Below are 72089 nucleotides of genomic sequence, written 5' to 3'. Positions count from 1 at the left end.
CATACAGAATTTTACTGCTTCTATTGTTAATATAAAATTGTTAATTTTTCCTAGAAGTCTTTTGAGGAAAGGAAAAAAGAAATACTAAATCATAGTTAAAAATGACACTGAGGCTGAGAGACAAGGTCTTTGTTGGTTGAATATTTCAGGTGGCACAATGTCACTATGCATTAGTTTCATGATAATGTGACCTACATGATCTGAACCATACTATACCCTCATTTTATTTATTTACTTGTGAAAATGAAAATATTAAACTAAAAATGGGTGTTGGGAAAATATTAGAAGCATTATTATATTTTTTTTGAGCCACTTATTATTTTCATTAAATCTTCATGTGTGTTAGTGGAAAGTCATATTTTTTTTCAAAGTGCAACTAGTTGTGACTGAGGTTTAGAATTTTTGGTAATCAGCAAAATGAGGAAAATGTAAGAGAAAAAATTCAGTTTTAAAGATTCATATAATAACTTGACTTCAATTGCCTTTGAAGTGTCTAAAGATTTAAAATCCTTAAAATATCATGTTTCTTTCTAATGATAATTTTGGATCAGTAAGCTTAATTTACAAGCTCCAGAAATAGACAGCCCTCTATGGGATTGTTCTTTCTAAACTTTAATTATTTAAATTGACCAATAGCACGTAGTTTTTCAAAAACTGCTCACAACTTGCTGGAACACTCTTTCTGTGGTTTTCTGTAGTTTGCCAGACTAGAGACTGTAAAACTCAAATGGGAAGTATATAATGATATTTTTCATGCTAATATTCGTATCTGTCTGTCAGTATGGCATTTTGCCTGTTCAGAAGACATAAGACAACTATTTACAGGACATTAGCTCTATCCAGATAGGACAGACTGAAATACACTTCAACAATCAGCTTCTCTGCCAAGAGATCCTCCTGTTTGCATCTATTGCCAATCTGGCGATACATGCTTCATGAGATGGGCAAATATCTGTAGATATTCTTCAGCCTACATTTTCAGCCTGTTTTTCTACCTTATGTCACTATTTCTTCTCTCTTTTTCTTTTTTTAATCTGATTTAGTATTTTGATTTTTTTCCATGCAAAGGGCATATGGCTTCTTCACTGATTCAAATATAATATACTTGAGCAGTCCCTTAGTGATTTATTTTGTAAATAAATACATTTAATATGGAATAATAATCCAAATATTTCCGGGTGGGACGTGCCTGGCCTCGTCTGACCCTTGCTTCTAGACCAAAGGCAGCAGCTGTGGTGTTTCACCTCAGAGATGCCTTTGGCTGGCTGGGTTCTGCAGCTGGGCACTCAGAACAAATCCAGGCATAGTAGGAACTCAGTTTACCTCTGGTGGAAAAGGTTCAGGCGACGGTGAAGAGAGAAAGGAGAGGATTCTCTCGTAGAGTTTTAATCCAGAGTTTTATTCCAGGATGACAGACCTCTGAATCTTGTAACAGCTCCCAACAGAATCCCGACCGCATGGCCCCATCTCCTTTTAAGCCCAGGGACAGGGGGAGGGGAAAGCAGAGGTTGGCACACCTGGGAGTTGGGATAGGTGAAACAGGAAATGGCATCACACTGCAACAATTTAATAATTTAAATGAATTTGTCTCAGAATCAGTTATTTTAATGCTCCTTTCAATCCCTCTTTTATCAATTGCTGCACATCTTTGGAAATTCTCAAAGTGATAAAATCTTTTCAAATTAATCTTTATGTTAGTTTATTTGTCTTGGAATATATTAGCAGGTGTTTTGGTTACGTCATCAAGAGTTTAAATCTTCTTAATGCAAGCCATGCATGTCTATGAAAACTACAACAAAAACAGCTTAAAGGAAAAAAAAAAAAGGTGTTTCATGCTTTGGTGTCTCTTGGATGCTATATAAATCACAACAGGAATTTTTGTGCAAAAAACCTGCTATGCCAGGTCAGAAGAAAAGACAGAATTACTTGGCAGCTGGACTTCCCATTGGGCTATTATAGAAATGTACAATAAAAATTGTCAAAATCCAGAATTTAAAAGTGCTGTTTTGTTTCTCTGAGCCAAGCAGTCTCAAATGAGCTATCAGTCACTGCAATGTAAGTATTCTATCAAACACGGAGGAGTAAATAGATACATCATCTGAATATCTGGTGAGCATTAGAGGCAATGGGCCATAGAATGGGGCTGCCACTTACTGGAAAAACTGCCAGCTGCCTGTGCACACAGTTGCTTCTGAGGTATTACAGCACTGATTATAAAAGCTCTCTGTCTTAGAAATGCCATATTTTTCACAGATCCAAAAATCTCTTGCCAGTTTTGTGCATATCAGCAATGTAAAGTTAAATATCGTCACACGCCTTGAATGACATTTTAAACAAAAAGTAGAAGGACAAGTTTGTAAAACACAGACACCTACTTCTAAGAGCTCCAAGAAGTAAACATGATAGCTCATACAACTACTTAGTCCTATCTTCCCTGCAGTAAACTTCTGTATTCAGCACTGAGTTTCCAATCCATGTGAAAATAGAAATTATTTTTTTAAATTTCTAAATTTTTTATCAGTACAAAATATATTTTTGGACATAGTAAAGTAAAATATAATGATTTAATGGGAAAATAATCCCTATTGGGGGTGTGGGACCTGCTACATCTTAGTTCTACATGTACCTATTACAATGTCTCCTTTAAATATATGTTTCTCAATCCAATTCTGTCATCAGTCCAAAAGTCATCAGTCCAAAACTCAGCTTTGAAGTGAAAGAACAGAACATTCATTTGCACCAGATTTCATCAGGAATTCATTATTTTAGCACATGTGCATAGAGTAAACAAATGGTTTAACAAGCCAAAAGAGGAAGATGAAAAAAATCCATAGCCATCAGGAAATTGGTTTTATATTAAAAGGCAAGACCTATTTAAAGCTAATGCATAATTACTGCCAACAATTTGTTACTCATTTGGAAGCTATATTATGACCTAAATTATAAGCACAATTAAATTGCTTTTAAATTCCCTGTCTCTGAGGACTACAAAGATTAGGTGAATATGCTTTTCAGATGAAGCTATAAGGTGCTGATTTTGTAAAGTAGTAAATTTAAATATCTTCCCAGAAGAAACACTGTTTTTATTTGCTAAGACTTTTAATAAAGCTAATAAAAGGATGGGAAAAAAAGAGAATAAAAATTCTGGACACATAAAAAATGTTCTATTTTTATCTCACATCAGCTGAATAGATTGTATGTAATTCTCATTTTTCCTGGAATTTCAGTAGCACCAAGAGTGTTAAGATTATGTTTACCATATTTTGATTTCCATATTTTGATTCTTGTGTTTCTTCTCTGTCATTTGAAGCAAAATTATATGTATTGCATCACTCTAGGTGCAAATATAATTTTTTTAATGATATTTAAAAAAAATATTTTCCTACTCATCCTGGCTGTTAAAGTTGGATTTTTATAATTTGATTATTCTTACTGATGATCTTTGTTAATTTCCTTGCAAAATTGTACCATGATTCATGGTAGAATCGTCTGTAGTTATTTAGAATAATTTTTGCTGTGGTAGTTCATGAAGAAGCAGATATTTCAGAAGTTTCTAGCATTGTTAGAAGAATGAAAGAAAGCAAGCAAACCCAAACTTTTCCAGTCCAAAAGTTAAAAAAAAAGGAAGAATAATAAATTAGCAAAAAGAAAATACATGAAATAAGCCTCATAGTGTTCTTGTGATTTTCTTCTGATGGTAATTAAAACAAGGGTGCAACATGGTTTGTGCTGAGAAGAATGTGCCAGAGCTGCCAATTTAATTGTCCCAGTAGGAAATGTGCCTTCTAGGCAAACATTAAAGAGTCAAGTGGGCTAGTATTTTTCTGAGAGCAGGGATGGTCTGGCTGTGTGCTGTGGTTTCAAATCACAGATGGTCTGCAGATTTCTGTCTGAATGCAATTGCCAGCAAAGTTTTAATTCCATTTCCTAAAGTTAAAAATAGCTTTGATTAAGAAAATTTAAATAAACCTTTTATGAATAGATATTTTAAAGGAATTAATAAAACCCCTGTGTTTTATTTATATTTATTATATATTAATAATGGTGGTATGTATGTGGATGTATCAAAGCTTGAATTGCAGCTTGGGTACTAGTCAACAAAGAAGAATATTGAGAGCTTTTTTCCCCTTCTTTACTAGATTAATTTTCTTATTAAATCGAGTGTTTAGGTAATTTCAGTATTAAGACTTGAGAAGTTGCCCAGATATGTGGCCAATAGCACTGTCTCAATGAGATAACTTCTAGTTAGAAAATTGAAACTGGAGAGTTAGCTACCCCTCAACTAAAATGAAACTCCAGTTCAAATCTTATCTCTTATCTATTTCATGTTGTTGTACCATCAATGAAAATCTGTAACCAAAGGAAGTGATGTTATCCAAATTAGCATATCAGCACTTGACTCTCAGAATCTGTTCCTTGCCTGAGGAGTCAGCAGTTTGGAAAAGATTCTTAGTTATTATACAACACAGTTAATATTTCCTTGGGTAAAATGCAGTTCCAGATGGTCAATTTCTAAACTTAGATATGCAAATATAGCTGACTAAATATGGGGTTGCGGGTGTATATATACACATACATATACACATATATGTACATACACATATATAAACATTCCTCTGGATATTTGAAACTCTTCAACTGTCATTTGTAAAGGCATCTAATAATGTTTAGAAAGCCTTGGTGATAACTGTGATGTTAGCAGATACTCATGACAACTGAAGCTGTTTGAAATGACATTAAAACAATACATACACAGCAGCTGAACTGAGACCCTGCTCAGTATATCAGCAGACTACAAAGAGTGTATTCAGATTAATCAGTTGGCTACGTATTGCTGTCATTCTGGAATACCCTAGGGTATTTGTCCTGGTATCCAGCTGCCACCCCAAAAAGCCCATGGCCCTACCATAAATCCTATTATATCTGCAAGGCCAAAGTGCTATGTCAGATACATCTGAGCATTTGATTTTTATACTTTATGGCGTCTTTACAAAATTGGAGCAGTCCATAGATGTCTGATTTGAGGTAAGTTAAACCACACTGACTTCATGACTAAGGTTAAAAGTTGGTGCTGTGAGGTATCAGACTGGGGTAGTCCTGAGGGTCATCAGTGGTTCCTCTGAGGCTCTGGTAATCTTACATGTTATATGTTATAGCGAAAAAAACGTGTCCCATGTGTCTTGGATAACCTACAGCTGTCCACCTCATCACCTTTCACTGAGCACCTAATTCTGGATTGTTGAATCCCACATTAGGTATGAGTTGACTGTAATGGGATCTTTGTCCAACAGAAGCTTAGATATTTATTTAAAATAGGGAGATATGTATTTAAAATAAAGATGCCTTGGCCTTGCTTCAATTTGTTATATACAAATTGTTATAAAGAAATTTGAGGTGCCCTACACTATTCAAGACACCTGACTAAAGATGGTTGATAATGCACAGGATCTGAAGGACTTGTGGTCTTTGGAAGAAGCACACAGAGACAAGGTAGGATAGGACCATAGGACTATAAGATGATTCAAGGCACGTGAGAAATTCTTTATCCCAGGCTGCTGTTCAAAGCAGACACAGCTCTAACCAGAATATTCAGGACTTTGTCCAGACAGGTCTTGAAAACCTCTGAGTATGAAGCCTGCACAGTTTCTGTGGGCATCCTCATCCCCTGTGTGGTTGACCTCATGGTGTAATCGGTTTTCCTGCTATCCAGTTTGGACCTCCCTTGTTTCTATTAACATCTCCCTTGCTCTCCTATCACACACCTCAAAAGACATTGTGTAAGTATTGGGGGCTGTTGGTAGGTCCCCTGTAGGCTTCTTTTCTCCAGGTTAAAAAATCCCAGCTCTCTCAGTATTCTTCATATGAAGCATGATCCAGTCCCTTGGATGTCACATAGATTTCTGTCAATATCTCGACCAAACCTGCAAGCAGCCCTCCAGGTGTAGCCTCACAGTGGTTGGGAATGGGGGGAACCATCACCTCCCTGAACTTGTTGTCAAGAGTTTTCATAATCCAGCTGGGATGCTGCTGACCTTTCTGACAAGGATACATTGCTGATCCATGTCCAACCCATTGCCCATCAGCATGCCCAGGTATTTTTCCACAAAGCTGCAACCGGTTCCCAGTACAAAACCATATAAAAAAAAATTTCTAAACAAACTCATCACATATTTTATTAAGAAAGCATTTCTTACAGAAAGCTGTTCATAGCATTGAATAACAATAAATATTATACTTGTGAATAAGTAAGTTGATAATGGAGGAAAAGTTTAAAATATGCTTGGGATAGCTGGACTCTAGCTGGTCATTATAAAGGGAAACAGCCTCTTTCATCGATCTCAGAAATATTGTAGACATTCACTGGTGACATAAAATGTCTACTGTCTTCCTCATAAAGGAAACAAATAAAAATTCCACTGTAATCATAGTAGTGACATTGTAGAGATGGGATGGCTACTGTAATGAAAATTATCTGCTCTTTTTGTGATCCAATGTTTCTTGAATGGTGTTTTCTGTCAAGTAATGAAATCTAGATTTCAAGATTCAAAGTAATTTTTTTGAACTTGGTATTTTACAGCATGGAAAAGGTACAAATAAATTTGCCTCAAAGCTCTGAGTAAGTCAGGGTTCTGTCACAGTCACTTTTACAAGATGACTGCTGCTCAGCTGCACAAGATAGAAAAAAAGAGAGTCCAAAATAAGTCTAGAAAAGAACAACTGTTATTTTATCTAAGACTAGTTAATATAGTTGAACAGAGTGTTTGCAGAATTTATGTTTCATCACCATATGAAAATTTATGGATAAAATCACTACGCAAAATAATTGTTTGATAACTATTGATAATCATTATTAACAATGAAAGCTATTTTTTTTTTTTTTTTTTTAGTTAAGAGAAGAGACATTATATATGGTCATAAGACTCATTTGGATGGAAATGTACTCTAGTTAATTTGCCAGTCTGGATTATGGAATCAAATAGTTAAAAAAATCTAAATTGAAAATGAAACAGAGATAAAATCTCCCCTACACCAAATCAAATATGGAATGTTTATGACATTTTCTTATGTGGATGCTTATCTTCTGTTTAGTGTAGAAGAAAAATAATTTAATTTTGTTTAGAAATAGTGAAATGATGGTCATATTGTGAAGTAAAAGAAAATATTGAAATTAGTAGCCTGTACTTTACTATTAAAAAACTTGAAAAAATTAGTGCCCTAAGGGCTTGTTGTATAGGGGGAGGGGAGTGGAATTTTTTAATATTTAATACTATAGGTGCCTTTAAATTAAAACAGAGGTCAGAATGTATAGTTACAGCTAATTATATGTCTTGGTGATTAACCAGGAGATAGGAACAAAATCCATGCTCTGTTGCTGAGACAGACTGTGCTTCTTGTAAGAACAGCAAATAAGTGAAAGATAAAATGTATGTACAGATATTAGCTAGAAAGAAATACTGGCCTTGTAGTTGTTATGGCTATCTTTGAAAGTCTCCAGCTCAAAATAATGGGAAAGGACTAAATAGTCCTAAGGTTCAGTGTTTTTGTGCCCTCAAGTTTAACCTAGGCTTACATTGGGTTTTCTTTTCCAAGCATCAATTGAGGAAGTACTAACTTTAATGAAGAAGGGTGATGACAGTTAAAAAGTATTCTTATCTTTTGGCACTTTAGCAGAATGGATGAGTCTTTATTAACTGAGTCTATATTTTATGAATATGAACACATATTCCTTCCTATGTTTACACAGCTTCCCGTCATCTTGTATAATTTGTTATTGAAACCTAATTTTACCAACTTTAAACTATGACACATGAAAAATACTCTACATTCTATGAAAATCCTGTTTTTCTAATTTTAATACACATTCACCTTTCTCGGGAAGTATTCCAGCCCATTAACCCTTTCTTTATTTACTTCAGAATTTTTTGTGCTTTCACAAATATACAAATATTATCTGTTTGGATCATTAAAAACATGTACATGTACTAGAACAAAGGCAAATAGTCAATAGTCTTCTTAAAAAATAGCAAAGCTTTTAATTTTATCTGAAATGCCTGAGGGAATAAAAAAAAGTTGAAACATTGCTATTTTTGTAACAATTAAGATCTGTAGACAAACTGATGCTGTAGGTAGAGATACCACATTTCAGAGTGGGAGCTGTTTTTTGTTCAGTATGCTTAGATTCAAGGATATAAATTATTTTTAAACATCAATTTTTTTTAAAAAAATATATGTAGAATAAAAAATCTGTGCCAGAAAATAGAAATAAATTTGTTAAGGTGCCACTTTAACTGGCATTCAATTGTTTCATTGTGCATGCAGTTTCAAAAATGGCGTGGGTTAAAGAATTCAACAGTTAACATCATCACAGACTTTGCATCATTTAATGCTTTAATTCTTCTTTCCTTTATCTTCTGAAAGGAAGCAGTTATTAAACAATAAGTAATTTTATTCACCAGATGCTCTTTTTTTGAACAATTGGCTTAGGTTTCTACAGTAGATTGCTCTTTTCATTTGAAGGAAAATTACAAAGAAAGGTGTCACAAAAGAGAAAGAAGTGAATGTCACAAGGAATATTATTCAGATAGTTCTGATAAAAAAAATTATTCAATGTGACAATATTATTATCCAACTTAGAAATCATCAAGGTAAATGTATACTGGCACCTGGATTTCATGGCTACAGATTACAAAGTTTTGTATAGTCCTAGCAACTTTTTTCAGCTTTTTAACAAGTTCAAAATGTTCAATACATAGAGTTTTGTACCTAGAATGCAAGAACACCTCCCTTTTATCTTAAGGTGAATATAGAGTTGATGATTCATGGCTTCCAGAAGTTGGTTCAAGTGTTTTCATTACTGATTATTAGTTTATGCATTATATGTGTTTGTTGAAACCAAAAAAGTATAGTGGTTTTTGTTTTTTGGTGATTTTTTTTTTTTTGGCTTGGTCTCTTTCCTTTTAATCTCTGTGCTATCTGCTACCAAAGTTGCTTTGGAATTGTACATCTGGAAGCTGAGATTCTACTAAATGTTGTTCTAAAACATTTACAGAAAACTATTTGAAATTGGAGGTTAAAGTAGGTTCAGCCTGTGATTTTTGAGCCATTTTGTTCTCTGGTGCTCCACATATGGAAGATTTTTATATAGTGAAGAAAGAGAATATCAAAGACTTTTTTTATCTTTCAAAAAAGGCACAAAACCAATAGTGTATCAATATTGAAATTGTTTAAATTTAGAAAAAAGTTTTGGTGCTTATGTTAAATAAGAGCCAACAGATTTTATCTACTCACTTCTTCAGGATTTAGCACTTAGAATCCTCCATTTGCTTTAAAAAAATCTTTTATTTTAACTTATCTTAATGAAAACACAGAATTATTTAAAAACTAGATAAAACATGCTCTTTTGATGTATGTTTTCCTTTATGATCATTTGTAGACAAAGCAATAAATGTCTTTCAGGTGCTTAGCTTAGTGGATTTTTGGAGGCTAAGAATGCAAAATATAGATTACTACTCTCTAGGTACACCACTTCATATATTTTATTATGACAGTAGAACTTTTTCACCATAAAAAATCATAATATTCCCTCTGTTGGTGATACCTATGATTACAGAATGCAACAGAAAAGGCAAGGAAGAGGATTGCATGCTCTCCCCAGCTTTACAGCTCAAAGACTGAAGAAATACCTTGTGATACTTACAATCTCTGTGGAGGGTCTGGATGAGGCTGAATACAGCCTGAAATGTTGACACTCAAGAATTTTAGGCTCCTTAATAGGTACCCTCTGTGACTTATTATTTGGAGCTTTTTTATAATGACTAACTTCTGAATTATCTTTTGTCTGCAGGTCCAGGGTCTGTTCATTATGAACTCCAGACATCTAGAAGTCCCTTTATTATCTTAAATAGATGGACAAGGAGAAAAAAATTACAAAGATAACAAAAAATAGGAACAAGTACTCAACATTGGTTGATTGCTCCTTTTCAGGAAGTTTTTTTTCCCAGATAATTCTTTTATGTCCTTTCTATTTTCTTCCATTCTAGCATATCTCTTCTTGGTCTCCTGCTATGTACAATAATGGTAATTCAACAGAGCATGCTGCTGCAGAACTTCAATTCCACTTCAATACCACTTCGTACAATTTGCAGTACTTTGTGTCATTGGACAATATTTTTTTTACTTCTAGTGAAATTAATTTCTGATATTCCACATTTATTCATGCTGCACACCGACACTTATAACACTGTGAAAAATGTTTATAAATCCTGTCTGGTATTTTACTGATACTTCTGCTGTCTCTTTGTATAAATAAGTTTTCCCTTTTATGTATGTGTTGTGCAATTATGCAAGGATTTACTAATTCATAACAGGAAAGGGTTTTAAATAACAGTAATCCTCATGTTCATCCATAAACAAGGCTTTTGTTTTTTCTCTCTAATTTTCATAAAATGAACAACTTCTCTTGTGCAGTGTCACAAAGAGCAGATTCACCCTCTGAGCATGCCAATGTCTCTCCACTTCTGTAAGAGGCACTTGACAGAATATAACCTTATTCAGATGTATTAGTTAAATGCCTCAAATTCAGTGGCACAAATGTGGACATAAATAAGTAAATTAAAATCAATCTTCCCCTGTGGGAACAAACACTTTATAGGAAAGAATAACTAGAAGCAAGTTAACATTATGTTCAAAATATAGTTTATGGACAAGAGGAAGTAAAATACATATAAAAATAAAACCAAAAGGTTGTTGCTTCTCTAATGGAATACAAAAAGTCTAGTTCGAAAATCATCATTAGTCTAGATCCAATTATTAAAGACAAAAAATGTTTGCATTTAAAAAAAAATAATACTCATAAGAGAATTCAAAATGCATGAGTCAGGTTTTCTTAATTCCTCTCTTTCTTATCATCCCTTGTTATACTGATAAAGTTCCTTGGTCAGATACTTTTAAAGCAAACACTTGACTTTTGCATACACCTACAGGCAAAACTCGGTCAGCCTCTGGAGTCCTCTGCTGGGATGAATGTGCTCTTTAGAGCTTTTCCTTTCCCCTTCAGTATCCAGATGTGGTACTTTGTATGTGTTTTTTAATGAGCTTCTGTGGCATTCATATTTTCTGGAAAAATCCCTTTGCCAGGATTTTTCTCATGGGAGGCTGAGAAGCCTCAGAGAAAAAGGAAAAATAATAATTATCTGATTTGCTTCTCCTGTGTTTTGCTCCTTTGAAATGTGTTTGGAGTTTGTTTACCAACAGGTGGTTGTTTCTTTGACTTTCTGTGAATTGTTTTGACTCAATGGCCAATCAGTGCCAAGCTGTGTCAGGACTCTGGAAGGATTCACAAGTTTTCATTATTATCTTTTTAGCCTTCTGTAAGTATCCTTTCTGTATTCTTTAGTATAGTTTAGTATAGTATTCTTTAATATATTATAGTATAATAAAACAATAAATTAGCCCTCTGAGAATATGGAGTCAGATTCATCAATCCTTCCCTCATCTGGGCACCCCGCAAATACAATAAGCTTCTACACTTTTCTCTTTCCTCACAGGTATGCAGTGTCATGTTACATCCCAGTGTACTCTATATGGTGACCTTTATATACATGTTAGATACTAGTTTTTTTGTATCTGTTGATTACTCCAAAACCCAGTTTTGTCTATCTCCAAATCTGCATTTCTGTAACTGACAGTGAGTTGTTTATAGGTATGGCATCTCCAGTGCCAAGCCTGTGCCTCATCTCTTATCATCACCACATGCCTGAGCTCCTCTGCCCCACGCCCTGTGTCTCCACTTCTCAGACTTTGCTACTGTACAAGATGTGAATTTCTCTGTACTACATCACTGCGTTAGAGCTGCAAATACCTCATTCTATGGGATTTTTTTTTTGTTTTTTTCAATCGCTACTCTGTATAAAACCGTTGTAACACAGAGCTAGAGGTAATGGGAACTTCAGACAGAGCAGGCCTGTCAAGTGAAGTACTAAACTTATGGCCTGTTACTGCCTATGGCAATACTGTAAGACAGGACTATGCAATTACATTATGACCAAATATGCAAAAGGAAATAAGATCCAAAACAAGAAGGCAGGTAGGAGCTGCAGGTTTTTTACACTGGACAAACTTCTAGCACATTTATTTTCTCCAGCAGAATAACAAGCCTGAAATGGGCACATGGGATTTCAACACATTGCCTGAGAAGAGCTACATCCCATAAATTAGCATGGGAAGCAATCAGTAGGATGAGCAGAGAGCCATCTGTATCTGCGTGAGAAAGAAAGTGGAACCCATGTGGACTCATGTAACAATTTCAGTGACATTAGGAAGTTCAAATTAAATGCAAAAGAAATTATATATAGTATTATATATAATATTTAATGTGTGTTTATATAATAATCCAAACATGAAGAATGTGTGATTGATATGAGTAAATATGAAACATATATATACTGTTATAAACAGATAATTATTTTATATCAATTAAGGTTTATGTTTCATATATTTATTCATATCAATCGCATTCTTTCTATTTGGATTATTATTTTAAGAAGCCTATGCTCTGTGTGAGAGATTTTTTTTGAACTTTAGAACAAGGGAAGTTGGAGACATGATTTTCATTTGCATGTTTAGAAAATGCTGAAAAATTTACAGATTATGCAATAATTTCTCTGTTCATGAAACACTCGTACTTCAAAGTTTGTTTGATCCACAAACCATACAAAGCAGCTAAACTCCAAAAAATACTTAGCACAGACCCCAGAATGCAAAAAGCCTTGTCTGTTTCCCATATTTGGTGGAAGGGTATGTCATTGTGTATTTTTAAACTCCCACCAAATGGCCTTAATTTATCTTCAGGGGAGGTATAGGGAACATCATGCTCCTGCTTGGATTAATGACTGAATATGGCAACAGGCCAGGACATCACATGAATATTAAATAAATTATAGTATCATGCAGTGCAGTATGTGTGTGCTCTGTCACATAGCATAAAAGTGGCCGTGAAGTGTGCAATTCTCTATGTTTTACACCATCTTCATTTATGTGGACACAAGTTTTTTTGATATCACTTCTAACTCCAGTTGGGCTCAGATTCTTGTCCTGCAATGCATTCAGTAGAAATACTGTACTATTTACTGCTAGGTTTAATTTTTCTCTTGGCAAAATTATCAAGATTAGCGCTGTTTCCTTTTCTTTCCTTCTCCTTTTCTTTCTTCTTGGTTGGTATTTATTAGTTTTGAAATAGAATGAAGGAGTCATTTGACTTCACTCAGTAGACACGAATGAGATGGTTAAAACAGCCCTCAGTGCATCTCACAGTTAAAAGTATTTCTCATTTTAAAATATACTTTACAAGAATAGATTTTCCTTTGGCCTTTTTCCAGGTGTGTGGCTTGCAGATAACAGAAGAAATATTTAAGTGTGCTAGGGGGAGTTAATTGCACTTGGGAATGGTTTTGAACCAGATTCAAAATGTTTAATATTTAACATGAAGGGCTGGCTGATGTTTATAACAGGTGATTGTGTTCTTTGCATTTCAATTAAAGACATGTGTTCCTATCTTAATATAAAAACTTCAAATATCCAGAGCCTTTTGCATGTAAAGGCAGGCTCCACCACCTGTAAATGAGATTTTTTTTTTGTGTTTTAATTATTTTTATTACTTGGCACAAATTTTAAGCAGGTGTATTTCATTAATAATTGGATGAAGTTATGGTCCCATTCAAATACAGTGTACTTTGTTTCCAGCAGGATTAACAGTTCTGTGAAATACAAGGTAGGTATCCATGGCACATATGTTATAGATAAATAGGCTATGCTCACTTTGTAGTGCGGGGTTCTGTTTCTGAGAAGTAAAATTGTAGGCACAATCACTTTTCTTCTATGGATGTAATTGTTCTGCAAGTGTCTGATAAGAGATTTTTGAGATGTGGTGTACAGAGCATATGAGGGTGGTCCGTGGAGAACTGATTAAATCCATCACATTAATGTTATTATTTCCACCTGCAAATCCTGCAGGTCATTATAAAATAATAACTTAATAATTTAAAAAGAAAATATTTTCTTTTGTTTTTTTCAAGACATTGCTTATCCACTCATTGGTGGAAGCTTTCTATTTAAAATATAGAAAAACAAAATATGGTCTCTTAGGAAAAATGAAAACTTTTAGTTTAACATAGACATCTTTGGATGCAGTGAAGACTGTCTTATCGGTGTAAAGATCACACCTACTGGAGGAGAGAAAGACCAAAATAAAAAGGCATTGGTGCTATGTGTAAATTTTAATGCACATCACAAACATTCTCTGGTATTTCCCAGATATAATGTTAGATAGAATGGTGTTAATTTGAAAGAAAATGGAAACAGAAATAGAAAAGAAGCTGAACAAACATGGAAAGATCATCAAGGGCACAAGAGCAAAGTAATTATTTCTGGTTACAGTACTTGACAAGCTGTAGACTGAGGACGGGTTTTGCCCTGTTTATTCAGCAAAAGTAAATCTGTAGCTAAGTTGGTATTTATATTACGTATGACAGCTCGGATTCGAGCTCTCTGAACTGCAAAAAGAATTGCGAACAACGGAGGCAGAACAGTTCTGGTGCTCTTAGACAAAAAATTTGGCTGCCTACCTTTTATTTATAACTCTGCCCATAAAATGTCCCTGATGGAATTGAGTTAAAATGAAAAGTAAAATTAAAAAAAAAAAGGACTGTTGTTGTTGTTGTTGTTCTTCTTCTTCTTATATTTAAAATAACAAAAAAATTTAAAGGAAAACAAGAGTAGGTGTTTTCCCTGTGTTATTCTTTTTGTAAATTCTAAAAATGATAAGTATAAAAATATTTTAATTAACAAAATGGAAAACAATAAAAGTAGTAATGAAAGCCACTTTTTTCCTTTATACCTGAAAATCAGATTTTTATTTCCTTTTACCTATGATGCAAGAAAACAAAAAAATATTTAAGGAAAGAAATAAATCCAGTAATGCCATGGACATGGTTCATATTTGTGCTCAGAGCACATTTCTTCCTTTTCTTTATTTAACATGGTATACCACTGATATAGCACTGTTAGAGCCAGAAGCACAATTATATCAGCATCTTAGGAAAAGCAGCAATATTTCTTTGACTTGTTTACCTTTTAGGAATATATTCTGCACGCCATGTCAAGGTAAATATTTAGATACACTTCCCAGTCAATACCATGTCGCAGCTCCCTTGTTTTCAAAATTATTTTAAGCAGGTATTGAAAGGAGGAAAGGAGTGTGTTGCAACATTTTAGGGTGAAAAAAGATGCAGTTTGTTTGGTTTTTTTGTGTTTGGTTTTTTTTGGTGGTGTTGTTTTTTGAGGGATTTTTGTGTTTTGTTTGTATTTTTCATTTTCTTTTTTTTTCTTTTTTTTTTTTTCTTTTGCACATGACTCTAGAACTGTTACTTACTATCATCAGGGTGGCTTCCTCTGTGGGAAATTTTCATGTAGCATGTGGACCTCAGAATGCTTTAGGCTGGAATTCTGAAATCTGGAGATACAGATATAACATCTCATGTTACTACCACAACCCAATAAAAGAATCTTCCCGACTATTTGAGACTGCTGGATTCCAACATCTGCAAGTCACAGAGGCCAAAAAAAGCATGAAGCATCTTTAGTAAAGAGAAAACAAATTGTTTATTTCCCCTTTGATTTTTACTAAAAATTAGTGAGATAAAAAATTAGAAGTTAAAACTTTTTTTCTGTGACTTTTATAAATCACAAATCTGATTTGATTCCAGTACTAGCGACTTCGTTTTTTACCATAAATGCTGTTTTCATTTATTATAGAGGGTTTTGTGTGTTGGGTCTTTCTTTTTTTTTTTTTAGTATTTTCAGCTCTATGAATTCAGCATTATATTAAGAGAGAGTACAACTGAAATTGAAAGGATGAACCTTTCAAATAGTAATTTAAATTATTTGTAATATTGTTCAGTATCTTGTCACAGTTAAAAAAAATGATTCACAATAAATGGTCAGCATCACTCCTTCATTCTAGTGATATGTATGTCAAATATTTTGCATAATGTAGTCCACATATTAGTTGAAATTAGGGAATAATTGGTTTTTTGCCACAACTAAAATAAGTGGCATTCTAGTGGTTAAAATCTTTATTCAATTACCAAAATCTTTGAGTTTTTGGTAATGATCTATGTGGCACCCTTGAACATAATCTTGTTATTCTGCATAGAGAATCTGGTCTATGAAGCTAAATTGCTGCACTACCATATTTGTTGATCAGATGCTCACTTCTTTAAAGTAATATTTCAAAAATTGGTCCTATTGACAAGGCCCATGTCTACTACAATCACTAGACTCATGCTGCATTCAGGGGCTTGAAGTTTTAGCTAAAAGAAATTACTTCTTTTGAATTAGATCAGGTTCCATCAGTATCAGCACACAATACCAGCAGGCTGTAGGGATGGTGGGTTTTTCTGCAGCTGCAACATACACTGACTTTGCTCCTCAGCATGGAACTCTAGTTAATGGAATTAAACTTAAGATATATATATATATATTCTTTTTAATAGGAAAAGAAAGAAGTCATAGTAAGAGGCTGATTGAAAGAATGAGTTTGGTGAAATGATTTCTCTAAGTGTAAAGATAGCAGAGAATCTAGTTCAAATTCAGGTATAGATGATTAATAATAAACACTAACTGAAGTAAAATAAAGCATTAGCTCATATAGGTGTATGCACAAATTCTAAGTATCTGTCTAAGTACTGAAAGCTTTAAATTTAGAAAAAAGCTTTCAAGTCATAAGAGTAGCCACTTCAAAATATAGTTTGAGCTCATTAAATATTTTCTATCACTTTTAGTAGTAGTAGTAGTAGTAGTAGTAGTAGTAGTAGTAGTAGTAGTAGTAGTAGTAGTAGTTGAGTAGTAGTAGTGATAGTATTGCATTGAGAGCAGCCTCAAGTTAAGGCTACATAAAGAAAAAAATGTGGAAATTAGTTGCCTAAGTATAGCCAACAGGTTCTGTTTGATCTTGTCATATGCCATAAAAGATTGAAGGTATGCACATGTGCTCCACAGACATGAGAGAAGACAACAGGGCACCCACGTCATTGTGGAGCATGACAGAAGGCTCGGAAGGAATTCCGGAGTGCTTCATATGTCCCTGGATACGTATTTGACAAAGTCAAACACTGCATGGCTGCAGGTCACCAGAAACTGGCCTTCAGTAGTGTGGATCTGCAACACACACTGCTGTGACTTAGCTAATGGTTTTGATTTGAAATAACAAAGAAGTTTTTGAATATCATTCAATTGTAGAAGACCTACATGTCTTCTGAATGGGACATGGATTTTTCTTCTACATGGACACTGAATGGGTAGTGCTTTGTATATTTAAATAAAAGTAGATGTGCAGTTCTAAGTGTCTGCGGTCTTGCAGATTTTTTTATCTCACTACATGTTCTATGGTTTGGGTTAGTTGTGACAATGAGTGCCATGTCATAGCATGGCACATACAACCAGTATGCCATAATATGGTACATAGTGCCCAGAACCATTAAAATGAGATTGACTGCTGGATTTTCTATTGAAAACAAAACAAAGCAAATCCAGTCAAACAGACAAACTAACAAAAAATAAACCCCCTCAGAACTAAAATGTACGTAACGCACTGCAGGGTGAGCATTCATGGGTCACACATGTTCTGAGCATCTTTCAACAAAGGCATATTAATGGAAAATTCTAGCCTCTCATCAGTGTAGTAATTCTACTGCAAAAATACATTAACTGCAGAGCTGATTTCCAATATGATTATTTTTCTCATGTCTGCTAACGCATTAGTGAAACTGCCTGGTTTGTCTTCTTACATCACTTAGATCATTCTCTAAGACCTCTTAAATAAATACGTAGTATAGGACAAGATAGAAATAGTGATATAGGTATGTGCATAAGTAAGCTTCTTTTTATTTGGATCTAAATGTAATAAAACACTTTGTTCAGATTTACTGTGCTTTATTTCTGATGAGAAATATCCTGACACTGTTCTGGTTCTTTATTTCACTGATGATCTAAAAAAAAAATTATTGAAGACACTTCTGCCCCCCAAGTTCCCACAAGGGCCACAGAATGGTACTTCTTTTATGTTCTCTAAAAATCTACCTAAAATAGTAAACAATTGTTCTTTAGTCAAGCAATGTTATTAATATGCATAGGATCCTTCAGGCATTTGCAATTTCATCCACAGAGACTCTATTTTACCTTCAAAGCATGTAAATCTTTGTATTTCTTTCAAAAAAAAAAAAAAAAGAAAATTAAAAGGTTTTACTTGTTCAAAACTGAAAAAGGACTTGTAATAAGCCTCAGAAACAGAAAATAAAAAATCCTGTATGAAAAAAGTAAAAGAAAATAAAATCCTCTTAAAGGAAAAGTTCTTCTCAGGGTCTTCCTCCTTCTACTTATCCCATCTGATGTGCAATTCATAGCTCTGCAGCGTGCAGTCTGGTAAGACAGAAGTGATCTTCAGGAGTTACCTGACAGTGTCACAGTGGCCACTAATCAATATTTATAGTTAAAAGTATGTAGCTAACCAACAAATATGTTTCAAATAGGTAATTGTTAAAATTATAATTTTTTTTAGGTTTACTCAGTGTTCTATTAATTAAGAATATAAAATATTCAAGTCTGAAATAAAAGACATTCTAACAGCATGGAAATGCTTAACTAGTAGACTTATAGAATTTTGACATTTTTCTTGCATTTACAAGGAAATTGTCATGCACTAGACTGGATTGTTTACTTCTATACTTCTGTTCCCCTAAAAACAAACTCAATCTACTTTGTTGTGCACTACTGGTTTCTCCAGTGTAATCACGTTGATAAAATGAGTTTTGCAAGGCTAAAATCCATAACTTCTAGATGAAAAAAATAGTTATTTATAGGAAATACTGATTTAGGCTTCTGAGAGAAAATGACAACAGAGAACAGAGGAAACCATAAAACACTGCAAATGACCTTTTAAATGGAGTATGACTGAAATAAATACTTCTGTAATTTAAAAACCATTGACATCTCACAAATGTACAAGCGAGATAAGATAGTGTTATGAGGTAATCAGATGAGGTAATCACAAAGGACAAAGAATGAGTCAAGAAGCAAATTTTTCTCTTGTGCTGTCCTGAAAATTTGCCAGGCTAGGTCTTTGAACCATGTAAGAGGAACTTCACTATTCTGAGTTTGTTCTGTCTCTGTTACACGATTAAGTGTAAATCAGTTTAGATTGTGTTCATGATTCTCTTCTAGGGTAGCAAGGATTGTGAAAGGATTTGTCACTATGCAATATCATTATAAATGTCCAGTTTATAATGAGGATACTTCAAATGATTTATATGGGCTCAAGAAGATCCATCACAAAAGATCTGAGATAATTTTCCATAACTCATTTTAGTATAAGTGATGGTTTGGACCAAATTCAACATCTTTAAGAAACACAGTGCTTTGACTGGTATGAACACAATAACCTTTCTGTAGAAGCTTGATGGACCCACAATAGTACTTTTTGTTCAATACTCCTGTGTTCAGTTTGGTATTCCCACAGAAATCTGGGGTAGATGAGGGGGGTTTGTGTCCGGGTCACACATTTTACAATCTTACAATAAAAATTACAGGCAGCTCCATGCAATTCAAAGAGTTCTGTGTTCTGTCTTATTAAATGTTTATCACAGTACTGGTTTCTTTGCATGAAATTAACTTAGAAAATATTTCTTGATTACCCTTATTCTCAGTGTGGGAACATAGATTATATCTGACTTGAAATGAAAGAAATCATTTGTTTGCCCTTACTGATGAAAAGTTATCTCTTGAATTTGCATTGCTAGCATGCTCATTTGGCTTCTATTGTATACAAGGAAATAATTTCACTTTTTTCTCTGTGAAGCTGGGGTTTTCAGAGCATGCATTAGATTACATACTGAAACACACAAAAATATTTGACCAAAAGCTGTATGAGTGCACAAGTATTACCTTTCAATTTTTCAGTTAGTGATAATTTAACACAAAAGCTGTAACAAAAATACTGGACAATCACAGGCAGAAAGGACAGTTATTAAAACTGGAATAATACCTATGGCTTTCCTGATAACTTCTAGATGGGAAAATTTCATAAATTAAAACCCAAACAAGCAAACTCTAGGGACTGAGCTGGAGTATCACTGTCCCTTGAAGTAAAGAGTCAGTGACACGAGTTGTTGGGCACAGCTCTTCTGTTGCCTCTCCAGAACCCAGCAGAAATGGTGGCTCCCCATAGGGGCCCAATGTCCCAGCAGGTCAGCCAAAGGATACCAGGGCAGCCTGGGCACAGGGATGGGCTGAGTCTGGCCCAGGACATGCACCCACAAGTGATCTGACTCAGCAGAATCATGGCTGGGCAGGACAGGGCTGTGGGAAGCTGGAGAGCATCTATGCTACAGCATCACTGAGGCAGGGGATGATGAATTTGGGGGACTGAAATAGAGTCCTTGGACCCAGGCAGGGAGTCCTGGGGAAGTCTGAACAGGGAGAGCAATTACAGAATTGAGGGCTGTTTGAAGTTGGAGGGGACCGTTGACGGTTATCTTGTTCAACCTCCTGCTCCAGCATGGTCACCTCTACAGTATGTCCTGAACCATGTCTAGACAGCTTTTGAAGATCTCCAGGGTCTGTAACCTGTCCCACACTGTCCCAGTGCTTAGTCACTCTAACAGTAAAAAAAAACAACAAATGTTTCTTGATGTTCACAGGGTGCCTCCTGTGCTTCAAGGTGTGCCAATTGCCTCTGGTCTTCTCCCTATGAACCTCTGAAAAGAGTCTGACTCCATGGTCTTTGCAGTTGATTTTTCTTTCCTTTCATTCTGAATTTAGAAATGAAAGTTTCATTCTACTTGGAACTAATATTTTAACATTCTTGAGTTCTGGAACTAGTGTTTCACCATTATTGAATTTTAACCTTACATAACCCAAGGTGATATAACAACTTGAAGTATTGCAATGAACAGGTTTCTATTGTAGGCTTTAGTATCTTATATCCTAAGTGTAAGATGTGGATAGATCTAGGGGGTTTTTTGTCTCATCTTTCAGAAGTGAATCAAAATATTTAATTATTCAAGCAGTATCACTCTCAGACTCTCTCCAACTCCATTGCCACCTTTGCTTTTCCTTTCCTTTCATATCTCAGATATTGCCAAAGCGTGTTACCTCTGCCTGCTGGATATAATTTTTCCTTTTATTTGTGATTTTCACACATAGAATTCTTGATAAGTCTAGTCATTTTTGTATCATCTCCTCATCTGAACTCCTTATTTCTCACTACTTTCATCCTACTGATGTCAGTCTTATGAAAAAGATACTGTCACATTTAAAGCTACCATAATTAGAATGTTCAGATCAGCGAGGGAGATGAAAAACATTTTTTCAAAGTAACACGAAGGAGTTCACATCTCACCAGGGAAAATGGTGAATCTTTCTCATTTTAGTTTTAACAAGAAAACAGCCATTAAAAAAGAACTAGAAAAAGGTTTAAGAAAATAATATATTTCATAGCAATGAGCATTAAACATGAACCTATATTTTTATGCTGCCGAGAAACTTCACTATGTTTTCCCATCTCAGCAGGTACACTTCTGAATTGGATTCACTTAACAAGGTGGGTGAGAAGAAACAAGAGTGTAGTCTGTGAAGAGAGGCCAGGGATTTCCCATGTTAGATGCAGCTGGATCCAGATGGATCCAGCAGACTCACCACAGAACACAGCTGAGCCCCTCAGCCAAAATGATGGTGCTTGCTATAAAACATATTTAAGAAGAGGCAAAAAAATGCCACCCAGCAGCTGTGAGAGAGAGAGATGATAAACAAATTTGAAACAATCCTGCAGACACCTTGATCAGAGAAGCAGGTACTCCGGGTGCTGGAGCAGAGTTTCCCTTGCAGCTCATGCAAAAGCGTACACTGGAGCAGGTTTTCCCCATGCAATCTGTGGGGAGGATCACGTTGGAGCAGATATCACCCTGCATCCCACTGAGGACCTCATGCTGCAGTAGATGGACATGTCCCCAGGGAAGATGCAGCCCAAGGAGACCCCATGTCATAACAGGCCTCTGCAAGGGCCATGCTCATGGACAGGAGCTTGTGCATGGTTCTCTGGCAGGACCTGTGACCCCGTGGAAAACCCACACTGGAGCAATCTGTTCCCAAAGGACTGCAACCCATTGCAAGAACCCACATTGGAGCAGGCCTTGAGGAACTGCAGCCTGTGGAAAGGATGCCTCTGAGCAAAGGACCATCTCCTATGGGAGGAGTCCCACACCAGAGTAGAGGAGAGCATGAAGGGGAAGGAGCAGCAGAGCAATTTTTTTTTCACTGCAATCCCCATTCCCCATCCCCCTTGCACCACTCCAGATGGGAAGTTAGGAGGTTGAAGAAATATGAATGAAGGAGTAAAATTGAGCCTGAAATAAAGAGGATGGGGACAGAGGAAAGTGGTTTGATTTTTGTCTTTTTTTTTTTTCCCTAGCCATCTTACTGTGGTTTCAGTTAACAGTGAATGAAATTGGTCTTTCCCAAGTTGAGTCTGATTTGCTACGAGACTTTGAGCAATCTGGTCTAGAGGAAGGTGTCCCTGCCCACGCAGTTAAAGATTAATCTTTAACTAGGTAATCTTCCGTCCCAATCCAGGCCATTTTATGATTCTGTGATATATATATATATATTATGTTCTATTAGCTCATAGTCTTACAATTGAACAATATTTAAAAGTAAATTAAGGTTGGTTCTTTAACATGTTTATATCAAAATGTGAAATGCAAGCCTAATGCAGATATAAATGAAGACTCAGAAAAATTATATCATTGTGTTTTCTTGTTATGACTTTTGCTAACTTCCAGTTAGGTATTTAATTCCATCTATATTCTTAGGCACTGCACAACACAGTAGCTGGAGGAATGAATTATGAAATCACAGAGGCTATAAGATTGTTTTGAAATTGATTTCTATAGGAGATATTTATGTGGGCATTGTGAATATGAAAGTTTTAGCTGTCATAGGAATTAGCGGGAGCCTCTGAAGACTCCTTTTAAAAAATATTATCCATAGTAGGTAAAGTATTACAAGATGAGGTTATAGAAATCAGCATGTTTGGGATACATCTTGAATATTAAAGGGCACTCTGTTTGGGGGAAAGAAATCAACCTAAATATGTCACATCTCTTTTGCTTTTTTCTTCTCTTGTTTCTTATTAACAAAGGCATTTTTATGGAAGCAGAGATTTATTTTATAAAAATTCATCTGCTACTTCTCTTTATTCCTCCAGCTGAAGTCATAATCCTCCGACATCATGAACATTGTCAGAAAATCTCATCTTGATGTCACAGAAGCGGCCCCAAGTAGACACAAAGAAAAGAAGAGGTTCTTCTTTGTAATTAAAGCTTGCTTCATTCTAGCCATATTAATAAAAAAAAAAAAAAAGAAAAAAGAAAAAAAATAAGAAAGAAAGAAAGATAGTAAATCCACAGCATCTCTGAGAAACTGCTCTGGATTGTTTCACTGTTTTTAACCAATTTTCTGATTTCCCCCATTGTGTCTCAAATCATGAAGTTAGAAAAAATTTTGTATATTAAATATTAGAAGTTTCTACACTCTTATCTAGATTAGATCTTGCTTCAAATATGTTATTGCAAACACTACTTCCCCTATTTTCTGACTAAAAAGGAAGATAACCTGAGGCTTATTAGAAATAAGAAAAATTATATTTCCTTCCAAGTATCTTATAATGGTGTTTTCCATGAATGTGCATTTCCCCTCTGTAATAACATATAAACAATATTTCAAATTATAATTTAGCAACAGACATGAAGGGAGAGAAGGAAGAAGGGAGACAGGAGAGAAAGAGGGAGAGGAAGGAAGGAAGGAAGGAAGGAAGGAAGGAAGGAAGGAAGGAAGGAAGGAAGGAAGGAAGGAAGGAAGGAAGGAAGGAAGGAAGGAAGGAGTGTGAACGGTCCTGAAAACCAATAATAGGAATCATCAGATAATATGACAGATAGGAATCAGCAGATAATATGATGTTTTAAAACAAAATTAGACATCCAGGCAATAAACTGTATGGCATTAAAGTGAAAAATTGACCTTTGTATTTTGCAAAATATTTTTCAGAATCACATATACAATAAGAAAGAAAAACTTTTTTAAATGTCATTAATGTTCCAGAGCTGATGGCAAAATTTTACCTTATGCTGCCCTATCCAGGTCAAACAGAAAGACCTGAAATGTGAACAATGAAATAAACAATGAATTCAATTAACAAAATTGTAGATTAAGGACTAAAATACTGCTCTCTTTAGTGAAAATAAGGTAATCTTTGCATCTGCAGCAGCACAGTGCAGGATATCAGAGCAATCAATTCCATGTAGCAGATTCTGAAGCAGTGTAATTAGCTATTTTTTGTTATAGCCTTCTGTAGCCTTATTAAGCCTTACTTCAAAGACAAGTATGCCTATGATAACAGTTGTGGGAAGCTTCATGTAATTGTTGCTACACAATTCTTTTATCACTGATTATTCATTAGTTCATGCAGCCCTGGCTCCTATAGTGTTATTTTGTTGCAGTACTTTTCAAGGCATCTGCTCTCCAACACTGTGAAGTGGCTGCCAGTAGGAGATACTCTGAACAAACTAAAACTTGGTCATGAATTCTATATAAATAGGGGAGCTCTCATTAATTTGATGCCAATATAACTTCTAATTTATATTGTTTGACAAGTATTTAGTAACATCAGTATTGTGGATTAACCTAGGCAAGCAGCTAAGCATTTCAAATTTCATCCTCCTTAAAGTGGGATGGGAAAAGGGATCAGAAGGGTGAAAGTGAGAAAAGCATGGGTTGAGATAAAGTTTAACAGGTAAAGTAAAAGCTACATATACAAGTAAAGCATAACAAGGAATGCATTCTCCACTGCCCATGAACAGGTCAAATCCAGATCAGACAAATCCAGGAAGGCAGGGCTGCACCACTTGTAATGGTAACTTGAGAAGACAAAACACCATCACTTAGACCATCCCCCCACCCTCCTTTGCCCCACTTTATACACTGAGCATGATGCCATATGGTATGGAATATCCCTTTGGTCAGTTTGACCAAAGTCACCTGTCCTGGGTGTGTCCCCTTCCAGCTTCTTGTGCACTCTGAGCCTCCTCACTGGTGCGGTGAGGTGAGAGGCAGAAAGGGCTTTGGTTCTGTATAAGCACTGTTCAGCAAAAGCTAAATCTTCCAATATTATGGGAAAATATAGAATTCTTAAAATTCCTAAAATCAAAACATTGTATTTTGTTGAATATTTAAACACTTATCTGAGGTCTGAATCGGGTGATCCTTATCCTAGCAGAAAGGATTCTCTTTTTCTCAGTCAGATCAAAAAAACTGAGCAAAATACTCTTTGACTGTGAGCAACATATCTGCATTGTACAGTGACATGAAGGAAGGATAAACTCTTACTGACAAAGCTGTCAAACACTCTATTAAAGGCACCTTTAAGCTACCGCATCATAGCTTTAGTGATGCAGCTTGCTTAGGTAAGAATAACAATAAAAGCTATTCTGTACTCTCTTCTTTAAAAAAAAAGTCATTTTAGCAGTTAATTCCCACTTTTGACTGAATTAAAAGTGATTTACTAATGTTTCTGTTATTGTCTTGATGTTCAAATAATTTCATAGATGAAATGGTTACATGGATTATAGGAGGAAAAACCTACATTTTCTTATGGGTTAAATGTCCTTTAGCTTTATGTTTAATAGTTGGGAGATTCTTGAAGTGTTTTCTACAAAACAAGATATGTTTATCCTTCCCACTATACTTCAGCCCTCTTGTTCTATAAAATTTTCCATCATCACTTAAAAAGAGAAGGAAATGGCTTCCTTATATAATGTTTTCAAAAATAGCTTTTCAATCAACTATTTAATTGATTTACTTTATGACTCATTCATATGTTAAAGGGTAAAAATCTCTGAACTGAATCGCTTAGTCTGGTGATAAGGTTAAGAAAAAGAAAAAAAAGACAAACACCAAACCTTGAATAATAGTTCTATTAGCAGTCAAAGACTCATTAAAAAAAACTCCCAGAAAAAAATTTACAGCATGTTTGTGGTTACTTAAAAAAATAACATTTTTAAGAATTTCTTTTAATTTTTTTTTAAATTTAGCTAATGACAAACTTTTTGATGTTTGACAGACTTCAATGATGAAAGAAAAAAGTGAATGAAAATAGTGAGAAACAGACAAGATTTCCAAACAGGAATTCACTGCTATATCAAAATTGATATCAATAAGTAATAAAGGCTGATGGTAGATTTTTACCAAGTAAATGTATATATAAAACTATTTTGTCATCATTCTCATAAATAATTTTATTAATAAATATGTGAATTTCTGAAACAGTGAGAGATATTAGTGATTAAATTCAGGGGCTCTTTTATGAAATCACTGGATTGAGTACTGGTTGTGATCAATTTTAGATCTGTGAGCAAAGCCTATCCACTCAAAAACTGAATTTATTTATTATTTATTTTAAAATATCAATTTAAAAATGATCGCTGCAATTATTTCTTAACCTATCATTTTCTGCTTGTCTTTGATGAATAATGGATAGATTTTACTCTCTTTGTGTTTGTGTTTCACTCTTGTCTTGTGGAATGCCCTGGATCTAAGGCCTTAGGACTCTTAAAATAATGACATTGTTTCACTTATGCATGATTCCACAGGAAAAAATCAGCTTCTTCATTAATCTTAGCTAAGACCTAACAAGAAAATTCCAAAGCTATATGCCCTCCTTAATACATTCAGAGTTTATATTTGTGAATTTTAATATGGATTACATAGGATTAAAATGAAGGAGTAGAGATATTAATTAGATTTTTGATATAGCTGTTGGATTTTCTTCCTGGTAATTGAATATGCTTTGCAATCCTTCAGGTTAATTGAATGCTTAATATCTTATATTTTCATAAAATAAACAGCTGAAGGATTTTTCCCAAAGTGTTCCTCTGTATATGTATGAAAAACCCAGCTGCAAATAAGGAAAATTACATCCACAGTAAAAGTAAATACAAGGCAAAACATCATGGTTAACAGTCAAACTCCATCTATATTTCTAACTACACTAAATTCAGCTGCAAATACAATAGTATTTGAAATTGTAATCTGTCAGAAATCCATTGGGCTGTGTTTTATGTACCTGTTTTCAAGAGGCTTGTAAGTTCTTGGCAGCTGTTCATGCAGGTTTAGTCTGAACCAGAAGATGAACATCTGTGGGCCTGAGAGTCACAGCATTTCTGCTGCTGATTCAAACATGGGAGATGCACCTTCTATAAACAGAATAGCAAAAAGGCATAGATCCTTCACATATGAGACACAGTGGCAGGAAATTTAAAATAATTTTTGAGGAACTAGACTTTATTACTTGCTTTTTACACTTCAGCCTTGAAGGATTCAAATTACCAGATAATATCCTGACTTACTTATCCCTGAAAAATAAAATTGACATTCAAGCAAGAGACTAATTTTAGTATATGTATATATTCAAATATATGCTTGTATATATAGAATAAGTCAATATGCATAAGAATGACAGTTCTTTTTACTCAATTTTTTACTCTGATACATTTTAACAGAAGGTTATTAATTGGATTGAATATGAGATACATATTCAATTTTCTAGGAACTCTGAATAACTTTGTCAGGATTTCAACCAAATCCATCCAGAATGAGTATATACATGCACATAGCAAGTTAACACAAAAAACATTGATCTATACACAAAATTATTTAACTCAAAGTTCACCTAATAATACAGAAAAATATTAATTTCCAAAATAAAGATAGTTTGTATAAAATGTACTTGAATTCACATGAAAATTCTGAGTCTTTCTCCTTAGAGATACTCAGAAACCATCTAGGCATGTTTTAACTAGAAAGACTTCTTGGAGAAACAATCCTGACATATTTTGACATTTCCATGACATAATAAGTGGTCCTTTAAATGGAATGGGTCCCTGATTGTATTATTTTACTTAAACATTATAGTTCTGTTTTAACTAATTAAAAATGTTACTCTACAGAATACTTTATGAATATATTTTGGAGTTATTGGTACAGTAAAATATCTATTTATTTTTATATCTATTATGCTGAGCACTTTCCAAAATCCCAATTGAAAAAAGATCCAATACACAGACTGCAATAATTCAGTAGAAGGGGCTTATTTTTCTGCATTGTACAATGAGAGGGAAATGGAAGGACAGATTAGTGAATGACTGTGACATAATAAGTACTGGCTTTTGGCAAAGAGATCTGTCATTCATATATAACTCTTATATTTGTTTTTTTCTTCTTAAGCTGGTGTATGATTTCTCTAGGTTTTCAGATATATTTGTAGACTACCATCATAGTTCATAGTTGTCTCTGATGAGTATTTAAGAGATGTTGGAGAGAATTTTTAACACTGTGTACCCTTGAGATTCATGATGCTTCTATTATAGCAATTCATTTTCAGCTGCATATGAATTAGTTTTCCTAGCTGTCTCCCATAGCATAAAGTTTTTTGAAAAAAATATTATAGCCAAAATGTTCCACAACCATTCTTTCTTTCTGATGCTTATGTATAGATTGAATTGTAGAAAATAGAAAGACAATATTTGGCAGTTCATATGTTTCAAAACTTGCAACCATGACTCGAAATTTTTCAATATTGCTTAAGAGAAGTTGCCATTTACAGTTCTTGTGAATTGTATCCTGATTAGATTGACATATTCTTAGCTGTTAATTACACAGCTCTGTCTGACCTGTCAGATCTTCTACAGACAGTGTGGATGGTAAATGCTTCACCCTACTGGGTAACTAAGTTGATTCTCTTCTACAACGTTTTTCTGATAGGAGAAATGGCTCTTCTCTGTCTCTCCTAAGCTCATCGACTATGAGGACTGAAAGCAGACATTTAAAAGTTTGGAATAGTAAGAAAAAGAGTGAAGTAAGGATTCCAGGAGAAAGAAGGTCAAGAAAAATAAAGGAAAATCCAACCCAAATCAAACTAAACCCACAGGTGGTTGGGATAGGATATAAGTTTGAGGAGAGGAGCGGGCAAAAGAGCAAAAGAAAATTGATTCAGCTGGTCAAAGAAAATATCTCAAATGCCAGTGAAAGAAAAGTTTGCTGAAGTCACAACACATAGTAGTCTACAAATCCAAATCCTCAATTATGACAGAACTGTATTAGACTCGGTATTTTCCAGTTGTTCAGATCTGAGAAGCATCACCAGATTGAGGAGGACCAAGGAGAATTATTAATTAAGAGGCTAAAACAGATAGGGGTTATCTGCACACTGCTAAAGCTGCCACAAAGTCACCATTAGTCAGAGTGGCAACACCTAAATGAAAATTGTCAGGAAGTATATTACATTTCAAGATTAACAGACGAGATGTTATTTTTATGATGTAGATATACAAATTAAATTTCAATTGATGTCGAAATTTCTAGTGATGATTAAATGCTTTCTATAAACAGCCAGCAATGTATTTACATTTTATTTGTGAAATTCTATGGAAGTCTATGAACTAATGTAGACCACTGCTTCCATCATTTAATTTCATGGTGTACTTCAAATTCAAGATTGAGGTAAGTTCTTTGATCTTTTGCTAACCAAAGAAACAATCAGTATAACTGTGACCCCACTTTCTTTAGTGTCTGTAATATGGACTAGGAGAGAACTGAATATGAAATCTATAACTGCACTGAGGTAATGGAAAATCAAGTCTGACACCTTCTAGTGAAATAAAAAAAGAAAGAGGAAATTTACATTTTTAGTTAAAAATTTCCATTCTTATAGATTTCTAGGGATGATTGGCTTAAAAGGATTGGTAACAGAAGAGGGAGACGTTATTTGAAATGAGTGAAACAGACAAGAAACATGTAGAAACTCAACAGATGTGTAGAAATATACATGAACATACACACATATGCACATTAAAAAAGGAATTGTGAGATTTTTCCTACATTGTGAGTGCTGTTTTTTCCCCACTTCTTAAGGTCAGCCATGGAAAGTCTGAAAGATGCTAGGTCTGATAGCAGCTGAATTTTAATAACTGTATTGATATTCTCCTAATGAAAACAATGTTTTTTATATGCATGAAACTTCATTAGAAACTGAATAAAGAAAATTTAAATACACCTACAAAAGCATCAGCAATTTAGTCACATATGTATGCATGGGAAATTCTTGCAATTACTGAACTGGTCATGCTATTGTAATCATTAAGTATATATACAACACTTAACATTCTTATGAATCTGTCATTATTTACTATTGCTTGCCTCATTATACTGTAAAATTACACTGAGCTTAGAATTAAAATATAATTCAATGTTTACACCCACAGATCTTGAAGAGTTCTGAGAAGTTTTGTCAGACACCAAACTTTTTCAAAGAGAATTTTCATAACTAGCTAAAAAGTAAATAGCAAATAGGATGAAGGATGAATGACCTTCAGGAAGAATTTATTCACTGAAAGGATGGTTAAGCACTGGAACAGGCTGCCCAAGGAAGTGTAGGAGTCACCATCTCTGGAATTGTTTAAGAAGCAGCTGTACATGACAGTGAAACACTTTAGTTGACATGGTGTTGTTGAGTCAAATATTGGACTCAGTGATCCTTGAGGTCTTTTCCAACCTTAATGACTGTATGAGTTTATGATTTAATTTTTTATAAGTTTTCTCCCTATATTTGCAAAGCTTACCATCCAAAAACCCTGTGGTTTTTTTGTGAAAGATATAATATGGAAAAAAAAATACTGTATGTATTGATATATAATTATTCCTCTAATAGTTTTGCTTTATATGCCAGAAAAAATACAGTATTGATGTAGTGCTACCCTTCGGTAATGGTCAAACACTTTTTCTCAAATTTGTTCAATTTCAAAAAATGAAAGTGGGTGACATTGAGAAATGTCTACCATTCCTTTGACATTGTGCTGGTGTTTTTCTCACATTCTTAGCTAACAACATTTTCCATCTATCATAAGAGAAGGCATATGAATTCTGAAATTAGGTATTATGCCTTCATTCTACATCCCCAGGTCCATATGATGCCAGCATATTTCTGTTCAAGTTTACTGTAGCATTACACAGAACCAGTTTCTGACCAAAGTTAAATACTAAAAAACACTGATGCTTTTGACAATGGCATGAAAACTTTTCTAAAAAAACTGTAGCTAAAAACAATACTAGCAAACTATATAGTCTTTCTTGCAACAGACAAAAAACCTTTGCCATATGGTGCTGTAATAAATGAATAGTAGAACATCAACTAGCTAGGAATACAAAAAAAATTAGCATATCAATTTTAAAATAAGCAACTACAAGCTCATTGAATAGAATATTTCTTTTTTAATTGTTAGAACTAAACTTTTTATTGGTATGTCTAGACCCAGAACAAGAAACAACAGATGAGAAATAAAAGTAATTTATTTAAAGATGTGGAAAATTGAATTATTTTCCCAAAATAGGAAATGTAATACCTGCTATGTATTACATTTACATTTCAACTTCTGCAGAATAATCTCTCAGCAGGAAATGGTTCAAAGGCCTAAGAAACCTTTTTAGCAGTATTCATATATTTTCTATCCACAGGTGTAATGATAGGAAACCCTCAGAAAAAATGAACAAACCAAAAGAACAAAAAAACCTCTAAAACAGAACCAACCAGAAGGAAAATTACTCATATCTTATCTCTTGGCAGAGTAACATTATTAAAGCTTTTAATTCTTGTCTCACTGTCCATAAGGCTTCACCTTTGAACAATAATTTAATAAAAATATAGGTATTTCATGTTCAATCTCTGAATTCAGATTTTCTTCATTTACCTTAACTGATGAAGTTAAGATTTCAAGTTTTGAAAGTTCTTCTGAAGATGTCACCAACAAGCAACAAGACAGACCTCTAAATAGAATTTGAAACAAGAGTAATTTAAAACTCAAATAATGGAAAATTTGTTAGTAATACAGTTTTACACAGTACCAGATAAACATACCTCTGTATATTGGAATTTGCATGGAATTTGTCAAAAGTTTTCAAGAAGAAGAAGAAAGTCACAGCTAATTATTCTCCAATAAAATTTAAACAGAGTGATAGGGTACATATTGATAAGGTTTTCATGTATCGAAAAGGAAATCCATTTCTACACTTCAGCAGGCTGAGACACTGCAGCCTGCTTGAGCAGTGCATTCACTAATTACTGAATGGTGAGAAAACCAGACAGACTTTGCCACGCTTAATCTGCATATTTTTGATAATGTTTTTCATGCAAAAATATGTCTGTCAAAGTGTTTCTGGTCACTTTTTTCGGTTTGTTTTCCTTCTTTCTGAATTGCCTGACATTTTCTCAATTGGAAGGCAAATTTGAAAAGGAATTGTCTTGGCTTTTTGCCTGTAAAAATGGGACTGAAAAGAGCTGAATGTTGTGAAATGCTACTTGTCCACATGTCATGAGGCAAGTGCTTTTTTCAGCTCTCTGCCATGTAGCCCAGAGCTTAAATTTCCAGGAGTTGCATGTGTAATTGCTGTTTATCTCTTCCAAATCATCTCAGAAACACTGGAATCTATGTGTTTCCAAAATTGGTGACAGGGAGGTTTACTAGATCATGATTAGAAATCTAGGAATTGACAGGATAAATCTATGTTGAAAAATAACTATTTTCATGTTCAATTCTGGCTCTTGGTCCCTTGCTCATGAACACTGAATAAATATTAGCTCTTTTCTGGGTCTCTTACACTTTACTGAAAACAAAACAGAACAGCAAGTATAACAAAGGTGGTATGGTTTATACTGGGATACTGCGGAGATTTCACTGCCTCTCCCATTAAAGTCTTTTAAATTATCACACAGTGCTTTAGAGGCATAGCAATTCTCCCTTCATCCACCATATCAGCACCTTCAAGCTAATAAAATATTAGCCCAATGGGCTGCAAAAATACCTTTGCATTGTTCCAGGGATTTGAAACAGTAAAGAACAGAAAACAGTTATTCAGATTTAAGGCTATGAGACCATTTGTAGAGCACAGAGGTGTTCCATGGACAAATACAATATAATGTGGATAAAATATGTTTGTTCTAGTTTTGAAGAGATTCAAAACTCTTTAGAGTTTAGAAGAATACAAGCCTGGAGTCTCTGAGAGAAATCTGGTTTTCCACCATCACATCTATTAATGCTTTCAGAGCCATCTCTACAGAGACCTTCAGGTTAAAAATTTAGATAAGTTCTGTCCTTGTTGCCCAATGCTGCAAATATGCTGGGAACATAATATTGAAAAAACAACAACAACAACAACAACAATAAAACTAAGCTCATTTTATTTAACATTTTTCATGATAATATTTCATTTAGGGTGTGTGTGAAAAAGCTAATTTATCTCATAGACTAGTTTTAGTAATTTGTCAGAAAACATCTAAATCACAAACTGGCGAGAAATCCTTTTTGTCTGTTCTCAAAACTGACATTAGCTGCATTCCCTTTAAAAAATGCATGTCTAAACATCCTTGTCTGATTACAAGCTCTCAATTAGTTTCCTTAAAGCTTTTCAGTTTGGAAAATATTTAAAAGCACTTAAAGAACTAAAGATAGTCCTCTTTACATCAATAGCTAAGAAGATTTGTGGTTTCAAGCATTTTTTCTTTTGACTAGACATTTGATTCCTTTTGTTGTGTGCTACATTATGGATTTCCCATAGACTGAGGCTCAGGTTTACCCAGTATATCTGGCTTCTTTGTAGAAAAATGTGTGTTCTTCTTCCCCTAGTCATGATTCAGGTCACTCCAGCATCTCAAATAGTATCTGACACTTTGTTTGTTTCCAGTCAAACTCAAAGAGATTAGGAACTGGGTCAACTTTTAATTACATGAAGAAATCAAGAAAGGATGCCTTGCAATAACCCAATTTCAGTCCTGATCAGAGACAGTATTGCTTAAAAACTTGTTTGGAAAGGTGATAATTGTTAAAGGACTGAGAAACAAATATCCATAGAATTTGGCTGGCACAAAAAAAATGTATACTGGGCATGCAGTATGGGACTAATAATACACTACAGGAAAGAAGCAAGGAAACTGCTTGGAAGCAGAATAGAAGTAGAATAGTTATGAAATGGCTGGGCTACAAAGATGGTGAGTCTGCATTATAAAAAAAAATCAGTGATGAGAATATGGAAAAACAGATGGTAAATACTGTCATATTCTCCTTTATTTTTTTTTTCCAGTGCAAGTGGGCACACAAGTGAAACAAGAACTGGAACAGGTTATAAAACTCCAGTTTTAATTGGTCCAAGTAGGATGAATCCACCTAATGTTTATGATTCTATTCACTTACATGCAGTGAACTAGACTTTGTGCAAATATTAAAAAATATGTTACATGTCTTTTTTTAAACTACTGTACATCCCACTCTATTTGTGTATACATTTTACACTCAAAGTTGCTTTCATGGAATTTCTGGACAAAGGAAGATAATAAACCACTGAAAGATAACAAGAACAAAGGTACAGAGAACTGCAAGAATTTTTTATTTCCTTTAACTTTCTTCTTATATTTAAAATTTCTCTCCACTTTTATTGCTGGGTTTTTTTTATTCTTTCCTCACAACCAAATCAGTCTGATTTTTAGGAATCTTTTCAGCTGGGAATGCATGATGGCTTAAGTCACTGTCTATTGCTGCTGTGCAATTTCTATCCATTTCACAGAATAATTTATTTTGGAAGGGACCTCTTGAGATCACCCACTCCAATCATCCCACCCCTGCCATCAGGTTCAGCAAGACTAGGTTTCCCAGGACTGTGTTCAGTCAAGCTTTGAATATCTTTGATGCTTGTGGAAGTGTAATTCTGTGTGCCATGAACACAAACTTCACCCATCTATCAAATGTGTAACGACCCATCTTTGCACAGAAATAATGACTTACAATGTAGTAGCAGAACTCCAGAGTGCTGGAGTTTTTATAGCAGCCCAGCAAAAAAGAAACTTTCCAGCACACAAGAATTAAGCTTATAAGTTTTTGTTGGGAATTTTTTTGTAGGTTGTTATTTCTCCTTGAAGAAAAGTATATCAGGTTAATTTTTAATTTTTTTTAATGCTTCAGCAAGATTATAAGGCTTTCACTGTCCCTGTAATAGCAAAGCCAACCAAATATAAGAAACAAAACCAAAACCATACCCCTTAGATATAATTACCTCTATGGGTTTTTTCCTGGCTTGTATTTTTAATGAAAAATAAATTTTATCATTAGGAAATATTCAGTGAGAATTTTCTATATTAATAAACTGACTGGTATTCTTATTCAAGTAGGGGTATACATCTAATATTTATACATGGAAGTAACTTTTGGAGGAAGCGAGGGAAATATGAACCAAGAAAGACAACTTTCTATCTAAATTCATACAATATCCAAAGTGGTAATAACTCACATATGTGCAACTAATTACCAAGGAAAATTCTTTTATTTTTCATGGATAGAATTTACATATTTTAAAATTGAGGCTGAAAAAGAATGATGTACAGACTTTTTTTAGAAGAGGTATTATGCCTCAATAACTATAATAACAGGAACCAATTATTTGTGTATCTCACATGATTTTGATGGCTTAACAAACTCAAAAATATGTACTAGTCAAAACAACTGCCACTGGGATGCAATAAACATCAAAAGCAGTTAGAAAAATAAAAACCCTCCTCAAAAAAGGGCTAAAAATATGAAAACCGACTTATGAATTAGAATTTTTTTGTTTTTATAACCTATTACCACATGCTATTATGATTGTCACTTTCTTTTGTGAAATACATATAGTTGTTAGCTTTTCAATAAATAAGAGTAACTAGTTTCCATATAGTCAAGAAATATTTTTTTTAGCCATTCTTAACATATGGTCTATAAGATAACTCGTTTTAGAACTTCTCTATATATTCTTCACCCTTCTGAAATCTTCAACCCCAATTAAGATCTATTTTAGGATATTAAAAAAAAAAATAAGCAGTACTGTGTAATTTACATTTGAGGCCAGTGTTTTTCCTGTCAGCATGAATAGCTGCACAAATGGATTCTAACATTAAATGTTATTTTCTGTCTCAGCCCAATCACATAAATGAAAGTCTTTTTGGATTTTCTATGGTATTTATTATTAATATTTCTTAACTTAAAGATTATTACTGGCAAATCCTTTTAGAAGAGTTTCCATAAATCTGCCCAGGTGATTTCTTAGCCCCAGAAGAAAAGACTTACAGATGATGACTTCTACTGGAATTGTAGTTATATTTAGCAGTTAAACATTTTTCCTGCAACTTGTTTTAGATTTTCTGTTCAGAGTGAACAGGCACTAAATCACATCACTCTACAGGTGATAAAAACACCTTTCCTCCTGTTCCATAAAATAAATATCTGTATAAACTCTTAGATAGTTACCCCATCTAAGAATCATAATTATACAGAAAGCAGAAAAATATTTACTAAATAAAAGCAGTTCCGAAGTTACAAAGAAAATAAACTGTGACAACAAGGTGTGTTATTTTGTAAACAGCTTGTATAACCCAAAGATATGATGCTGCTGTGATGGAATCACTAGCCCTGAGTGAACTCACATTTTTTTGCTGATTATAAAAATGCAAGATTTAATTCTAAAGGCAACTGGCTTAACATAATTACAGAGAATGGCTTGGGGTGAAAGGGACCTTTAAAGACCATCTAATCTAACCCCTATATGACCTGCCATATAATCAAAATTCCTTTTCTGTCCACACTGTCCTGAACAAGAAAAGCCTGCATAAAATACTTCCATTTCAGTATGGTATTGTACGTATGCATTTATCTGAAAGATTACCACGAATATTTCATTCAAATATTAATATTTGATAGTCTTAATTCAAATATACTCCAGGAAGCTGAGCACTTTTTTAGTTAAAGAACTGATTGAAATTAATGAGAACACACAAGCCCCAGCTATGGCTATTATAAAGCTTTTATTAATCAGGCTGAATATCTGTATTTCTTATTTTACTTTATTATTAGTCTTTTTATATTAAATATTCTGACTCCTTCTAGTGATAACCTTACAGATTTTTCAATAATTATAAAGAGAGAAATGATAGGAAGATGATAGGAAATTTGGATTCTAACATTCTGCTGAAAATTATTCATAATAATTTGGTTTTACCCATTTTAAATTCATGTGTTAGTTCAGTCTTCTCTAATGTAGTCACTGAGGACAAAATCCTGTTGGTCATCCAGTGTCATCTAATACTGCTGATCTTTTTGGAGCATTTTCTGCAAATACTGCTTTACAACCATCAACCTTATATAGGTACCTGATATAAGCAAGATTATCCTAAATAACACAAAACAACTAAATAATTTTGACATCTTCTCACTAAGTTTTACTCTGGTTTCCATTGACTGTTTTGGTTAGATTTGAGTTAGGTAAAATAAACTGGGAAATCTAACTGAGCTATTATTTTAGTTTGGGGTTTTTTTGTGTTTTTTTGGGGTTTTTTTTGATGCCTCCATTTAGATGCCTAAATCTTGAACTAGATTTTGTTTTATATGTTTCTCCAGTGAGAGGCATTATTTTATCAATTTGCACAAAACATATGGCAAAAATAGCAGAAATTAAATTAATGCAATTCAACTGAAAAAAAAAATAAAGGCAATGGAATTAAACTGATTCCTCTTTAGGTACAATAGAGCCCTTAATCAAAAGTAACTAAAGGAAGGAGATGCCACGTAATGCAAATTCAGTAGTCTTGAAACAGAAATTCAGGGCACACCAATAATAGTGGAAGTCTTTATGCATTCTCTGCACCTAGAAGGAATGATCTCATAAGAATTATCTCCTCCTCAAGATAAGGAGAGCAAGAAGTGCATGTACATCCCTGTGCCAGGTAGCAACATCAAGTTAATGACTAAACACTGTGTTAGTCCAGTTAAAATATTTCCCTTCTGACTTCCATAAAGAAGTCCAAGACATTGTTCTCTTTGAATTGCAAATATTGACTCTGTTACTAGATGATTAGAAACTATAGTTAATCTTCAAACCACAATTTTCTAATGGAATAAAAGGCTTTTTAGCACATTGCCTGTAAGTTAGGTATACATTAGATCCTGAAGAACACATGCAAAAAAAAAACCCTATTAAAAAGCATCATTCCTTTGGAACATTTTCACATTTATTTATTTTTATTTATTTTTAAATATTTTGCATATTTTTCATGTTTAATTTCTCCAAGTGTTTCTTTAAAATGTTGAGAAATAATGACACATGCATTTCTATATCTTGGCATGCTTATAACAGCCTAAGTGCCTGTATATAGCACATCTAAAAAGAATTATTTTTTAAAAAAATCTTATCATATCTCCATTATACCTGTTTTAAAACATTAATTGACTCATGTCTGAACTTCTCTTTCGAAGTTTGCCTCTAGCTCTCTGTGCAGCTGAGGTTACAGATGTTTATCTGGAATGGCTATTACAGTAATTTCCTGAGTTAGTCTATCCCCTGCTCTTTTGATATTAGTAGTACTTGTGTGTTCTTGGCATTCTTTGCAATCATATATTTTAAAGGAGAGCTATTAAAAATATTTACCAGTGTTATATCTTGATATTCCTTTCTTCAATGCTTAGGAATAAATCATTGCCATCTCAAAAGTATTCTTGAATTTCTCTATTGTTATTTTAAGTATAGTGTCGTTAATCCAGCTTGATGTAGAATCATAGAATTATTAATATCTGAAAAGACCTCAACCAAAAAGATCAGCAGGTCCAACCACTAACCCAGCACCAATGTGTCCACCACAAAACCATATTCCCATGTGCATCAACCACAAGCTGCTAGAACACTTCCAGTGACTGTGATTTCATCACTTCCCTGGGCAACCTATTCCTGTGTCTGACCACCCTTTAAGTGACACGATTTATACTGCTATCCATTCTAGTCATAACCAAAGCTGTTATGACCATTAGAGGGTTGTGAGTGCTTCTATTTATTTATTTATTCACTTTGATTCAGTTCACCAGTTATGAGATAATTAATTAATAATGTCCTGTGAAACAGGTTGCTCAATGGTGACAATGCAGCTTGCCTTTCTTGTTTCTTCACATTTTATCAGCAATGATAAAAAAGTGGTTAAGCAAAATAGGATTTTTAAAATATATTTAATTTCAAAGGTTTTTTGGACACCATAATGCACCTATGTAGCTGCAGTAGCAAGTTGTCATGGTTTGAGAGGAAGTAAGTTTTCTGGGATATGAAGTGGTCAGGCCAATGGGTGCCCAGATTTGAATATCGGCACCTGGTGTGGCCACTGGGGGCATGGATATACGCCTCTGAGAACACAGGGGTTAAAAAGCAGAGCACTCCCAGGGGAAGCTCTCTTGGGTTTCCAGCGGGGAAACAGGCCAGAGCTCCCCTGCCCTACTGCCGGCTGGGCGGGGCAGGGGAGCCATGCGGCCGGGTGAGGTAGGCCGGGCCTTGGACAGAGACGGGAGGTGAAGAGGCCCCGAGGGTGGAAGGGTGGGAGAAGCACCAGGAGGCATCGGGCAGCCCCCCCAGGAGAGAGAAAGAGAGAGAGAGTACAGCCTGTGCCTGAGACTGTGTTACCTTGAAACTTGATAACTTGTGCTGGCAGCACGGCTGAGGAGAAGAAAGGGCCGGGGGGGGGGGGGGGGGGGGTGGGGGGGGTGGGGAGGGGGGGGGTGCAGCGAGAAGGCTTCCGGCCGCTGTGGGAGTTCTGGGTGGGCAGAGCCCGAGTTTTTAACCCTTTTTTTTGGACAATGAAAACTTTGCAGAACATTAACCTTTCCTAGAACAGAGATAGAGATGAAATGGAAGAAGGAAATGTGCAAGTGTGAAGGTCTGGGCAAGTGAAAAATGTTGGAAGAGTAGAGAAGAATCTTAGGTGGGAAGAGATGATGGAGTGGCCTTAGCTGGACTCTTCTTGTTATAGCCATGGACAGAACCATGTTCCTTGTGATACAGAGACTGCATCCAGGGGGAGGCAATGGCTCAGAGCCCAGAGGGTTCAGTGTTGGTACCCCTTGGCCCCAGGGAGTGAAATTTGGGGGGGACAGGTGTCCCAAAGTTTAGACTGTGCTCTTTTTGGAACAGGACAAAGCATCCTTAAAAGGACGACCCTAGAAGCAGCTCTGGTCCCTGTGCAGTGGTGAGAGCACTGGACATGGAAGGAAGAGGTCACGATGGCAGATGTACTCCGGGTGGTGCCACGAGTGACATGGAAACACACGAGGTTTCAAGGCGTTTCCAGGGGAAGCCTATGGCACAAGAAGGACTCCTCTCCTCTTGATGAACTGAGAATTGATTATCTAAAGGGCAGTGGTGGACTGAGAATTGGTGATTTGGGGGATGGATGTGTTGAAAATTTCGTGGAGGGAGGAGGAGGAAATGTTTTTGGAAGGTTTTCATTTTCCCTGTGTGTATCTTTTTACTTAGAGTTATAGTTTATTTAATAAAGTTTTCTTTTCTTTATTTCTAAGTGGGAGCCTGCTTTGCTTATTCCTGGTCACATCTCACAGCAGACACCAGGGAGAGTGTATTGTCATGGGGGCACTGGCATTGCACCAGCATCAAACCATGACACAAGTCAAGGTAAACCCAAAAAGATATGGCAGAGAAAAAATAAAGTAAGCTTATTTTTTATTAAATACAGGAATCTATTCTCCTATTATGGATTGCAAAATAACTATTCTAAAACCATATTTTAGATATTGTATTACTGGACATGGGTGCAACAAAATAACATGAAATTGCTACTAAAATCAAAAGGGAAATATGGTGATGCTTCTGGGTATCTGTTGGTTTTTTTCCCCTGAATTATTGATAAGACATTTTTACTTTGCAGCTTTCTTACTGAAGAGTAAACAAAATAGGACTGATCTTCTTGAGGCATTTCTCAAGGGCACAATACATGGTCATAATAAAAATTCTTGAAAACATACAGATGAAAAGAATATACTTGTTTTATTTTGTCATCTTACCTGTCTTAATCAGCATTTCTTCTGAATAGGGTTACTTGGACAGCTCACATTTTCATTCTGTTCTGATTCTGAGATCTTTACTATTGCAGTATGCATACATTTGAGGACTGATGGTGTGTTCAGCGCTAGATCTCTGTTCTTCATATGAGGTTATGGTATACTGTGGGATGTCTACAGCAGTTTAGCTGTTAAGCCACATTCTTTTCAAGACTTTTTTCCTCAGGTTTGCAGTAGACAGTGCTGCAAATTATAAACACTAATTTTTTTTTAAATAGTAGTAAATCAAGTTTTTGTTATTGTTGTAGTTTTGAGGTACTTTAGAGTCTTGAACTTTACTTCACTACTTCAAAGAATAAATTGACAAGAGCTTCGAAAACATATTCAAAATTTGAGAAGGCTTGTATGCACTGTTCCAATTTAGCCCAGTTTCTAACTAACCACTGTAACACCACCTGAGGTGACTGGAAATAGCAGTCATAGAATGATATGTTATATTGTCCCTACCAGATCTCTTCTGGACTCCTGAGTTTCCCTGCAAATACACACAATATATCACTATTTAGACTGGAAAAATGAAAAACAGAAGTATTCTCTAAACACAGGCAATCAAAAGGGGTTTAAACACTTTTTCACTACGATGGACAGCAAGTAAAGCCCAGGAGTTCAATAAAGAGTGGAGAACTGTAAATAAGGTAGGGTCTTTGCAAAAGACAGGTGTTGATTATCTATTTTCTTTAGTTACAAGACCAATGTTTCCTGTTTATGGGACAAATGTGCTTTTTCTGTTTCAGGGTTTGTGTAGCAGGAGGGCCACACTGGCCTGAAGAAAACCCCCTAGTTTACTATTGTTTTGCCATGTTTGATATTCAATTAAAAAAGTATAGATATATGATTTATTGTAAATAAGACTGAATTTTTTATTCAGTTGGGAATCTCAAATTAGTAGTGGCTTCCAAAAAGTGGTTATAACGTTTTTCAGATCGTCTTAATTTAACATTGCTTCCCTGGGAACTAAATGATAATGTCATATACTCTGCGGGGAGGAGTAGAAACAAACAAATAATTAAACCCTATAGACTTACCAGTGCCACTGCACAACCTCAGTGTAAAAATATTCAGGTTTGCTAGCATTTTCTGAATGTGCTTGCTGTGAAAAAGAAGAGAAATTAATGAAAAAATATTTTTTAAATATTTGGGGATTATTTTGGCTTGAACACTTGCAAATTTTCAGTTTCTCAGGAAATTTTGCTGCCTCATGACTTTGACAGGGAGTGAATTACAGTGAGAGGCAATATTTTTCTATTTTCGGCAGTTTGAGAATAATTGGAAGTCGTTATTTAAAAGCAATGAGGGCAAAAATGGGAAGCACAAGGTTAAGTGCTACATCTTCATAACAGCTGTCATCCACTAACAGAACGGAAATTTTCATCTGAGGAATGCAGTTTGCGTAGGCGGTTTCCTCAAAAATAAAGACTGAAAATCTGGAAGGCTGTCTGATCAAAATATGTTGCAACTAATTTTAATAGTTGCAAAGCTAAGTAATATAATGATTAAAATGACATAAAAATTCAGGAGACCCTTAAAAACATAAATGAAATGAAATGAAATGAAATGAAATGAAATGAAATGAAATGAAATGTACTCCATCAGTGTTCCTTAGCATATCATGCCAATGTATTGAAACAAATATTTACCTGGTCTGGTTTTGTAATTGAGGTAGTACTTGCCATCATGTCTATTGCACCTATTGATTAAAAACGGTTTCAACTTTGACAAAATATATCTTATTTCTTACTTCATGATGAATATGTAAATACAAAGCATTATCTTAAAGCCCATTATGACAAAGTTTATATTTCTCTCAAGTACAGTAACTTGACTCAAAACTCATAAAGAGTTAAATACCTCTGTAAGGAGATAATTATCTCATCAGTGGCACTGGACAGAAATGTCTTCAAAATAAAACACAATTCTGCAAGAGACACAAGCAGTAAAGGAGATGTTAGCTAATCTATATGGTTAACATCCAGCCAACCATAAAAAGTTGAAATAGAATAAAGGAGAAGGAATAGATTCATTATTTTTAGCAAAATGTTTTTTAAAAATAGTGGATTTGTACTTCTTGCATGTGAAGTGTTTTTTTTTCTTTTTTTATTTGATTAAAGATATGAATTTGTGCACCATATTGCTCCTTGGGAGCTCTTCTCTAATAAACTTTGTCTGAAGCTCCTGCTTCCTTCATGATACTCACCAATCTCAGTAAGCCTTTCAGAAAATTGAACTCATTCTTTTAATATGAGAAGTAATTAAATGAGCAATGACTATCACTCTCCTGTGAAACTAACTGGAGAAAAAAAATAGTTTATAAGAAACAGTAAATTATGTCTATCAGTTATTTTCTCAGTGTTGGCTCAAAAATAGCTTTTTTCAGTAAAACCTTTGATTCCACTTTCATTCTTGTTATATTTAATTTTGATTGGAAGACTTAAATACTTAACTTCTTAAAGATTTTTCTAAATAATAAAAAATATTAATCCCATATAAAATTCACAGGAGAAACAAAAGAACAAACACCTTCTTTCTGCTTCTCCAGGTATACATGATTACAAGCAATCACCTGTGATGTTACAGAAATGTTTATATTCCATGCTGCTTCATTGTGCCTACATTATAGCCCTAGATTTCAAAAGAAGAAAACAAAATAATTTCAGATCGTTTGAAAGAGGCATTTGGACTCATCTTGTTCACTGCCTGCTCAAAGCATGCCAATGGAGCATGATTTTATCTGTTTCTCTGCATATTGTGAAAGTCTGAGCTTCATTTTTGTCTCTAAAACATTGTGTAGCTGCAATTAAATGCATGATGCTTGGTTATACAAATATTTCAAAACAGTATGTGAAGTTATTGATTCATTCGGGAAACATTAACTTCAAAAAATCCTTTATCTCATTGGGCTGGTATAAAAATTGTTACAATCATTTCTTGTCTTAATCTTTTTACTTTGCATTGTAAGGAAGGAATGGCTAATTCTTATTACATGGAATAACAACAAGTGGTGACTAGATTCATCTCAGGCTAAACTTTGAAGGTGTTCAAACTCTTCCTGTCTTGTTTATCTCATTTATCAAATATGTTTTTTGTTTATGTGTCATAGTCTTCCCTGTCATCTGTCTTACAGAGTATTTCTGGTATGTGTAGGTAATATAAATATCATATCTGTCCTTAGTTAACATTGAGAAGAATAATTTGCAAAGAAGTAATTGCACTTCTGGTTGCAGAGATGAACCAGTATTTAACTATGAAGTGTAGAATAGGAAAACTTATCAACTTTTTCTTCATTCAACAGAAATGTAAAAAATCCTGAATTCCCTTATTTGCTTTACATTGCTTTTCAGAAGAGTGAATAGTAGCAGCCAGCACTGATATATAGTAAGATGTTACTTTTTTACTACCACTTCATTAGATTATCATTAGAGTTTCTACCTTGATATATGTAGGAAAGCAGAGTACAGGTGTGGAACAGTTCTTTTAGCTAGCTTATTTCAAAATCACTGATTTGCATGGAGAAGAACAATGAGGAATCTTTTTGAAAAAAAAAGTGAATATTGTTGAAGGATTTTATGGATTTACTACATTTCATATTGGACAGAGCCCATTAAAAAAAAAAAATTGTCTTGGAACACAAATTTGAACACAGGAACCATTCCAAACCCTATCTTTTATTATTTCAACTTTTTTTTTTTCAATATGAGTTCTAAATACTGTATTTTCTAAACTGAAGAAATTGCTGGATATAAGTAAACCAGAGATAATAAAGTTTTATCTTCTACAAGCTTCTACTGTTTCTGAAGAAGAAGAAAATTATAACAGGACTCAAGAAAGAAGCTGAAAAAGAGCTGAGAAATTCAACATGAATTTAGGGCTTTGCATATAGCAGCATGCTGTTGCATGCAGAATTAACTCTCTAGACTTTCCTTTTTGAAAAAAAATAAGCTGTAGGCTCGTATACATATTTAACTTAGACAATATAATTCAGTTACTGATTGATTTGATTTACTTTTTCCATCCTGTTTTATCTCAACTCCCATCATATATTTGTGCATCTTTTCTCAACACTACACTCCTCAGAACCTAAATTCACTCAGAACCTAAATTCATGTCTTCAATTCACCATTGAAATAAGAAGCACTGATGAAAATGGTGTTCTAAATAATTATTAGTTTCCAAGTGATAGCTTCTTTGCAGAGAAAACATCCAAATGATAAAATTTTTTATTAGTTTTACCATCATACCAGTATTACTTTATTTCTCTTAAGACTGATCTTTAACCAGATAGATTTCAGGGAAGGAATGGCAGAGATCACAAAGATTTTAATTAAATCTCTTTCATGCACTAACAATGTGGTCCTATTTTATATTACAATATCTGTAATACTATAGGAGCTCATTTAGATGGTACATAGGTATCCCTAAATACAGTCAAAGAACTTCAAATTCAATTCAGAAGCAATCTTCCCTTTTATTTTTTTACATGGTTCTCATAAAGCATATGATCATAGCCTTCAACAAGTGATGCTGTGCTTTAGAACTAATCTTTCCTTTGACCGCAGAGTGTAAGCTGTGGTCAGACTGCAAACTGAACAAAAAGGTTGCAATATAGATAACATTGCTCTTCTGGCTTTCATTTCCTAGAGCCCCATCTGTGTTTGAGCCTGTGGGATTAACTGATTGAAGTCTGTGGTGTTTCACATACTTTCAGGAAGTCTGAATAGCCAATTATATTTTTTATGAAAAGGAGTATGAGTGGCAGAAAAGTTCATCTATGTGAGATGAATACCTCATTAGAGCATGAACATCCTACAGCTAAAAACAGTTAAGGTCTAGTATGATTTCACACTGTAGTTATAGTAAATGGTTGCTTCATTATGTAACTTAAAGCTCTAAACAGACTACAGATACATGTCCATAAAGAAATAGATCATATAACAAATAATGAAAAAATATTTCATATCATTCTTTTTACATGAGACAATGTAATATGTGAGATTGTGGCAGGGACCATTTGTTTATTGGTATTTTTTTGTTTCTTTTTGGTTTTTATTGATGCATCTTACTTTTCTTTCTTACACTGAGGAAAACACTTACATGAAGTGCAAAAGGTCTAAGTTGATATTACATGTAGAAACTAATTGTTTTCACAGGGCTGGAGAAAGACACACCTAAAAGATTGCTCAGGTCAGCACGCAGTGACCATACCTGAGCTGAAATGGGGTCCTGGGCCATGGGCAGGGGTGGGAGGAAGCCACAGTGGATGCTGAGCAGGGGTTCAGGGTAACTTCCTTTTTTAGTGCCCTCAGGACCCCGACAGAAGTCCCCCTTTCCTCTCCCAAGTGTTGTCCTCCTGTCTCACAAAGGTCTGGGATGAGAAGTTCTGATTGGTGTGGGACATCAGGGGTCTGTTTCACAGGATGAAGAGGAAACTGGAAAAGGGAAAAGGGAAAAACTGGAAAAGGGACATGGCTCAGGCTGGAGCTTAGATCCAGGTCAGGAACACACCAAGGCAATGCAGGGCCATCACAAAGAGTACTTGGGAGTGAGACACGGAAGCTGGAGCTGATATAGACACAGAACAGAGCCTTCAGGCTGAAATGGGGACATTGAAGTAGTGTCAGGATCGTGGCAGGGACAATGTAGGGCATTTGGAGATGGGCAGGACGTTCAGGCTGTTCCTGATGTTCCTGGAGGGAGAGGACACTGCCCCTAAGGAGCCCTGAGTCCTGGCCAGACTAGTGAGAGAGGGCTCACTCAGGTGCCTGGAGCTGGTCAGCAGCTTGGCTCGGTGGGGAGATCCAAAACTCAGAGTCAGGCTCTTCTCTTGGGGGAAGCCATGGGGGCAAGACCTTGAACTGCAGTGGGCCTGTGGAGTTTGGGTCCCAAACCAGAAATGACTGGCATGGAACAGCCAGGAGTGATGGCTTCCATGGGGCCAGGCACAGCAAAGCCCTTGGGTTTGGCTGTAAACCCCCGATGGGTGTGTTCTGCCAGGGCCTGAATGGGGCAGGAAGCACCAAAGACACCAATGAGCCCTGCCATAAGTTCCTGGGACTTTGGGTGATCATTGAGCCAAGGCTGGGATTGGTTCCCAGCAGGAACCAGGAGCATGAGGCTGCCAAACAGTGGTCTCAGGTGTCAATACAATCCACATGTCCATGATGGAGATGAGCTAACTGCAGTGAGGACACAAAGGGTCTTTCTAGGAGACACAGATGGAGACAGGAACACATACAACAGTCTCACCAGGCCTGGATCAAATTCTATATCCTGGGTCCCTGGGTGTACAGGATGTGTGGGGACTCTCTCAAAGCCAGTAAAAGCTATTGAGATCCTTTTGTTGCATTTCAGAACCTGACATGTTCATGACCTCTATTTCTGTTTGAGCTCATTTTCTATTACTGACATTTTTCCAGCACAGAGATTTTTTTCTAAAGGCAAGTGGATTTCTCTTGAACAAGCCTAGGTTTGTTTCTTGCCTTCAAAACAGAAATCTCAGGTATGTCAGTAAGAACCATTGGTTCTGCAGCTTGTGGCAGCATGTATATTATGTTTATCCTAATACCTACGAACAACTCTAGTACTCTAATACACTTTTAAAATTAGTTGTAAAAAGAAAAACAAAATCTGAGCATTATTCTGATTAGGAGCTTTGGAAATGACTCAGAATTTGTAGCTGTCTGTCTGCCAGAGCATTGACAATACATCCCTTGTCCCGAAAATAATGAAGTTTCTGGACTACCTGACAGAAACTTGACAAGTATGCTTTTGCTATTACTGTACATTTTCCTGCTAAAGTTACATTAATAGAATGAAGTTTGACAAGGTAGAAGGAAACATAGTTTTTCCAGAAAGGTCAAAGGAAAACTGGATGAAAGCTGAATGAATTTCAGAGGTTCAAAGATGCAGTAGTGAAGCTGGCAAGAATATGTTCAAAGACCAAAAAGTACTTTTATTTTCTCTTTTAGCTACAACATACAATGTTGAAACTGGCTGGAATCCTGCCTGCTACCATATAATGAAGGCTTCCTGTAAGGATTAGGCACAGGAAGGCTATCAGAAGTACCAAATGTGGTTATGAATTTAGCTTAACTGGGACAAATTGGAAAAAGATAATTAGTGATGGGTTTCTTCAGAGGAGAAATTGTTGAAGAAAAGAAGGAATCAAAGTGGTTTACTGAAATACAGTTATAGAAAATGGAGAGGAGAGTGGAATAGAAAGGGATAGTTGTATGCCAACAAGCTGCTGAACAGCACACTTGTCTGACTGAGCCCCATACCTGACCAGTGCAGTCTGTCCTATGTGGTTATTAAATCATGTTTTTTACTATTTGCTGTACAGTTTCACTCTCTGCGTATGTACCTAGAGGCTAGCACCTGGAAAAGGGGAAGGAGTTCACAGAGTACTGCAGGATGCCTGCAGCATGTAGAGTCTGGAGTGTATTTTTCCATTAGGGAATTTCAGTCCTCTGTATCTGTATGTGTTTACACTGGTAAACTTTAGACTTGACTAGCAGAAAAAAATGACAGCACTGGCTAGCTGTGTCCATGTATGTGAGAGCTGGAGTTATTTATGTGGGTGCCATGACAACAATGTTTCCTGTCTGTGTTGGTTTTTATAGCCCAACACACTGGCGGGCATGTGTGTGCCTGTGCATGCGTGTACCTCTCCAGCTGTATCTCTGGAATCCATGTTCCATTGCCCAGACCTGCCAACAGGAGCAGCAGCAGCCACATCCATCCCAATGAGATGGGAGAAACGCCCTGGATCTGATAGTGTGCAATTTTCAGTGCCAGGGGCAAGGGAAGGCAGTACCCCCACAACCCAAACTCCAGTAGTATACAACAACTCCCTTAAAGGGATCTGTTTCTGGTAGTCTGCTCTGAAGTTAAAGGAGCTGCATATTCAGACAGCAAGATAAGTTCTGAGATTGTCAAAAAAAGTTTGAAAACTAGTAAAACAAGGAAGATGCAAGCATTTGTTTAAATGGCATTAGTAACAACTTGAGTGCTGAAATAGTTTTCTCACGCCAGCACTTGGCACACTTCTGTGCATACAGAAGTGAGCACACCAAGAGAATCGGCACGGCTTGGCTGATCATTTGTCAGTGTTCTCAGTCTCTGATTCATTAATTTAATGTGAAGCTGCAAAACATTCCCATGAATAAACTGTGTAGTTTTGACTACTAAAATACATTTTTCAATATCTCAAGTTTATTAATTACTAACCCTTCTCTCATCTTGACAGTGATATTTTCCTGCATGTCATATCCAACAGAATCCACATGGCTAATGATAAACACAAGTGAAGAGACTTTAGTATAGACTGGAGTTAGCAAATCCAGAGTTAATATCTGGCTTCAGTGCGGCTGACAGCTCCCTGTAAACTTGTCAAGAGTACACGGGACCATGTGGCTCTAGTGCATGTGGTGCTGGTGTGACTGCCAGAGCAGCTTCTGGATAATCCTGCAGGGAAATTTTCCTGAGCACAGATAAAAGATGAACTTAAAATCTCAAGTTTAGAATCATTATTTTGAGATTCAATGCTTTGTTTCAGTATTGTGTCTCTCTTCTAGCCTTTCCAGAGACTGAGTTTGATCAACTGTCCTCTGATTAAGCAAAGAAGTATATGAGATTACTTGCTGCCTTAACTTATATCCAGAATAAAATGGAGGACAGTTTTTCATACAATGGTACAGACACCAAGGGACATTTTGTATTATCTCACTAATTTTATGCTTCCATACTGTTTCTGTGCTATCGATCTTTCCTGATATGTAATGCAAATATAAAATAACATGCAATCCATCATGTGAAACTGCTCACTATAGAATAGATGTTTTTTTCCCTGGTAATGTTATCAAATAGTCTCCATCACTCACCAGAACTCAAGTTAAGTCTCTGTCTTGTGGTCTATGAGACAGAAATAGACTGTGCTGTGGGAGATGGATGAGTACAAAGCCTGCTACAGGTTTTACAGTACTGATTGTTCTTTCTTGGAGGGCACTCAGAACTGATAGGTACGAATAAAAAATTCCAAAGTTAGGTAAAAGAAGGCTCATGAAATCATGGGCAATTTTCTACTTTTCTAATGACTGTATCCATGAGGTCTTTAAAGGGGCAATATAAAAGTAAATTTTCTTTTTGTTTGCTTTATATTTTTAATATATTTAATCTGAAAATATCTTTGCTAGTGCATAGTACTATATTCAGAAGTAAAAGGTGTACAGTTGTGGATGAAATATCTTTGTTGTAGCTCTTAAAAACCTTGCTTAACTTTGTAAAAATCTTTTTAATTCAAATTGCATATATCTGAAATTTACAGGGTGCATATTTTCAGGAGGACCAGAGAAGAAAGTCCAAATATATAGCTGCAATGAATATTCATTAATGTGAACTTAGAATATACACATTTTATTAAGAAGATTGAAAAGTTCAGAATTTATTCTATTTCTCCTTGTTTTCGTTCTTATGTTAACTGATACTCTCTCCAAAACTTGAGGCTTTGTTGTAAATTTTTCTGATACACATATTTCAAGTTATTTTATAAAAACTATTTAAACATTCATAGGCTGCCCTAATCTTGTGCTATATATATATTACCCTTCAATCATGAAAGATGTTGTACTGCTAAATTATTATTTTTTAAATATAAAATTTAATCTAATACACAAGAATGGATAAACAGAGACAAGATACGCTTCATGTTTGTTGTTTCCATGTGTACTGGAATGGGCAAAAAAATATCCAGCTGAAAACTCTTAAACTACTTTCAAGCCACTTATTTGAATATATTACAGATTTATCTAAATAAGAAAGAAAGAGTCATTTGACTCCTTTAATGACAAGGAAAGATGAGCATCTGTAATTTCAAGACCAAAGGATTGTTATGGGTATTAATTTACTATTTTAGATTGGCAATCAATGGACAGGCATATTGATTTTATTATTGATTTTGCTAGTGACCTAGGGCCAAATTCAATGCTCAAATAAAGATTGTCTTATTTAGGGTTATTTACAGCTTACAATGCCTGAAAAGAATATTTAAACTGGATTGACTACACTTCAGGAGCAATGAAGTTTGTATTTAAAGTCCTGCTGCAACAATGGTATGGCTTACTGTATATGCCATACCTCTGAGTTACAGTGGGCTCTCATGTGTTTGTCTTTGGAAATATAACCCTTGGATTCCCATTGCAACCGTCAAAAGATGATTCTTAGTTAAGAGGTGTGAAAATGTAACAGGGAGGTAAAATATTTTGTGATCAAATGTAAAAGAATATTATTTTTATAAAGCCTGTAATCAGATAACCCATAGATTTTTAGTAATATCCTTTCTTGGCTTTGCACAAATACATACAAGAAGAGAGAGATAAAATTTAGGTAATGTTGAGACCAAATGGTAATAGACTAAAGAAAATTAGAAGCTGGGGATTCATTTGAAAATATCAGTTAAATATACTGAATCTTCTCTTACACACACACATCTCTGTGCTAAGTGATACCTCACTTCAATCACAGGAATAAAAGAATGATCCATGCATTCTTGAAAACATAGCAATAACTTATGGATTTTTATTTCCAATTATATTATCTAATGCTCTTTATTTTCCCTGCAATCAATTTTCTATTGGAAATAAATGTAAAAAAAATTATCTTTCTGAAGATATCGCCAATGCCATCCTGCATGGAAAGAAGAGAGAATGTTAAGAAGTTGAGTCCTATTTAACATTAGATATTGCAGCAAGACAATCACAATCAAAGTGTCTTTTGGCAAAGAGAGAGGCTGTTTCACCTCTAGATTTAGAAAAATGAAAGCCTTTCTAGTTCTAGTAAAGTAAAATATCTGTTCTGCATGCTTGCTGCAGTGAGTGTGGATCACTGCTCTGCGAGGTCACATATATTCTTACTGCTTTATGAATTTTAGCTGCATCATCACCAGAGGTCTTTGTCTCAGTAGGTAATAGATCATTGCTAGAGACCCTTAATAGCAAAAATATTAGATATTTAGCTGTTGTGCGCAAAAATCCTGTAGCAGGAAATATTTTCAAAAGTAGGCAACATAGTTCATACAAAAAGAACCCTAACGAATTTAAAACTTAAATATTATCTGCTTGGCATACCTATTCTAGTCCCACTGGCCCCAGAGGTGTAGCTTCTGTGGCTCTTTGAACCTAACTCTAATCCTAACAGAATAATGATGCTGCAGTTGAGCTCCCCATGTCAGTGGGTGTCCCAGATTGGAAAAATGTGAGTGCATTGTTGGTGTCCTGCCATGATTCCATGGGTGTGCCTTTTCCAGCCCCAGAGTCCTGGGGCTGTAGGCTTTATGGGTCTCTGAACCCAATGTAAAACAGAATAGCATTTTGGTGCTGCACCTGAGGTTCCCATCACCAAGAGTGGCCCAGATTGGAATAATGTTGAGGCAGTCCTATTGCAATCCTCTTGGCATGCCTTTTCCAGAACCAATGTCTTTGGAGTTGTAGGATCTGTGATTCTCTGAACCCTAACCCTAATGGGACTTTGGAACTGCAGAGGAGTTTCCAATCTCCACAGGTGACCATCATTAGGAAAGTGTAGAGGCAGCCATGCTGGTGCCCTGAAGTGATACCATTTTCCAGACCCAGTATCCTAGAAACTGTGGGATTTCTGGCTCTCTGAACCCTAAACATAAAGATATCTTGGTGCTTTGCCCAAGGTACACACCACTGTTGCTGTTGCTGTTCCAGTTTAGAAAGGTTTGGAGGCAGCAATACTATGTCCAGCATAATCCATTTGGCATTCCAATTCCAGCCCTACTGTCTGGAACCATTGCCTCTGTGTCTCTCAGAACCCTAACCCTAATCAAATTGTTGTATAATATAATATTCTCTAGTGCTCAGGGTGACTACCTTCCCACCACAGATATTACCATTACACAGATATTACCATTAAAAGTAAGAGTTTTTTGCTGTTGGAATTCTGCCCAGGGCCAGTATATATTTCTTTGTAACACTACCAACATTCTTTCTTGGTTGCACGAAGAAAAACATATTGTGGCTGAATTAATTTTTTTTCCTGTTTTTTAGCTTATTTCTTATTCAGGATTTATATCTAGTATAAAATGGATAATATAGAAAAATATATAAAATCTATAAATACATATTTTTATATCATATATAAAAATATATAAAACTCACTTGTGAGTCAAGGTAATAATCTAGAATGTATTTATTCTTATAGCAATTACATTTAGGAAAATGTGTACTGGATCCTTTCATGTGAAGTGGTTTAGAACTTTAGAAATCTAACAGAAGTTAGGAATTCACACATGGATTTATCTGGCTTGATACACACAAAAATATAAATAAATCTTAACTATTAAAAAGCTGGGTATATAGAGAATATGAAATCTCTTACCTTATGTTTTGCACTTTTAATTTTTTTTTTTAAAGGAAACAAATGTTTTTTAAAGAGATTTTTGTTTTAAAGGAAACAAATGTTTTCTTCTTCCAAGATACTTGAATAAAAATCGGGAAGTAAAAGAATAAAAACAGGATTAGGTATTATCAATAACCAGCAGAATTCACAATATCTTTTTTAAAACCCTAGGTCCTCCTGCTGTCTCTCTTATTTATTTCCTGCTTATTCAAGAAAATGTTTGCTTGTGTTTATTGAATATCCTTAACAATAGCTTCAGAGAATACTTCAATTCCTTCTCCCCCCATTTTATCCATCTTTTGTTGCAGGGCTACTTCTTATCAGTTATAGTAGTTAGGTTATGGTCTCTGGTTTCCACTTTTGAAGTGTGCTGCCTCCCAAAAATTCCACAATATGAATTTAAAAGTAAAATTTAGAATATAAAACTCCAGGTCAAGTTAATTTTAAGCCTAGGTTTTTTCTTCATGACCTTGAAATTGACTTTTTACTGCGTTATAAGGTCTGTATAATGTATTAAACATGGGTGATACCCATATGTATTTGTTTTGTGTTCCAGAACTTAATTCAAATAATTATGTATGCCACTTAAAAAGGTGCTAATTAGCTAACAGATCCCTCTCTGTGATTTTTGCTTGAATGACAATATTCAAATAACAGTATTTTCAAACAAGGATGAAAGTTTATTAGACCTTCCTCAATATATTGATAGTGTAGTTCAGTCCTTCATGGTCTCCATAGGACACCAGTCACCATAAGACTTAAAGAGCCAAACTGAGCTGTCTTGAGGAAACCAACTTTTAACGAACTGTGATATGTAGACTTAGGATACTATTTTCTAAAGTTAGATGACTACTGATCTGAATGACTGGAGAATTGAAATGGCATCAAACATTAGACATCTGTGGAAACAGATGCTTCAAAATATTCACTGTCTTAATTAACCTGTTAATCTTTAAAATGTGGTTTTATAGTCTTTTAAAATAAATATTAAATAAAAATTAGATAATAGGAGCTCAAGTGTTCATTTCTGTCATAACATCATTGTATTGTCTTTGTGATACTTGGACATCATACATATAGCATATACATATACATATGCTTAAATATACAATAGACTTTAGTACCATGGAACTAATAATTGATTGTTCGTTTTGAGGTCTTTTATTTTGCAATAGAGTAATGCAGGAGGAAAAGGAAACAACAAGATTCTTCCATCATTCCCAGGTAGAAAGATGAGCATTCTTCCTGAAGATTGTGAAGTCATTAACTAGAGAATTAGGAAAAGCAAAAAAACTTTAATAAAACATGGTATTTGTTTGCTGACTCACAATGGTTTTTGAGTTATCAAGAAATTTGATATTTTTCTTGGAGTTTTGATTTTTTCCTGTTATGAGAAGCATACATTTAGAACTAAGAGGTTTCTACCTCTTTACTTCTTTACAAGTATATGCTACATTTATTATTTCTGCAGGCTGAATTTTTGATTTTCAGAACCAAAGGATCTGCTTTGATTTCTTAAAAGCTTGAGGCTGGCAATAGTACTTCTAGCATTTCAATTTTTCTTACATTATGGGACCTGTAAATACATTTTAAGAAAACCATTTAGCACCAAAGAGACCTTTCCCTTTTTCCCTACTTGCCAGTAGTCACTGGGGAGGAAAATACAATCAGAGTTTTATAAGTGTCCGAATGAACCATCTTTTCTGCCAAAGGACACCATGGTATTTCCATTTCTATATAAAGACAAAGACAGCATAAAGCATAATGGAGATTGAGCTGCAAAGTGAAGACAAATTAGTTTACTATATGCTCTTCAAAAATAGAATAGAACACTGAAGAGGAAATTTTTTAGAGGATTCCTCCCCAGTTTGCAACTTCTACCAATATTTTTCCTACAACTTCACCAGTGTTTACTAATCAATTAAGTGAAAGATGAACTCCAGTGATGAGGACTTTAATACAGACTGACAGAGGATGCAAAACACAGTGCTGCTTGGAGTAATGTGATCAATATTGTGCTCCCAGACCAGTAGTTAAGTTTAATGAGTTTAGGAGAATCCAGAAGCAATGAAGGAAAGAGATTAATCTTTCACAATCTCTTTTGCCTTCTGAGCTGCTGTACTTCCTTGACTAGGAAGTGAATAAGACAGATATATATTGCAACATTATATGTTCATAAATGTATTGTATATTCACTATGTTCATAAATGTATTGTATATTCATATTCAGTGCACCACTGCTAAAGTGTTTCTTCAGTTGAAAAAAGGATGTGTTACATTTGCAGCATCTACTCAATGACCTTCTGAGACCTGAGATTTGGAAACCTGGAGACATTCTATGAAAAATTGAAGCCTAGGACTTAAACATGGGTAATTGGTTCATTTATTGATGGTATTGAATTTAATGCTTATGCTCATCTGGTATAATCTCTTTCAGTGGCAGTGAGGCTCAAAAATCCAGTCTGGCATCCCATGAATTCCTGACATCTAACAAAAATGTGTAAGCTAACGAACTCTGAACTGGTGTCAGAAGTGTGGAAAGCTTCTTTAGCTATTAATTCAGTAGGAACGGTTCATTACCTGCTCTATGCCTGTCAGCTTTGGCAAAAGTTTGGAAATTGAAACCAGGATTTTTTGAACGTTTTATAAAGACTGAAAGCAACTGTTCCAGGCTTTTCAATTGTGGTTTGACAAACACTTGACTCTAGTACTTGCATGGTGCAATTTTGTGAGTGGATAGAGTATTTATTTCAATTTTTTTTACCCCTATTCAAGTCCATTGTTATGTGATAGCTAAATAAGAATTTAATTTCTTGGTTTCTTATACTGGGCCCAAAGTTGTGTAGAAAATAATGCCAAGATAGTTTTAAAAGTCCCAAAATAGATCAGAATGAGTAGTGTATAAGGTTATTGCACACTTTTATGGTATTAAAAATGTAGGTATGATGGATGATAGTCTATAATGTATACATGGATTTGCGACAATGCACCCAAAAATAATAGAACTTCTAGAAAAGACAGGAGTTAATTTGAATATGAACAAAAATTTTCACTCAGTACATTCTTGCTATTGACACATCAAAATTTGGCAAAATAATCCAAGATTTTTAAGCGACCACCTTAATGGACTTTTGGTCTGGAGTCAAAAAAAGCACCACCAATAATCCAAAACAAACAAGTCCCATAACTTAATATTGCTGTACTGTTGCAAACTCTCTGAAAAGATTTATCTCACTTTTAATCTAGAATATACCACCACTGCTACTTTTTCTGAATTTGTGTAGATAAGAGTTCTACATTTGGCTCTCAGCTGTCTAAAACAATACACATTTCCTTATGTGAAACAAAACTGTCTCTGATCTATATCATTATACAGGTGATAAGAATTGTAATCACCATTGTCATATAAGCCACTTACTTAAGGATTTGTGGCATGTAAACAATTACTCTGATAATTACTTTGTGAGTAGATGCTCTAGTGTACTATTTTTGTTGGAAGAGCAAATTTTAGATGCATGCCAGTGTTTGAACAGATGTAAAATAGAAAACATTCTAAACCAAAAATGTATTATAAAAAACAGAAGTGTGTTTAAGTGTGTTTTTTATAAAAAACAGAAGGGTTTTTAATTTGGTTGGCTGTTAGAGGACCATCTGTTGTAGAATTTGTTGTATTTTTTCTTCTGTATGTAGTAATAAATGCATACATTTGGGTATGTTTTTCATAATGCAATGAGATGTAGAGCACTTCAGGGCCTTCTGATACAGACATCAATGGCAGTATGGGGTCTTTAACTCAGCCTGCCAGCCACTTCACTGGCAAATGCTCCCAGTGGATTTTTCTCATTCTGAGCCTCAGAGGGACAATGCATACTAATGACAGCTAGAAGAGTGAGTGAAAGAGTGATAAAAGATCAAGAATTCTCTTGACTGAGATTTTCTCACACTGAATTACTATGCTGCTCAATTTTCTTACATAGAAAGGAAAGCTGATAGCACTGCAGTCAACAGTATTATGGTAACACAAATAGTGTTTTCCTCTTGTCCTTCTGTGCTGTAACCTTACACTTTATTACAGTCGGTCCATAGTCTTCAAAAATTGAAACTTCCCCAGGTTTTTTTTTTCCTGTTGAATATGTTTAAATATATCTTGCTTTTCTCATCAAATGTGTATTTTCAAAAAAAAAAAAAACAAAACAAACAGCTAACTCTATCAACATAGCTATTTGGTGTGATAAAAATAGAAGACATCAAAATGCAAAATTATTTCTGATCAAGCACACTAATTTTTGTTTTCATATTCTAATAATTTTAATCAGCACGATAGGGTTCTGTAAGTACAAAGGTATAGAACAGATTGAAATAGCTTTAGATCTCTGTGTAAAGAAGGCCTTAATCAGATCAGTACTGATTTTAGGCCACATGCATTTTACATTCATTTCAAAAGTTGTCAAAGTACATTCAGTAAAGGAGAAATACCATATGGGAAATAGTCAAGCAAGTCAGGCAAATATTGCCCTCATCTTCAGGAGAAGCAAAAAGGATGGCTTAAGGAACTGCAGGCCATTCAGCATACTATCAGTCTTCAGAAGATTTTTGAGGATTTTTTCTTGTAAGTATGTCTAAACATAGAAAGAAAATAAGGAGTTTTGGGAACAATTAGCATGAATTTGCTGAGGGCATACACCTCTTGATGAATCTGACAGCTGTCCATGATGAGATGACAAACCTAGGGAATAACAGAACATTAGATGTTAATTTACAACTGTAGAATACTACAGGTAAAGAAAACTCTATGAATTTGTTATAAATGTTAATAAAACACTGTTAGACTCTTGATCAAATCAACTTAAAAATACACTGTTTTATTGTCAAATAAGTTACCCACCATAAAAAAAAATCAGATTTTAATATATTTACCTAAAAATCTGAGTGTTTCAGTGTAACAATACTATACACATTTGCTCTAATATTCCACTTCTGATTTATTTATCTACACATTTTCAGATTTTGGACAAGTATTGAGAAAATATTGATCCTTTTTGGTTTTTAATTATAGAATAAATTCAGATGCCATTCAAAAAACTGTTGAACAGCAATTCAAACAGATGTTCATCTATCTATATTATTAATGTTTTTCCTTGAATGTTTAGAGATTATTTACTTCTAGCTTTGGTTAAGAGTTGAAAGTTTATAAAAAATTTTAATTTAAGATATGCTGACTAAACAGGAGCATGATTTATTAATGATATGAAGCATCTACAATTAAAGAAAGGTTCTGTAATGGCCTGCTGCTGCACCATTTAAAATGTGTATCAAGCGAGAAGATTAAAAAAACAATCAGAGTTTTATGAAGCCACAGTCTTCACTAGACTAGAAAGTATTATCAATTATATGCTACAAAATTTGTTCTTTCAATTCATCTTCTAATCTTTGTGCAATTATGAAAAGGTCAGCTTTAACACAAAGCTTCCTTGAAAGATTTAGGGGATATGTGTTGATGGGTGAAGATGCTGATGTAAGTAGCCATAAATGTTAGAAGGGAAAAAATATTTTTCAGAAGAAGATGCTGGTCCAAAAATGCAAATAGAGAAATTGACTGTCTGCTTGTGAATTGTGAGCCTAGGAACTAGGTCTGGGAACCAGAAGAGTGCAGCTGGCATCTTTCAACAGCAGCTACGTACAGAGAAACTGGTCACATCCTGAGAAAACATCGATAATCATAAAAAATACACAAAACTTTAAAAAAAAATCTCAGGACACATTTTCTCCAAATGATCAGCACCAGCACGTTCATCTGCTCCTCATAAGTTCTGTGCTCCACTTTTCACCAGCTTCATTTCCCTTCTTTGGATGTGCTCCAGCAGCTCAATGTCTTTCTTGTCATGAGTGGCCCAAAACTGAACACAGTTTTGATGCAGCTGCAGCCTCATCAGTGCCTACTATGGGGTAACAATCCCTGCCCTGGTACTACTGGCCATCTACCTGTGCACACCTGAAGGCTAGATAATCCTCTAGGCCATGAGAGTTGCAAAGGGAAATGGACAGATTTCTGCTTTTATTCTGAATTTCAGATTAGAATTACCACCCCAGGTAATTTTAGAAATTGATTGCTAAGTACTTGTGATTGCTTAAACTTGCCACTTATTTAATGATTATGGCTCACTAAGACATGAAGTACTAAAAAGGGTTACAAGATTTTATATATAAACATTTGTAGAATCTTTAATATTTCTGTAAAATGAGTGGCTCGGGAGAGGATTCTTGTGGGCATAAAATGGAATTTAATAGTTGATACCTGTTTCCTGTAGTATTTTCAGTGAAATGGAATTTAAAGTGTTACTGAGCAGTGGCAGGCAACCTGCCTAGGCAATGGGGCTGCAGCAATGTGTCAGCCTGTAAGCACCAGAGAGACAGAGTTGGTTATGAAACACAAAGTAAGCAAAAGCAATAGATGCCATTTTATGCAGGGACTGCATCTGTTACCTCTAAAAAATGATGGAAGCTGTTCTCATTTCAGCATTATTGTAGTTAAATTACATACAGAGCTGAAATAACAGGTATAAACGGTAATGAGAAAGGCAACAGTTGTACCCTTAAGGCAAGCAAAAATCTGGAACTGTGGAGTCTTTTTACTGAATATTTCCAACATTCATGGAAGAAATAGAAAAATTAGAATTGAAAATAACTCATGATGTGGACAGTTTCAGTGCATAGAATAGGAAAAAGTTCTGTGGCAATTTCACATTTGGTAATAGAAAATGTAAATTAGTAGGGTTTTTTTGCAAGGTTCCTTATTAGATACCTGCTATTTTTCCCTTTTTTTTTCCCCAGGAAGGACTTTGATTTTTTTTTTTATTTTTTAGTATCTCTTTTTTTATTTCAGATTAAAGTGGCCTTATTTTGGAAGATAACTAACTATAAGTATGATTAAATATAAACAAGAATTTTAAAAAAAATCCCCATTTAGATGAACAACTTGAAAAGGCATGTGAAATGTTCTGTTAATTTTTGATTGTAGGGGAAAAAAAAGTGTAGTTAATATTGGATGTTCTATGGCCAAATTGAAAAGATGTTTTTGTTTCCTAGTTGTAAACGTTAAATTATAATATGCACACGTTCCTTTTAGACAATGTATGCATATTATAAATTTTGGGGGGTTTTGGTGTTATATAGAATTCTGATACTCATTTCTTAGTAAACCACTGGAATTTGAGGGTCAGTTTCCAAACTTCAAAGAATGTTCAGTTCAGGACTGAAACTATTTGACTGAGAAAAATCCTAGTTCAGAATTAACTATATAACATTTTGCATTTCAGTGGCTTTGGACATAGATGAATCACCACCATTCAGCTGTTAATGTGCAGAAAGAGCTGCATATTGCTTTCCTACTGAGACAGAGGAGGTGACATCTTCAGAACTGTGATGGTCTTCTGTGTCCCTTGTGGAACCCTGAAAAAATCACCAAGAAAGAACAATCCTTAGAGTATTTTCAAAAATACCAACACTGCATATGTGACACTGTCTTTTTAAGAGCATTCTCAAGAAAAGCATAGGTATTAGTGCTGATGGTTATTGTGACTGTTTCTTGAAAAAGAAAACAGTTTTCAAACAGGATATAGGATGCATTACAGCTCATCAAAATTTGGATGTCATATCTCATGAGGAAATAATATTTCAGATGTATTCTTGATAATGACAGTAGTAGAACTTGAAGTCTTCTCACTGTGACAGGTCTCTGATATGACGATACAATTTTGTTGATTTCTGCAACTTGACAACTTGACTATATGCTTATTTAATATTTATGTGTTCCTTTAGAGAGAAGGAAGGAGTAATTATCAGCACACCAGTAGAAAACCTGAATGTACTATCTATACAATGTATGAACTTCAGAGAATTGGCAAGATGAAGCTGGGTCAGAAATAACAGTAAAATGATATTAATCCAAATTAACAAATGCAAGTGTTTAAAAATACAAAAACAATAAAGGCCTTATCAGTTTGGTGGGTTTTACTTTGTTTTGTTTAGGGTTTTCTTGGTGGTTTTAGTTTGTTTTTTGTTTGTTTTTTAATATATAGAAGCAACTAAAATAAAATTATGAAAGAAAAATCATCACTAATATTTGGGTTTAATGTGGCTGTAAAATATGTGCCTCTAATTTGAAACCACCTGGTGGTACCTAACATATTTGTAACATCTATCACATTATATTAATTCCTTGTGTTTATCATACTCATCATCAGACTCCCGAGCAGATGTCTGCCTTTCATTGGATCATTCATTGGGCAGTTTGGGTTATTCATAGGATAATAGAGAAAAGACAACATCATATCATCTAGAAGATTTTTCAAAAGTCTGATGTTTAAATCTGGACTTTCTCTGGAAATCCCCTATTGTCCTTTATATATGGATGAAGACAAACCAGCAGTTCTTGAGAAATGTTTTTTTTAAACTAATCTTAAATACTTATACCAACATGAAGTGAATCATTCCTAGAAGTATGTATATTGACTGCAAAGAAATCTTAGGGTGTCTAGATCAGGTTTCTGTGAACTCATTATGTGCAAAAGAATCAAAACTACAGTGCTTTTACAGAAAACAAAGTGTCATTTTTTTTTCATAGAATCATAAATCCTTCTTGACACAGGGCAACCTAAAAGTTAAACAATCTGTCTCAGAGCATTGTCCAAATCCTTTTCCAACACCTACATACTTGGGGCCATGACCATTTCCCTGGGAAGCTTGTTCCAATGTATGACCACCCTCTCAGTGATGGTTCCAGACAGAACTATAAGCCATTGCCTCAGATCCGCCTCTCACTGAACACCAGAGAGAAGTGGTCAACACCTCCCTCTTGGCTTCTCCTGGCGTGAAAATTGTGGACAGCAATATGTCCCCTCAGTTTCCTCCCATCTAAGCTCAACAAACCTTATATCCCCAGACACCCTCATAAATCACCCTGTAGTTCTTTCATCCTATGTGCTGACCTATTTTTGGATACATTTTAATATTTCTATTCTAATCCATTCTTCTTACACAGTGGAACCACAAACTGCACACAGTACTCAAGGTGAGGCTGCAACAATGCCGAGCACAGCGTGACAATCACTTCTCTTCATCAGTCACCCCAGGATATGCCTGGCTGTCAGACTGATGGCTGCCAGGGCACGCTCTTGACTCATATGGACCTTATGATCTACCAGAACTCCGAGTTCCCTTTGTGCAGGGATGTAGTGGAGTCTCTTGTCCTCCAGCCTAGAAGAACATCCAGGATTACACTGACCCAGGGACAGAATCCAGCATTTCTCCTTGATGAATTTCATACAGTTAGTTATTGCGCAGCACTCTAATCTATCAGGACCCTCCCTGTAAGGCCTCTCTACCCTTGAGGAAATCAAGGAAATCCTTCCTAAATTACTAACATCAAACTTACTTCATGTGCACTCAACTCCTCTACCCAAATAATTCATAAAATATTAAAGAGAACTGGCCCTAAAACCATGCCCTGGGGAACATCAATAGTGACTGATCACCAACCTGTTGTCATCCCATTTGCTACAACACTTTGAGAGTGGCCATTCAGGCATGTTCACCCCTCATCCTGTTTGCATGTCTGGCTGTGTGCTGGATAGTTGGTCTGCTATAGTCAGAGACAGGATTAAAAATTTTGCTAAAATCTATCACCCTTGGCTCACATCCGCTATATTCCCTTCAGCCACAAGATGGGTAACCTTGTCAAGAAATGTTATTAAGCTATTAAAGCATCACTTTTCCTTCATGAACCCATGTTAGCTTTAACCAATGACTGCATTGTCTTTCAAGTGTTTTTCAATAAGTCCCAGAATAATCTTCTCCATAATTTTTTTCCAGGCACTGAATTATAATTATCAGGATCTTCCTTCTTGTCCTTCTTTAAGACTGGAATAATATTTGCTAGCTTTTGGTCAGCTGGGACCTTTCTGGAGTGCCAATGCCGTTGATAAATAACTGAGACACCTCCCTCAATAACATTGGCCAATGTTCTCAGTTCCCTTGAATGAATCTCATCAGGCTCTGTGGACTTGAGGGCATTAAGTTGTTGCAAATCCCATACAAGTCCAAAGCCATGGGGAATGTACCACTCTCCTAGTCTCCTAGTCACAGTCCTCCAATCCAGGGCTCTGTTTTTTCCCTGAGGCCATCATTGGTTTTAAAGGCAGGGAAGGCATTAAATGACTCTGTTGTATATTCCTTCCTATTTGTGAGGTGATCAATTCCATCAAAGAATGGACTCATGTTTTCTTTATTCTTCTTTTTGATGTTAACATACCTTTAGAACTTTTGGTTAGTTTGTTTTTTGGGGTTTTTTTTTGTTTGTTTGGTTGGTTGGTTGGTTGGGGTTTTTTTTTCTTTGTAAAGATTTTAATTAATCTGCAGTTCTTCCATGAGAAAGTCTATGATAGATTGTTAGGTTCATATAAAAATTTTTATTTAAAGATTCTGGATAACATGATGTTTTGCATTTATGACTTGGATATCTGGAAGTTACAGAGCCTTGCATAGATGTATAGATTATACTGACACCAGACATCTGCAGTTTTGTATATGAGTTGCTGCACTGCCAAGCAGCTTCAGCAGCAGCTTCCAAAGCCACAGCTAAAGCCATTTCCACCGCATTCAGGAACAGAATAAAGAATAAAAAGCAATATGGCAAGCTTGCAGAGCTGTTTCAGGAAGGACATTACTTAGTATAGTTTCATTTTGAGATTTGAGAACAAGGATGACTGGATGTATAACATCTATGATGAACTATGTGCATGTTAGAAGGATTTCTGTTTCCTGACACGCTGCAAATCAGTTACCAGAAGGAAACAAAATGGTAAACCAAAGAACATACATGGCACTTCTGATGTAAATGTCGATTGTCATTTGCAAGCTCACTACTCAGAAAATTAGTGTCAAATCAAACTGGTGTGAAAAATGACCCATCAGTCTGTTGTAGAAATCAGTACTATTTCTTGTGCACAGGAAAACTGTTACCCTGTACTTTCAGGTATGCCTGTCTCCAGGAAATTATTCAGGGCTTTATTTGACTGCAATTGCAGGAGACAAATCCATATGAGAGCATTAATCAGCTCTGAATAGAAATATTTCTATGTCAGAAACTCATCCATGAAATTCTAATCTCAGAATGTATGGTTTAGACAAATTTAATGGTACTGTAATATACTCTACTGTAAAATAAATTGATCAATGTTTTCCTTTTTTTCTAGGGTGGAAGACAAGCTGAGTGTTCAGATTGATTTGCACTTAATCTGAATCAGACTTTTCTGTGCTAAAGCCATCTCACCTGTTAGTTCTGTCTTTTTGCAAGGCATTATTTTTCCCACAGTCCTGTATATCCTCCTGTGTATGGGGGCACATGAGCAAAAATCAGGGTTCTAGGACTCAGTCCCTCTGACTGCTGAAGGAGATCTCAGGTTTGCCTTTTGTAACTAATCAAAAATTTCTGTTTTTTAAAAAAACCTTATCTTAAAACCTGCTGAGATATGGTATTTCAGGATTTTTCTTGAATTTTTGTCCACCTTTAAACTAAACAAAAATAAAGCTAGTAAGGAAGAGTACTAGAGTGTCATTTTTACATCATAATTCCTTCTGCAGTGCTACTTGGAAATGTCTTTTCTGTCTAGCAATGTAGCATATAATCAGTTGTGCCTGAAGACTATGTCTGGTATATCAAGTTAGACCTGCATTCAGAATAAGACCTAAATCCAGCTCTTGTGCTGAAGGTTTTTTTTTTTTGGTAAGAAAATCCTTTATTTTATTTTTTCACTTCTGGGACTCTAATAAGTAGAAAAAAATTTCATAGTCTCTCTCATATAACAGAAAGATGTTATCTAAGAGTGTTTGCATAGCTGGTTTATTATTACTATTATTTCAAATAAAGAGATTTTCTCTGCTATTAGTATATAATAATGGCCTATGATCCAATTGTCTTAGCTTTTATTGAAATAATCAGATAACATATTAGATGTGATATTACTGTTCCCAAGTGAAATTCTGGGAAAATTGCCTATTTTCATTACTTCTTTTAGTAAGAACTCTTTTAAAAATATACATTTCAGTTCTGTGCTCATGCAGCACCTAACATAACAGCTTCTGGCAGATTTTTGACTAGATAATACTACTAGCAATAATAATTATAATATTTGCTACAGTCCTATTCTTTTGTCCTGACCTGAGGCTGACTACATAAGAATAAAGCTATTAAACAAAAACGGCTTCCTGCTTAGGGATAGTAACCTTATCAAAAAAACCATGTTTCCATATACAGTTTTGGAAAAAATTGAAATAAATTATTCACCAATCTTACATTAGCCATTCCATGCCAATAATTTCTGCTATTTGCTGAAAATACAGCAAGTGCAAATATCCTTTCCCCAGAGGAACCTAGGCTTTTTTTTCTAGTCAATATTCAGGAGAAACTTCCAAAAATGCTGAGCATAAGTGATTTCATTTAACTTTGAAACCCTTTGTTTTTCTATTCTTATTCAATTTTCTGATTGTTTTAAATTAATGCTCACAATTACAGTTTTAATGTTGGCATTAAAGAATAAAGCACCTTTGTAAAATATGGAAAGTAGGATCAAAATAAATATCCACACATGCCCTAAGAAGTTCAGATGTACAGTATAGATGTACACATTTTGGTATTTTTGTAGTTCTGTTGCACAATTCTGAGAAATAGCAGAGGACCAAATCTTCTTTTATGTCTTTGTGCTGCAGATAGACTGAATGGCTCTTCCTTATGTATGCCACTTAAGAAATTGGCATCATTAGGTAATTAAATTACTGTTGTAAAAATCTGTACTTTTATGATGTCCCTAAAAAGTGAGTAATACACTTTGTAATTGAATGCAGAACAATGGAACTGTCACTAAGTAAGCACTGTTGTTCTTTTGAGAGAAACTTGTTATGTTCCTCTTATGCATAATATGATACCTGTGGTTTGCTTTTTTCTTTCTATCCCATTAAATTGCTGTGACTTCAAACACTTCCAAGCAGAGCCAAATTCCTTCCCATTTTATCTTCATACAACTAATATAGTAGGGCTGCATCTGTTGCCTTTATGCGTCCTCTTTACATCTCAGCATCTACAGTCTCCTATTGCAAATTGAACCTCTCATTTAACCTCTTTTCTTAAATTGTACTGTCAGGGAATTAAGAACAGAGAAAAAATGAAATTGGTTTAAATATGTAAAAATCCAGGCAAATTGCTTATTTCTTTGACTCTTTCCTGCTTTCCTTACTAATTTTCTTATTTCACTGGGTACTTCACTTACTTCAAGTACGAGCATAACAGACGTCTTTTTATTCCTAATTCCCTCTTTTCCAATTACTTGTCCTGCACACATTTTCAACACTCCTTAAATCTCTCCCTGTTAATTACTTAATTCTTGAAAGTGTGATTAATATCCTTTTTTTGAAAAAGTTTTACATTTCAGATACAAAACTCAGCAAGTGATTTTCTTCTGTAGAGTGTAAATTACAAAATCTTAATACTGAGATTTCTCTAGTGGCCTCTGACGATTCATGTGCTGGAGGATATTATTAGGAATTTCTAAGATCTTAAAGAGCCTGAACTTTCCAAAAAAACATTTAATTCAATTTTCAAAATGGATATTTAGTAACACAGAGACATATTTTTTTCCTCACTATTTTTCATGATAAAGATATGTCATATAGATCCTAACTGAATTATCTTCAATGACCTTAAATCAGGTGGTCCACAGCTAATTATGTAGTTTTTTCCACTACACTTCATGAAGACTTTCACTGTCGCTGTTCTTTGGTCACAAAATGAAAATTTTCACGACTAAACTTATTTTTCTCACACTGTTTCTCCTGTGTTAAATCATAAGAAGATTTTTAATTTTGTGTCCTTGTCCCTGTCATATGTAAAATTAAATATATCTCTGCAAGAAATTTAAATTGCTTATTTAAAATTTATTTAAAATTTAAAAGAAAAACTAATTTTAAATTTCTTCAGTTAGATAATTATGGTTAAGACAATGCATCTTCATTTCAGTTTTTTTGAATGAATAAATAATCTCTTATGTTGCTATCCATCTGAAAATTCTTTATAGCATGAGAAAAGAAAAAACTAAAATGGTCAGGATTTGGAGATTATGGAATAACTCTTCAGATTTTGGTGGAATATTAGGTGTTGAACAATCTATCAATAACCAATTATATTTAAATAAATCCCAGAATTAAACATCTAAAATAAAGTCAGTTAAATTTTCCTGTTTTAGGGAGAAATTAAGAAACAAATATCAGCAACAAAATTTGTAAAATATGAGTTTCGTAAGGTTTTCAACATACTCTACAGGGAAATATCATGAATAATGTGGGGAAGCAGGGGCTGTAAAAAATCCTAAACCAGACAGGAACAGAAAAAGAAAAAGAATATAACATCATCTAAAAATCCCAGTACTGCAAGTCTAATTCAAATTCTTTGTTGGTTTTCCAGCTGGATACGAAGCAAGTTTATTTTGAACTTCATTCTGGTCAGTATTTTTTCTGCAAACAGTTTGCCTTTTCCAAACAGTTGATAAAGAGAAAAAATAATTTGGTAATATCAATCTATGAGGAACTGCAACCATAGTAAAAATGGTCAAAAGGCAAGAAATATATTTCACTCCATTAAAATTATACATGAAGTTCTGTAATAAGAAAAAGCATATCAAAGTAAAACTGATCTGCCTAAGCAGCTTTATATAAATTGTGTAAAATACATTTAAAAATAGCGAATCTGGGGTATTAATAGATTAAATAAAAAATATGTCTATACCATATGATAGTGTTGTAATAAATTATTAAGATTTAAAATATTCTTTGGGGTATAGACTCAATGATTTTGCATAAAAGTCAGAGAAGAAAGTAAAGAAATAATATTTTATCACATACTATTTTTCCTTTTAATTTTATTTTGCTTTTCTTTTAATTTTATTTTGCTTTTCTTTTAATTTTATTTTGCTTTTTTTTTTTTTAACCTTGGAATCTGTTGTTACCTGTGTCTACAAGGGATCAGAAAAGTAGTTCAAGAGGGACACTGAAATTTATCCTTCAAGGCATGGTTTCAAGATCAGGTTAGACACAACAGTCAGGAAAAGTTTAGGGATCTTTAAAGAAAAGGTGTATTTCTCTGATTCTCCTTGACCTTATGAGAGCTTAACTAAACTGTTCAGCTCTTTATTTTAAGGCTTTGTATCCTGTCCAACAAAGGACATTTCTAAAATCTCTAAACATAGTGATAGCCCTAGAGTCTTATAGCCCTCGAATATTTGATCACTGGGACACATATACTAAAAATTATTTGGAATGACAGATCCCATATCTGTAAAAAAAGAAGTAATTTTTTTTGTATTTATGCTGGAGTGGCTAATATAAACTGAAAAATGAGGAGAAGACTGGCACAGACTTTGTGTTTAGTTTTAATGTATAAGAGAAATAAAATCAGATAAATGGTAATATGAGAAGGGATAAAGTGATACTAATAGTAGAATTAATTAGAAATAGATTTACATTCTCTTTCTTCACTATTTATCACAGGAAATGAAATGTTAATCATTGGCTGGATTTCATTTAGTCTTGGTTAGATAAATGAAATAAAAAGTTCATTTCTGATGGAAGACACCATGAATTAAAAACAACTATCTTATGTCACAGAATGTATTCCCATCAAATCATTTTAGTAGAGAATGTTAAAAGAGTGTACTGAGATTTTTAGTGACTTAGTGTGATGAGGATAAATAAAAACATTGACTTTTTTATGAAAAATCTTAATTTTCAGAATGTTCATTAGAAATCTCAAATACTAAAAATGGAATGTCATGGATATCACAGTAAAAAAAGTCTTCATCAAATGGTTATTGAAAAATTAAGAAGTGATGCCATTTGACATAATTAGGGTTTTATTTTTCTAATGATGACATTAATGGTGGCACATAAAAACATGATCTTGGACTGAATGCTGAAGTTTGATCCAACTTAAGCTAAATTGGACCGCCCCCCCCCCCCCCCAAAAAAAAAACAGGTCTGGAATTAATACTTTGGATTCAAGTAAGGGGCAAGTTTGATACACCAAGAAAAAGAAAACCTAAACTTGAAGTCTTAAATGTGACATATTAATGAAAAACCCTTCAAACTGTGGGTCATTTGTACCCAGAAGGCATTCTCTTAAATTTTTGTAATGTTCTGGTCTGTATATTGATAATACATTAGTATATGCTAATATATGGTCTTGAAGAATGTGGTAGGAGAATGAAGTAGGAAAGGTATAGGATAATGCATTTGGGACTGTACTCAAAATATTATTTCTTTAGCTTTCAAAAACTGGGACTGAGATAGGAACGTTATTTTCTTTTAAAGTGGAAGAAAACTTTTAAGTTGAAGAATGGTGCAATCAAATATAACCTGCAAATTACGAAATATAAATATAAAATTAGAGAAATTTTTGTTAAAATCAATTTCCAGAATGGTGATGCCAACCCAAGAGAAATTAAGAAAGTCCTTATCTGTGATTTAAGTATATTTCCAGATTTCCATAAAATTACAGAAAGGTTTATATGGATTACTGGATTTTGAGAATTTTATTGTATATCAGTGTAAGTATCTGTTAATGGAGGAGGCAGAAAAAACTAAACTAGACTAAAAACAGGCAGTCTGTTGCACAGATCAGTTAAATTATTAAATTATTAACTTCCATGAAAAATCAAGTTAACATAACTTGTGTATGAAGGCAGAAAAGAAAAAAAAATTGACTGTCTAAAGCTTGATAAGAGACATATTTTTGTTTTCCCCCCCACAAACTATCAGAAATCTCAAGAGCATTGCAGGCCAAAAAACTCAGAATACAAACTTTGTAAATTGGCAGTACTATCAATGCAGAGAGAGTTGCTGTTTTCTCACAGAGGAAATGTTTTACAGTGATTTAAATTTTGATATAGAGAATATTAACTAAGTGAAAATGTTAAAACTGTTAGTGTAGTTTTTTACCAGCTAAAATAAAGCAGGACCTCTACAATTTATCTGAATCCTGCACTGCATTTATTATGTCCTAGGAAGCAAAGAAAGGAAAGAAAGCAATAAATAATTCCGTTTTTAGGTAAATAACTGAAAGCGGTCAGTCTTTTCACATCTGCTGAAAAAATAAGGAAGCCAGTGGAAGTATTCAAGTTAAATGTTCTTACCCTTAAAACAGGGATTTCTTTTTCTTGCATTTATGCTTTACACACTGTTTTTTGATACATGTTTGGAAGAAAAAGCTAGTAACCTTTACAATGGTTTTCTACTAAATGCATTCGAAGCAATGATTTATGTTCTAGGAATAAAAGCAACTACACACATTATGGAATAATGATTTTAAGGTGAAATGAAGGTGTCTAAATTTTAGTAAACACCAGATTCACATAACTTAAAGCTGCCTAATAATAAATCATACTGTCGTGGTGTTCATGCTTATGGAACAATATATTTCCATTATTTCCATTCACTTTAACTCTTCCTAAACATTTTTATTCTTTATAAACAGTATTTGAACACTACTAGTAGAGTTTGTTTTATGTTTTCTAAGGTAGGGTATTTTGGTTTGTCCTATGAATTTATGAGTAATCAAAAGTTAAGAATCTTCAGCATTAAAAACTTTGAATGGTGGATTACAATACTGAAACATCACATTCTAGTGTATATTTTGCATTCAGATGTCTTATTCATAAACCAATATCAAACATTCCCATATAGAAAATAGAATTGCCAGCTTCTCTGTTAATCACAAAGTGTTCTAGATATTTCGTCAAATCTTATTACTTTAATATTTTTATTTTATCCATAATAATAGATTTTATCAAAGTAAGTACCTTACAAGACACCTTCAGAGAAGAACTGTTTTCTGGAAGAGTATCAATATCACAAACATGGCAGAGCAGAGTGAGAATCATACCATATGCTTTCACACTTACATGAAGAATTTATGTCTTAACTTTTTCTCTCTTTTTTTCTTTTAAACAGATCTTTTTAAAAATTATTCATATTTTCTTCCTCCTTAATAAAAAGTATTTTTTATTTGTTTTACTAATGACATTTTAACTAATTTTTCCCATTCATGTCTCATCCCCTAAAAAAATGTCTTTTTCCTACTTCTTACCAGCCTTTTTGCAGCTTCAAGGCTACAGAGATGATTATTTTGCAAGAACATGTCTCAGTTGATTCACAAGTTTCTAGGTAAAAACTGGAATATTGAACACAATTTTTTTTGTAGAAAGCTTCAAAAGACAGTTATCTAAAAAACCATATTGATTATGATAGGGAGCATGTGAAATGGAAAGTTACCAGAAAACACATACTGGGTATAATAACATTAATTTGTAGACTTCATCTGAGTACCCTGAAAACTTGTGTTCATATTATCATATGCAAATGGTACTACCTTGCAAAATTTTAAAGTGATTACATAGTTATGCTCTTTTAAAAGACCATTTTCAAATATCACTCGTAGAGTTGCTTTCATGACTT

The sequence above is a fragment of the Agelaius tricolor genome, unplaced genomic scaffold (assembly GCF_023055355.1).
Source record: "Agelaius tricolor isolate 1412-34295 unplaced genomic scaffold, bAgeTri1.0.p SCAF_7, whole genome shotgun sequence".
Taxonomy (NCBI): Eukaryota; Metazoa; Chordata; class Aves; order Passeriformes; family Icteridae; genus Agelaius; species Agelaius tricolor.
This window is presented reverse-complemented; position numbering follows the sequence as displayed.